The sequence below is a fragment of the Trichomycterus rosablanca genome, chromosome 15 (assembly GCF_030014385.1).
Source record: "Trichomycterus rosablanca isolate fTriRos1 chromosome 15, fTriRos1.hap1, whole genome shotgun sequence".
In the NCBI taxonomy this organism is placed as follows: domain Eukaryota; kingdom Metazoa; phylum Chordata; class Actinopteri; order Siluriformes; family Trichomycteridae; genus Trichomycterus; species Trichomycterus rosablanca.
The window spans coordinates 22,591,826-22,653,893 of record NC_086002.1 but is presented as its reverse complement, the minus strand read 5'-3'; the positions used below and the strand labels follow the sequence as shown (position 1 = coordinate 22,653,893).

The window sequence follows — 62,068 nt, the reverse complement described above, 5'->3', positions numbered from 1 at the left end:
TTAAGGTTAGAACAGGGTTAGGGTTACAGTCAGGGTTAGAACTAGATTTAAGTTTAGAACAAGGTTAGGGTTACAGTCGGTTAGAACTAGATTTAGGGTTAGAACAGGGTTAGGGTTACAGTCAGGGTTAGATCTAGATTTAAGGTTAGAATCAGTGTTAGGGTTACAGTCAGGGTTAGAACTAGATTTAAGGTTAGAACAGGGTTAGGGTTACAGTCAGGGTTAGATCTAGATTTAAGGTTAGAACAGGGTTAGGGTTACAGTCAGGGTTAGATCTAGATTTAAGGTTAGGGTTACAGTCAGGGAAAAATTAGGGTTAGAACTAAGATTACGATTAGCTCTATGGTTAATTAGGGTTGGGGGGGACCCAGGGGGCACAGCGAGATTATCTGCTAGGGCACCAGTGCTGGGATTTTGATCTCTCAAGAGCTTGAATCTATATATATATATATACAGTGTATCACAAAAGTGAGTACACCCCTCACATTTCTGCAGATATTTAAGTATATCTTTTCATGGGACAACACTGACAAAATGACACTTTGACACAATGAAAAGTAGTCTGTGTGCAGCTTATATAACAGTGTAAATTTATTCTTCCCTCAAAATAACTCAATATACAGCCATTAATGTCTAAACCACTGACAACAAAAGTGAGTACACCCCTTAGTGAAAGTTCCTGAAGTGTCAATATTTTGTGTGGCCACCATTATTTCCCAGAACTGCCTTAACTCTCCTGGGCATGGAGTTTACCAGAGCTTCACAGGTTGCCACTGGAATGCTTTTCCACTCCTCCATGACGACATCACGGAGCTGGCGGATATTCGAGACTTTGCGCTCCTCCACCTTCCGTTTGAGGATGCCCCAAATATGTTCTATTGGGTTTAGGTCTGGAGACATGCTTGACCAGTCCATCACCTTTACCCTCAGCCTCTTCAATAAAGCAGTGGTCGTCTTAGAGGTGTGTTTGGGGTCATTATCATGCTGGAACACTGCCCTGCGACCCAGTTTCCGGAGGGAGGGGATCATGCTCTGCTTCAGTATTTCACAGTACATATTGGAGTTCATGTGTCCCTCAATGAAATGTAACTCCCCAACACCTGCTGCACTCATGCAGCCCCAGACCATGGCATTCCCACCACCATGCTTGACTGTAGGCATGACACACTTATCTTTGTACTCCTCACCTGATTGCCGCCACACATGCTTGAGACCATCTGAACCAAACAAATTAATCTTGGTCTCATCAGACCATAGGACATGGTTCCAGTAATCCATGTCCTTTGTTGACATGTCTTCAGTAAACTGTTTGCGGGCTTTCTTGTGTAGAGACTTCAGAAGAGGCTTCCTTCTGGGGTGACAGCCATGCAGACCAATTTGATGTAGTGTGCGGCGTATGGTCTGAGCACTGACAGGCTGACCCCCCACCTTTTCAATCTCTGCAGCAATGCTGACAGCACTCCTGCGCCTATCTTTCAAAGACAGCAGTTGGATGTGACGCTGAGCACGTGCACTCAGCTTCTTTGGACGACCAACGCGAGGTCTGTTCTGAGTGGACCCTGCTCTTTTAAAACGCTGGATGATCTTGGCCACTGTGCTGCAGCTCAGTTTCAGGGTGTTGGCAATCTTCTTGTAGCCTTGGCCATCTTCATGTAGCGCAACAATTCGTCTTTTAAGCTCCTCAGAGAGTTCTTTGCCATGAGGTGCCATGTTGGAACTTTCAGTGACCAGTATGAGAGAGTGTGAGAGCTGTACTACTAAATTGAACACACCTGCTCCCTATGCACACCTGAGACCTAGTAACACTAACAAATCACATGACATTTTGGAGGGAAAATGACAAGCAGTGCTCAATTTGGACATTTAGGGGTGTAGTCTCTTAGGGGTGTACTCACTTTTGTTGCCGGTGGTTTAGACATTAATGGCTGTATATTGAGTTATTTTGAGGGAAGAATAAATTTACACTGTTATATAAGCTGCACACAGACTACTTTTCATTGTGTCAAAGTGTCATTTTGTCAGTGTTGTCCCATGAAAAGATATACTTAAATATCTGCAGAAATGTTAGGGGTGTACTCACTTTTGTGATACACTGTATATATATATATGCGATGATGGCCAAGGTGACCCGTTCAATGGGTAAATTAAAGCTTACATAATTAACATCTTAAGTCATCTGTCAGTTTGCCCTCACAAATAACTTTGAACATGGAGAGAGATCAGCTTTACCCTTAATCATAAAATGAAGTAAAGCCTTCACACTAACAATTTAATTCAGTCTTCATCAAATAGCATTTTATTTTAGGTGCAGCAGATCCTGGGGTAATGGTAGTCATGTTGACGATATCGCTAGCTGCTCCAACTTTCAGAACTGGAAATAAGAAACACCCTGGGCTGACGGGTTGGTGGAAGGCATAGGGTGGGGTGGGATGGAAGAGTCTACGAGAGCAAGCCGGGGTGATTTTCAATCAGACTTTAGTCGCCCCAAAAGGGGTGGTACTGTACGGAACACAACTCGACACTGATTGGACTACGATATTCCGAGGAAAGACAGACAGGTCACAGACAGGTCACAGCTAGTTTAACACTGGTTGAATAGAAAAAATTGGTGGTGCGTCGCCCGATCGCCCTAAGGAAGGAGCCTCCCCTGCTCTGAACCACGTACTGACCAACACCACTTTTGTCTCTGGTCCTGTCCTTCTCAGTCTCTTTAGATTAGAAATTTCTTGTGTATTTGTTGTAGGTCTTTGTATTTATTATACTGTTTTTATTTTATCTGCACTTGTGTATATCATATTGTTTTTCACTTATGTGTTCTGTGTTTTAACAGCATATTGGAAGGGTATATACAGGTCCTTCTCAAAAAATTAGCATATTGTGATAAAGTTCATTATTTTCCATAATGTAATGATAAAAAATAAACTTTCATATATTTTAGATTCATTGCACACCAACTGAAATATTTCAGGTCTTTTATTGTTTTAATACTGATGATTTTGGCATACAGCTCATGAAAACCCAAAATTCCTATCTCAAAAAATTAGCATATCATGAAAAGGTTCTCTAAACGAGCTATTAACCTAATCATCTGAATCAACGAATTAACTCTAAACACCTGCAAAAGATTCCTGAGGCTTTTAAAAACTCCCAGCCTGGTTCATTACTCAAAACTGCAATCATGGGTAAGACTGCTGTCCAGAAGGCCATCATTGACACCCTCAAGCAAGAGGGTAAGACACAGAAAGAAATTTCTGAACGAATAGGCTGTTCCCAGAGTGCTGTATCAAGGCACCTCAGTGGGAAGTCTGTGGGAAGGAAAAAGTGTGGCAGAAAACGCTGCACAACGAGAAGAGGTGACCGGACCCTGAGGAAGATTGTGGAGAAGGGCCGATTCCAGACCTTGGGGGACCTGCGGAAGCAGTGGACTGAGTCTGGAGTAGAAACATCCAGAGCCACCGTGCACAGGCGTGTGCAGGAAATGGGTTTTTGAACCAGAAACAGCGGCAGAAGCGCCTGACCTGGGCTACAGAGAAGCAGCACTGGACTGTTGCTCAGTGGTCCAAAGTACTGTTTTTGGATGAAAGCAAATTTTGCATGTCATTCGGAAATCAAGGTGCCAGAGTCTGGAGGAAGACTGGGGAGAAGGAAATGCCAAAATGCCTGAAGTCCAGTGTCAAGTACCCACAGTCAGTGATGGTCTGGGGTGCCATGTCAGCTGCTGGTGTTGGTCCACTGTGTTTTATCAAGGGCAGTGCCAAAACCACTGGTGAATGGTTTACTGACCATGGTATTACTGTGCTCAATTGGCCTGCCAACTCTCCTGACCTGAACCCCATAGAGAATCTGTGGGATATTGTGAAGAGAAAGTTGAGAGACACAAGACCCAACACTCTGGATGAGCTTAAGGCCGCTATCGAAGCATCCTGGGCCTCCATAACACCTCAGCAGTGCCACAGGCTGATTGCCTCCATGCCACACCGCATTGAAGCAGTCATTTCTGCAAAAGGATTCCCGACCAAGTATTGAGTGCATAACTGAACATAATTATTTGAAGGTTGACTTTTTTTGTATTAAAAACACTTTTCTTTTATTGGTCGGATGAAATATGCTAATTTTTTGAGATTTTGAGGAATTTTGGGTTTTCATGAGCTATATGCCAAAATCATCAGTATTAAAACAATAAAAGACCTGAAATATTTCAGTTGGTGTGCAATGAATCTAAAATATATGAAAGTTTAATTTTTATCATTACATTATGGAAAATAATGAACTTTATCACAATATGCTAATTTTTTGAGAAGGACCTGTACAGTCAAGCTGGAAAGTCTGCACACCCCTTGTACCTTCTCCATGTTTAATTATGTTACAGACTCATTCTGTAATATAATTTTTTCCTCAAACATTAACACACAATCACCAATAAATACAAAGTGAAAACAGGGTTTAGATAATATGTAATTTTATTTTACAGACATAAATCCTTTATTTAGGTGTTACATATCTGTACACACCCTTAGCTTAAAGCTTGGATGATGCACGCTTGGCAGCAATTACAGCTTCAAGGCATCTTGGGAAAGAAGCTACAAGCTTGGTACACTTGATTCTGGACTATTTTGCCCAATCCTCTTGGCATATCCTTGCAAACTCCATCAGGTTGGATGGGGAGCATTTGTACACAGCCATTTTCATCTCCTTCCACAGATGCTCCACTGGATTCAGGTGTGGACTCTCAAGGACATGAACAGACTTTCTCTAAAGCCACTCCTTTGTTCTCTTGGGGTGTGTGCTTCGGGTCATTGTCAAGAGCACAAGCCTAAACTGAACACCAGTGATCTCTAATCCCTCAGATAAAACTGTATCTACAATCATTATTTATCAGTAGCTGATATAACCACATGGGTGAGGGATTATATTGGTAAACCTTTGTAAAGCACTACAATACAGAGTTACATGCACAAATGCAATTTAAAACTTTACTGTGTAAAAGAAGCCTTATGTCAGTGGTGTCCAAACTTTTTTCTAGGAGGGCCAGATTTGATCATGTGAAAGTACCCGGGAGACAACAGTCCCTGATGATATTATTTAAAATAATAAAATATGCATATAAATACGCTGTTATTTAATCATTTCACACAGTGAATAACAACCAAATGTACGCATTCAGGTGAACAAATCAGAACATACAGAAAAAGCTATCTGAATTTCTAACTGAACTTTAAAACTTTCAGAAACTCTGTAAAATAAGACGGGGTACATTTACAAAAATAAAACTTAACGTGGCTTTATGTACTAAAAGGACGACACAGGAACTCTGAGTTTCTCTAAATTATTACTGGGCATAAGTTCTCTCCACCACTCAAATTCTTAGGTCGTTGTTTTAGTACAATACGTCACGTAACATTTTGTTCCCGTTAATCGTTGTTTGTACAAACTGTGTCACTTTTATCACCTCAACGAGTCTCATTCACGGTTTTGTCACTTCTCATGAATGTGTACTTACAGTGCTGCTGCCACCAATTAGTAAAAAGGAGAATTGCATCTTAATTTAATATAATTTTTTTTTTTTCCTATTTGACTGTGTTAGCGGGCCACAACTAATGCAACTTAAGACAGAAGACGCGGGTCATATAAAATCAGACCTCGGGTCATGATTGTCCTGCGGGCCGGACTTTGGACGTGCCTGTCTTTTGTTAGCCATATCCAAAAGTGGTGTCAGGTTCTCTGTGCTCAGCAGTATCTGGGATGGACCATCACACAGTGGAAACGTTTATTGTGGTCAGACAAATCAGTATTTCAGATCTTTTTGGATCTGCAGAACGCTGATTAAAATGCATTAAATGTTGTAATAGTTACACAGTAACATTAACGATTAGTTCTGCCTGTATTACAGAACTGAGTTCTATACGTAAAAAAAAAAATATTAATGTAAATGTTAATGTTGTGGCGACATATACATAAAATAATGTATAATGTCCAAACATGGGGGGGTGGGGGGTTAACGAGGGGTTTACTTTAACGGGGTTTTACTTTTAATGTCACACAAGCTCAGCCGGAAACCGTGTCATTCCAACATCTTCCCTACACACTCGCTCCCTGCGCCCTATAGTACACTTAACATTCTTAAAGGACCAGACAATATATTTGTAATTCACATTAGACAACAGGAGATGCCTTAGAAAACAACTTTTTTTTTTTCTTAGAATAGCTCTTTTTTTTTTTTTTAAGGAAAAATAATTCTTGTGTGAAGCTTCCCCAGCATGAATATTAATAAAAGTGCCTGTAAAAAAATTGGAACATGTAGCTTTGTCTCAGAAGTGTCTTTTTGTTATTACCTTATGGGATAAAAAAATATCGAGATATATATCGTATATCGCCATTCAGAAAAAAATATCGAGATATTATTTTTGATCCATATCGCCCAGCCCTAATATATATATATATATATATATACATATACAGGGGTTGGACAAAATAACTGAAACACCTGTCATTTTAGTGTGGTAGGTTTCATGGCTAAATTGGACCAGTCTGGTGGCCAATCTTCATTAATTGCACATTGCCCCAGTAAGAGCAGAGTGTGAAGGTTCAATTAGCAGGGTAAGAGCACAGATTTGCTCAAAATATTGCAATGCACACAACATTATGGGTGACATACCAGAGTTCAAAAGAGGACAAATTGTTGGTGCACGTCTTGCTGGCGCATCTGTGACCAAGACAGCAAGTCTTTGTGATGTATCAAGAGCCACGGTATCCAGGGTAATGTCAGCATACCACCAAGAAGGACAAACCACATCCAACAGGATTAACTGTGGACGCAAGAGGAAGCTGTCTGAAAGGGATGTTCGGTGCTAACCCGGATTGTATCCAAAAAACATAAAACCACGGCTGCCCAAATCACGGCAGAATTAAATGTGCACCTCAACTCTCCTGTTTCCACCAGAACTGTCCGTCGGGAGCTCCACAGGGTCAATATACACGGCCGGGCTGCTATAGCCAAACCTTTGGTCACTCGTGCCAATGCCAAACGTCGGTTTCAATGGTGCAAGGAGCGCAAATCTTGGGCTGTGGACAATGTGAAACATGTATTGTTCTCTGATGAGTCCACCTTTACTGTTTTCCTCACATCCGGGAGAGTTACGGTGTGGAGAAGCCCCAAAGAAGCGTACCACCCAGACTGTTGCATGCCCAGAGTGAAGCATAGGGATCAGTGATGGTTTGGGCTGCCATATCATGGCATTCCCTTGGCCCAATACTTGTGCTAGATGGGCGCGTCACTGCCAAGGACTACCGAACCATTCTGGAGGACCATGTGCATCCAATGGTGGTGCCGTGTATCAGGATGACAATGCACCAATACACACAGCAAGACTGGTGAAAGATTGGTTTGATGAACATGAAAGTGAAGTTGAACATCTCCCATGGCCTGCACAGTCACCAGATCTAAATATTATTGAGCCACTTTGGGGTGTTTTGGAGAAGCGAGTCAGGAAACGTTTTCCTCCACCAGCATCACGTAGTGACCTGGCCACTATCCTGCAAGAAGAATGGCTTAAAATCCCTCTGACCACTGTGCAGGACTTGTATATGTCATTTCCAACAGGAATTGACGCTGTATTGGCCGCAAAAGGAGGCCCTACACCATACTAATAAATTATTGTGGTCTAAAACCAGGTGTTTCAGTTATTTTGTCCAACCCCTGTATATATACAGTATATATATGTGTGTGTGTGTGTGACTGTGTTTGATATAAACTTGTGAACTGATGAATCTTGTGTAAGCAGTAACTACCGTTTCATGAATGTAACCGAAGTGTAAAACATGACATTAAAATCCTAATAAACAAACAAACATTATACTATTATATGCATAGTATTATTATATTATTAGTGTATTATTATTACATATATATGTGTATGTATATGTATGTAAGTTTACATACCTGAATGTATGTCTACATATCTACATTCTTAATATTTTTTACCATTTATGCCTGTTGTCGATAATTTGCAACATACCTAAATTTATATCTATTTTATGTGCTATGAACAAATTAACATTTTCCACTAATTGCAGCATTATCATTTACAGTATACACATATATAAAATTGATTTGCCTGCTGGATTTGTCCTATTTATTCTTCCATATTTTTTGTCCTGTTACAGCAGCATGACTGAAAGACAGAGAAGACTCAACCCAAAGAAACATGCATGTAGTATTATTTCATTGGGAACTGATCAGCACAACACAATTGAACAAAGATACATAAACGAGTACAAAGGTGAGAATATGGGTGTGCATTTTTGGATGTTGAATTGGGATGTCCAAGTAGTAAATAACAATACAAAACCTTTCATTTTAAATTATATTTGGCCAGTTGATTTCAAAGGGGTTCTTAAAAAGGATTTGGGAATTAAGATAAAGATGGTTAGCTTTTTATGCAAAAGTCAGTTAACTAACAACAGAATAAGGTAAGAGTAGTATTGTCAGAATATCTGCTTGAGAAAATGTCACCTAATTTTTATTTTATTTATTTTTTGCTGACCTCTTTCAGGTCGTGGAGTATTTGCGAAAGTAAATATCGAGAAAGGAAGTTTTATTTTAGAGTACAAAGGACGGCTAATCACAGGAAAAGATGCTGACTCTTTTGGGGAACAAGATAATACATATGTGTACTATTTCAAACACAATGGAAAAATTGTTTGGTGAGCACTTTTTTAATGTAGGTTTATAAAAGTTCTGTTTCTTGCTTTCACAGAAAATGTGAAGGTTAGATCATTTGTAGTTTAAAAGGTGGAAAAAATTATTATTTTTTAAATTACTACTTTTTTTTCAACAGCATTGATGCCACTGATGATGATGGATCTTTTGGACGCTTGGTCAATGACAGTGCTGATCCCAATTCAAAAATGAAAAAAATTGGGCTAAATGATACTCCCCACCTATGTTTGTTTGCAATAAAAGATATAAGGAAAGATGAGGAGATAACCTATGATTATGGAGGAAACAACCTAACCTGGCGCACCCCTCAACTCACGGTGAGAACACTGGTTTCTTTGCGTGGTTTAATTTAGGATTACTTCTAATTGATATTTCTGCAACAGTTGGTGTACTCTATAACAATTGTGTTATGTCCTTTTTCTCACTAGATAAACAATGACCCTGCGTTTGGTTCAAGAAACTTAACAGTTCAAGACCATCTGGAGTCAGACATCCAGGTAAATAAATATTTCACCCATTGCAGTCTATTCATAATTAGATCAGCTCAACATTGTGTGTGGTCCTATTCTGTACTTGACTTGGGCAGTTGTGATGGATATGTATTTGTATACCTGACTAAAGACTGCTTTATAAGAACAGAGTTTGGTTTGTGAGGACTTGGTACAAAAGTCAGCACAGTTTCCCGAAGCACAATAACAGTGATGATTACAGTACTTGTAACACTTTGAGGAGTGATTTAGATGTAATTTCATATTCATATTTATTATGTTTAAATTGTGCTTCGTATGATTTAGGTACAGTCAGTAGCCTAAGTAGTTTGTGTATGAGTAGACATGACAAATGGCTGGTTTGTGAAGACATGATTGGGTTTGTAAGGGCTGAACACGGCTTTGTTTATAGTGTATTTGTAGATAAAGTCAGTGACCATTAACGTTTTGCATGGTGTCATTAAGGATTACTTCCTACTGGATTATAAGAGCAGGGTTTGGTTTATAAAGGGTTAGCACAACACAAGATTTAAGCTTTAAATTTATCTACAGACAGTTGTGTGGTGCAAAATTACACAAGTGGTGCTCCAGCTGTAGACACTATTCATTTGTATTCTTTGTATAATATCACAACAGTGAAAAGCAATGTACCTCTGTAGCTTCAGTTGTGTAGTATGGTGGTACTAAGGTTATGGGTTAATAGGGTTAAAAAAAAAGAGAGAACTAGACATGCACTTTTCAATCTTAATCTTTCTTGGACTTGTGATTCGCCAGGATGCACCTGAATCTAGTGATGACTCTCTTTCTTCTGGAGATGAGTTTGTACCAGACTCTGAGGATGCTACTGATTCTTCTGAGTTGGAGCATGAAAAAAATGCAGTGTCATCAGATGTGGAGCATCAGATGCTTGTTCTTGAGAAGACCACACCAAACTTGCTCGGCATTTTAAAGTACATGAACACGAAGAGGCAGAGGTTGCTAAAGTCCTTTCCCTTCCCAAAGGTTAAAAAAAATGAAAAATAATGCTGGAAAAGCTTAGAAACAAGGGCAATTTTCAACATAATAGTGACATTTTATCGCAGGGATTGGGATCTTTAAAAGTGAAACGGAAGTCCCGAACCAAGCGTGATTCAACTAAATATGAATTCTGCATATATTGTAGTGGCATGTTTGTCAGGAAGGAACTATGGAGGCACGCACGGAGATGTCATCACAGGCCTGACTCAGATGAAGAACCTCATGGTAAGAGGCGAATCCTTGGATTAGGTGCAGCATGCTCTTCATTGGTGCAGAACATATCAGAAGGAGTTTGGAGAATGTTGAGAAACATGAATCAGGATGAGGTGACAGCAAGTGTGAGAAATGACTACTGCATTTTACAGTTGGCCCAGTCCTTGTTTAGCAAACATGGCCATGATACTTCTAAACATGAATATGTCAGACAAAAACTCTGTGAACTAGGAAGACTACTAATTACCCTTCGCAACAAAGCATCAATTCATAACTTGGAAGAAGCAATAAAACCAGCCAATTTTGATAAGGTGATCTTGTGTGTCAAGGAAACAGCAGGATATAATCAGGAGAGGAACACCTATAAGTCACCAAGTCTTGCACTAAAACTTGGGCACTCCTTGCACAAAGTCTGTGTATGTGTAATGAGTGGTGCTTTTTCCAAGATTTCAGAGGTGCACACTCGAACCATGCACCATCGAAGCTGGGCTGGTATAAAGCATGATGTATTTATCTCAAATGTGTATTTAATGTATTTATCTCGAATATGTGATGGACTCAGACTCTAGACAGCTATCATTCATCCTACATTGAGGAATATCAAGCTTTTATGTCTGTTTAGCATCACTGTCCATCCCAGCTCACGCCCTCATTAACAGAATATTCAAGATTAATACACAACACTCTATATCCTTTATACCACACCAGCTGACATGGTGCACGTCAAACTTCTGAAAAATAGAAACCAGGCACTACAACATACACATTTCCTGCAGGCATGCATAACAATGTTAAGAATAAGATCAAAATAAAAACACCAGAACAGGTGTATAAGAACTCTATAACTTGTTTTTTTTTTTTTTTTTTTTTTTGGTTAACTGTAACAAAAACAATCTTGTTAAGAAAATCACATATGTACATTACACCAAAATCAGTCCAGTTGCACACATAGCTGTAAAAGGTGCAGAACATCTGGATAGTTTCTGAAAAAACAGGGACATGGTTACAAACACAAATCATCTGCATACACATTTACGGAACACATGAATAATAATGTTACCAATAACAACAACATAAGAAAAACAACACCAGAACAGGTGTATAACAACTCTATAACAATGTTTTTTTTTTTTTTTTGTAAGCTGCAAGAAATAATTAGAACAGTTATACACTATAATAACATACAGTAACACAGTAAAAGAAGACCATAGTTGTTGTATTAATAACCTCTGTGACTAAAGCTATTTCCCACCCACTGTCAGAAATTAAACTTTTGAATTACTTAAAGACGCAGGAGTTTCTTTTATTTCGGTGAGGCAATTCTTCGTTGCTGTGCCCGTTTAAGATCCTATCAGCAACATGTCCAACATTTTTAAAGTTCTTTCACTGTGGCATCATTTAGAATTTCATTAGGAAGTTTTGAGTTTTCTGTGGTTAAACGTGCAGGAGTTTTTGTTATTTCGGTGAGGCAAGTCTTCGTTGCTGTGGCCGTTTAAGATCCTATCAGCAACATGTCAGGAGTTTCTCTTCTTTCGTTGAGGCAATTCTTTGTTGCTGTGGCCGTTTATGATCCTATCAGCAACATGTCAGGAGTTTCTCTTCTTTCGTTGAGGCAATTCTTCGTTGCTGTTGCCGTTTAAGATCCTATCAGCAACATGTCAGGAGTTTCTCTTAATTCGTTGAGGCAATTCTTCATTGCTGTGGCCGTTCAAGATCCTATCAGCAACATGTCAGGAGTTTCTCTTAATTTGTTGAGGCAATTCTTCGTTGCTGTGGCCGTTTAAGATCCTATCAGCAACATGTCAGGAGTTTCTCTTTTTTTGGTTAGTTTTGTATTAACATTTTGACCTAAGCTATTTCCCACCCTCCCAGAACTTTTCTTCACACTTTTATTTGGGTTGCTGGCGTCGTTTACAGTGTCATTAGGAACAATTTCAGTTGTTAAACTTTAAAGAGTTTTTGTTTTTTCGTTGCTGTGGCCGTTTAAGATCCTATCAGGAACATGTGAAACATTTTTAACAATCTTTCACAATGGCAAATATTGGGCTGTGGTAGCTGTAATATGATTTTAATGATCCTGATGAAAAGCACTTTTCAGGCTGTGAGATGAAGATGAGATCCAGAGTTGTATTTTTTTCTGTGGTAGCTTCTTTTATCATCTGGGTGTATCCTCTTCTTGAAAATAATTCATTGATCGCATTGGTTGAAGTAGAGTCTTCATTGAAATCCCCACAGATGATAACAAGTTCTTCGACTATCATGTCGATGGCATCCAAAAGATTGCTGAGGTTTGATAAAAAGTTTTCCTTGTTGTAGCTTGGTGGTCTATAAATAGCAGCTACTACAGCTTGTACTGGATCACTGACTTTGAGAGCAAGGAACTCCATATCAGTGACTCCCAAAACATATTGTAGAACCTGGGCATTTAGATGGTTCTTTGCATATATTGCAACACCACCACCCTTCTGGTTTGCCAACTGAGGGAAGCTGCTATAAGACACTTGCCTGTTCCTTCTATACATGCTGTATCCTTCCAGTTGAAGCTCCCGTGGAAGAGCTGATCCGAACGTGTGTTTCAGTGAAGCACAAAATATCTCCCAAAGATATTTCATGATGTTTTCTCATGTCATCGAAATGACAGTGTAAACCTTCAACGTTATGATGAATGACAGTTAGGCTTTTATTGACCGTGCTTTTAGTATGCACCAGAAGTGGCATGACAAAGCTAATGTTTGCTTTTGCCATGTTTTCCAGTGACATCAAAACTTCTTCATTATAGAAAATCTTCTTTTCGTTGAAGTCAATGATGTGAAGTCCTTGCAATGAGGTGGTTCTGCTGAGGGCTACATAAGCCATACCAGGTTCAAAAACCCGCCTCAGAGATATCACGGCTGATGATGAGGTCATGCCTTGTACTTTATGCGAAGTGCAGGCATATGCAAGTTTCAAAGGAAACTGGCACCGTATCAGTCCCTTTTTCTTGCATCGCTCTTCCACTCTCTCGATAAAAACAATTTTGTCAGCACCACATCTCCTGACTCCAGCTGTAGGGTTATCCAGCTCTAATCCAACTAACTCCACATACGCATTGCCTTTATAGTCAGTCTTACTGATGATTCGTGAGACTTTTCCAAAAGTCCCATTAACCAAACCATCTGCTGTATCCAAATTCCGTGTTATGACCACACGTGCACCCTCTGACAACAATAACGAATCCGGTAGATCTCCTTTGCGTCCTTGAAATGAAGCTGTTTGCCTTACCATTCTTCCTGTTCTATCGTCCTTTATATGGTTTTCTGCATCAATCCGAATTACAATAGAACTAAAGGCAAACAGGGTGTTATTGTTGTGATTATCCACTTCCTTGTTTGTGGCAAAGATGTGTAACACATCTGAGGGGCAATCATCCTTGCTAAAAAAAGTGCGTGAAGCTAGCAGGGCTCTATCACAATCAAGCAGTGGCTCAGCTTTCTTCTTAATTCTAAGCCTATTAAGCATTTCAGCGAATGCTTTGTCCTCTTTTTGCCTCATTATTTCTGTTAGGCTAATAATCTGAAAGCGATCTTGCCAAATATCCATTGTGTTGTCTTCATAGACACACAATGGCTTAGCCTTTCCCACTGGTGGCAATTGAAAAAAGTCTCCAATGGCAAGCACTGATACTCCTCCAAAGGGTTTCTTGCTACCTTTGACCTGTTGAAGTCTCAGGTCCACATATGCAAAAAGCTCTTTAGAAACCATGGATATTTCATCAATAACCATGATTTGCACATGTGAGAGAATGATCCTCATCTCATCCAAGGAATTTCCAAGTCCTTGGTATGGTGGCTTCAAGTTTTTTGGCAGCTTCAATATTGAATGCAAAGTGTTGCCAGAAATGTTAAACGATGCTGTTCCGGTGAAAGACGTTAAAAGAACAGTTGGCCTTGATATGCCATCCTGCTCATCTATAGTGGGCAATCTTCTCAAAATCTTCGTCACTTCATGGTAGATAGACTTGATGAGATGGGATTTGCCAGTGCCAGCTCCACCAGTAACAAAGTAAAAGAACTGATCAGGCTGTTCACCATTTACAAGGCGTAAGCTCCAGTCCCTTACTTTATAAAACACAGCTGCTTGTGTTTGATTTAGCGATTGATACATCTGTCGAAGGACCTTAGAGCTTACTACTGGGCAGTGCAGCTGTTTTGTCAGCCTTTCTTTTGTACTCTGGCACATCATCTTGCTCATTTTCTTCAGCTGGATCTACTGGTTGACGGTCTGCAATTGCCTCGATTCGGATGAGCTCTGTATTTGGAGCGAAACTGGCCCATGCGTCCTCAATGGGTCCAGTTTTTACAAAATCCTCAATTGCACGGTCAATAGCTTCACTGTCATTTTCATACCTTTTCCGGTTATCCTTCACAATATCAAACACACGTGTCAATATCTCTGAACCAGGGAGCTTGATACAAGCACTAACATAGAAGGACTAGTAAGAATTGAATGGCGCTATCTTAAGTTGACATTCACTCCTGTATGGAAGGTAAATCTTCAGTAGAGTTCCATAAAACTTTTCAGGCTCCTTCTTCTGTGAAAAACGTGCATACCTGATGACTGCAGGTTTGCCTCTTGTCCTCTTCTGAATAAATCCCATTTTGTCTTGAAGCGGGATAACATTTTTACTATTCTTTTCTCTTCCACAGACAACTCTGTATTTTGATGCAAAGTCAGCCATGCACATTATTTCAAATTCAGTAGTCTGAGGCCTGGCTTTATACTTTTCTAGCAAGCCAGTCATCCACACTTGGTCTGAATCTGGGTCTTTCATTTCCAGATTTTTTAATGGCAGACTCATCTTCAGTGCATCATCGTCCGTGGGAATGAAGATTACATTGCGTGAGCAAGACTTGAGTTTTAAACTGCACACACGGGTGACAGCCTCTTGCACACTGACCTCACGGTTTTTGGAGTATGCTTGCATGATCTTTTTCATTTGGTCAAGGTCCGATGAATTGTCACGGCTTGATTCTGTCACAATCCGCTCACTCATCTCATGCTCTGCCTTAGTTATGTATGACAGCATGTACATTATGCAGCTATAGGCATCCAGCACATACTGAATGTCCATATTTGCATTCCATGCTCTCAACAAGTGCGGATTGTAGCCATTGACCCAACAGCCCTTGGGGTCACGTTTCATCATTACAGCAGTTTTATCTGTCATCGTCTCAAGATAACGGAGGAAGTTGTCGTAGGTTAAATTGCACTTCGCAAGGATTTCATCAATACTTCCAAATGAAGCTGCTGGGTCATGCAGCAAGTCCCAAACAGGTTTAAGCTTGGCTCTTGACTGTTGTTTCGGGCTTGGCTCATCATGTTCTGATGGCCTTGGTCTACTAATAAAAGTAGACTTCACTGGTGGCTTGGGAAACCCAAAGCGGCAATGTTTCTTTCCTTTTCTGCATGACTTTGTGTGACTTTTGCTGTGGGACTGAACTTCCTTCACAATGCTGAACAATTCAGGGTCTGGAACTCCACCCTATAAAACCAGTCCACTACTTCACCTATAGGTTGAGCAGGTGATAAAATCAAATCTCTCATTAGGGCCTCCACCCTCTTTTCGAATAATCTTATCACTGTCACGGGGTTGCTTCGCAGGATGTCACATTTAGTGGTCCAGTCCAACTCAGAGAAATTCACAGTTTCTCCCTGTTGCCTCTTGATTGCTCCAATAACTTCTGGCCATCTCATCTCAGCAGCACTGAAAGTGCAAAAAAATGTGGGCAAGCCTAATTGTCTTAAACAGGCAAAGAGGTCCTTCATTGTTTTCTCCCAAAAAGCAGGTGTCCCTCTTAGTGGCTGCATGAATCTTGTGGCCTCCCCGTGTCTAACGAGTTTCTTAACCTCATGCTGGTCTTGCAATAATCTCGTTGTAATTCTTCGTCCATCCTTGGTGAATACTTTGCCTTTGCACAGCTGAATGGACATACTTGACATAGCAAGGTACATCTCAGTCACAAACTGTGCAAAGAATATATAATTAGTGTCCATGGCAAAACGATTGTCAGCACTGAACAGCCTTGCATTAAAATACCTGCTTGGGGAGATCTTTTTGGGTCTGTCTGATTCATCAAGTGTGTTCCTGCCAGTGTTAAACTGCACAGGAAATGCCATGGACTCCAATTTGGGAGTTTTGAAAAAGCTGACTGGTTGATTTCTTCTCTGGGGCAATTGAGTAAATATTGTCTCCAAATGACAATATTTCTTGGCCAACATCGGCTGGCTGCAGACAGGAATCAAAAGCAATGCCGTAGTTTTGAGCAACGCTGACCTCTTGTTCTTCAGGTGGGTTTTCAGAGTCAGAATCACCCTCTGGACAGAAATCTTCATTTCTGTGGTCAACATTGTCTGCATTATGCCCCCCTGGTGCACATTCCAGGTACTCAGCTTCTGCATCCTCTCTTAAACATATGTCTCTGTACTCTGAATGAATTTCCTTTAATTTCAGTAAGGCAGTTCTTACCTTTTTCATGTCCACATTCTGAAACTGAAAATGTCCTTTGTACTGTAAACAACGCTTCAGCTTTACTCTAAGAAATTGTGATTCTGAAGATGGTCTGGGCAAACATGACAGCTATAACATATCCATTCATCTTTTCTTTCAGGCATTTTACACTCACCTTGATCTGCACAGCTGTCTTCACAAAGATGGACATAAGTACCACTTAAACACAGGGACACAAGCTCAGGGTCTTTAGAGTAGTTTGAAAACCTACACAGCCTAACCTGGTTAGCAAATAAACATCTGTGGCAAACAGTACATATATACGTTGGCCCTTGTTGCACATTCAATTTAAATAGTAATTGTGCCTCTTTTATTAGCAGATTTTCCCTACTACACTGTGTTGTAGCTAAGTTTTCACCACTGACCTGTGCTGGAGCATAACAAACAATGGCTCTATATTTGTTTCTAATAGGGTTACTACACCTTATACTGTTTAGTGCTTTAAGATCTATACTTTGTCTCAATTTAAAGCCTTGCGACATATACTGTACTCTGTGAAATCTTCCATCTTGAGCATAATGCCTTTTAAAATATGTCTTCAAATAAGCCTTATGTTTAGCACTAAAAGAAGAATCTAAATTGTATCGTCTCTTTATATACTCTTTTTGCCTCAAACAAAAATAAGGATCATTTTTGTATCTGACTCGGATGTTGCCTTTTTGCTTCAGACGGATTGCAGGGTAATTTCTGTATCGGTCCTTCATGTGGGTTTTTTGTTTTTGCTTGAACGCGGGGTCATCTCAGTATCGGTCCTTAATGTGGGTTTTTTGTTTTTGCTTGAACGCTGGGTCATCTCTGTATCGGTCCTTAATATGGGTTTTTTGTTTTTGCTGGAACGCTGGGTCATCTCTGTATCGGTCCTTAATGTACTGTTTTTGTCTTATTTGAAAAACAAGATCATTAAGATAACGGCTTCTGATGCTGGCCCTCTTTTTAGATGAACATAGTCTATATTGATTCTTACCAGCATCACTTTTTCTTTGTGCATTTCTCAGCTGTTTTATTTTGCTTGTTTCAGTGGATGACTTTTGGTTCCCTTTCGACATCTGTCTCTTTAGCCTCTTTGCAACTTTTTCTCGTCCACGTTTGTTCAGTTTAATTGTGACCTTAGACAGAAAAGAGGCTTGTTGCGAAACCTTACTTTGTTCACTCTCCGATGCACTTACTTCCTGGTCTTCAGATGTTACTGTTTCAAAGCAGACTGGTAACAGATTATATTGTTGATCTGCATCTAGTTCTAATGAACAGTAGAAGAGCTGTATTAGTCGCTGTGCCAGATCAGACACAGTGTGAAAAGTAACCATCACAGCCTTCCCATTTTCCTCACATGTTCCATTGGCATTACGAGAATGTGGATCAAAAAACCCATAACGGCCATGTTGATCTTGGAAAACACTTACGCACAAAGCACTTATAATCAACAATGCTTGTGAATATCTGGTTCCAAGACCTTCAAGTTGGAGTGATAGATTTAAAAAGCCTTCCCAGTCTTGAGGTGCATCTTGCAGTAACATCCCGCTTAAAGGATCAGATTTCTTCACGATGTAGCAGCCTCTGTCAGTTTGAATTGTGTCCGGTAACTCATCAAAATTCAGATGCACAGAAACAAACCTTTTCTCCTTCTCCAGTCTGCTTCGTATCAGACGATACAATCGGTCTCCTTTTGTTAAAACACAATCTAAACTTTTACTGTCCATTTCTTCTGTCTCCTGCAGGTGGGCTAGAAACATTAGTGAATTAGCCACACATTGGCTTCCTCTGCTATACTCTGAAAACCTGCAATCAGATTGGCTGAAAGAGGCGCTCACTGAAATCTCATTTGCTTCCTTATTGCTTCCTCTCTCATAACATGCAACCAGCATGTTAACATTGTCAGAAGCTTCCTTAACCACACACTGGCTTCTTCTGGTGTGCTCCGAGTTCCTGTTATTAGACTTGCTGTTTGAGGCGCTCGCTGAAATAGTTTCTTCAGATTCAAAATTACTGCTCACAGCTCTATCATCATCAACCACATGTTTTTCTGAAGCAAAACGTGATTTCCACTGTTCTTTTTTTACACAGGCTTTTTTGTTTTTACGAGGCATTTTGGTAGGGGTTACGTTCTGAGCGTTGGTACAGAGAACGGCAAAAGGATCAAAGAACCTAAACTGAGTAAACAGATTACCTAGATATTTATAATGCTTACCAATATACTTACTGTGACAAACTATAGTCTGTGAACAGAAAAAAAAGTGCATTAGTGTATTTAAAATATACTATAAATAAAGTTGCATGTATGTGCTTCTTATACACATCTTAAAAATATCGTACATACATCAAATAATTGCAATTAAAATTTTAAATTTCTTTTCAAATATTATCAAAAAGTATATTTTTAATAAATACATTACCATAAAGTACACATGAAGTACAAATTAAATTTGATTTAATTTAATATACTTCTTAACTACATGTTTTTAAGTAGATGTTTGGTATATTTTTGCAAAGTAGGTTAAATAACTGCTGTAGTAATTCAGGTAATTAAGGTACACTTTTAACACGTTATGCAAAGGTTTACTTAAGTGTGTTTTTTTTTCATAAAGTTACTTTCATGATGAAAAAGGTACACTTGAGTATACTCATTTTTAATTTACAACAGTGCACTACAGGGTATTGATAAACTAATGATCATTACACTAAAAGAGTGCTAAAATTGAACTTATTATCCTTTATTTGTACATACATAATACAAAAGCTCAACTTGGTTGTATTAACTAGTTGTATTAAGTGAATTAAACTGTCCTAAATTGACACAATTTTAAGTATACAGTATTTAATTTAACTTTAGTATACTACAGCATATGAATTTACCTCCATGTTTCACACTTAAAGTAAAATTAAAGCACATATAACCAGTATTCCAAGTGAGTACATTTGAGTACAATAAAATATTTTTTTGAATAGACTTTAAATATATTCCTTTCCTGTCTTTCTAGATCTGATTCTTTGTAGTTGTTACCTATATATTTATTAATATATTTATTAATTAGTGCTGTAATAATGTATGTAGTAATATCAACCTTATATAGTTATACTTGTCAATATACTTTTAATAAATACATTAATTTTAATTAAGTTTCATTAACTTGAATGTAGTTCTCATACTTGTTTTCAAATAGATGTTTAGTATTTTTTGCAAAGTATGTTAATCAACTGCTGTAGTAATTCACTTAAGGGACAAATTTGTACAACAATTTACTTAAGTGTGTTTTTTTATAAACTGACGTGTAAAATGTTTTTACAATTTTTGTTATATTGAAATATAAAAATTGTGTACATTTCAATCTTAATTCTAATATGGAAAATATATTAATCATGTTAAAGAACACTTTGTAATACTGTGTTACGTATTTTAACTTTGCATGTAATTAATAGATTTCAGCAAAAGACTACTGTATCTGGCATTTGATGACCTGATGGACCCAAGTTCAACATCGCAAAACGAAAACGAAGCAAGACACGTTGAAGGTAAGCACACTTATTTTATTGCAAATAGTAACAGAAGTAGTATAGATCAATGCCTTCAGAAATGTTACACTCTTCTTTGCTCCATGCGTGTTGCGACATGCACAAATTTAAAGTTCAGCAAGAGTCAAAGTAATTTAACACTTTACCAAGCTGTAAATGTGGTCTGCATTACAGGAGCGAGGAGGGGTAGCAGTTTTTATACTACCATGCAGAAATGGTCAAGAATCCATGCAGTACAGGTGCAGCAGATGGAAATTGGGTTAAAACTCCACTCATCAGAAACTTTCAAGACAACTCAAACCCCTTGCATGGCTGCTACAGGCAACACATATGATGTCTGCATTCACCTAGAAACAAAAATAGCATGATTTACAATACAGAAAAGGTGCACTGTAGAAATTCTACAAGTAGTAGAAGGAAGTGTCCTTATAACTGTGTGCATTAGTGTGTGTGCACTGCTGCAACAAAACACTTCATCTGGAAAATACACTTTGTATTACTTATATTTAACTTTCAACTAAATGTCTTAAGATTCAAATGAGGTTTAAGTTTTTGAGAAATGTAACATCGACAAAAAAGCCTGTGCTTCCCTCCAGCTAAAAGAAAGCAGTGTAAACTCACTTCCACTGCATAAGCTTAATAAAGCACCTGAACTAAGGATGTTGTGTGAGAGCTCTGCTGCAGCTGGGCAACATAATTCTCCATTTGGGTCACGGTCATCAGTTGGGCCCAAATAGTATAGCTAACCTTTTTTTTTTTTTTTTAAACTCTATTAGCTGGCTAACGGAGCTTCTGTCTTCTGTAATATTCAGAAGTGTTTGAGCACTGTAATATACTGCATTTTGAGTTTCCTTTTAATTAACTGTCAGCTGTTTTTACCATTTGTCTCTCCGGAATGCCTGAATCCTAAATTATAGCTGTAGTATCTCATTGTTTGAGCACTGTGATATGCTACAGTAATTTGCACAGAGCTGAAAGACGTTTACACTGCTGATTTCACTTAACCACAAGGGTTTTTGTGAAAGTTTATTACTCAGCATGCCAGTGATGGAACTAACAAAGCAGCCAGAACTCATTCATTTGTAAGTAGTACTGCAATTTTGAGTTATGCAATGAAGTTCAGCTCTGCATTTTTTGCAAATGAGCAGTGAAATTGGGCATTGATAACCAGTAAGAGGAGAGGTTCCTTCTCTGACTGGTGCAGCATGTCCACTAGAACATGCTTTGCTCACCTTACTATCAAACATTTGTTCCAATGAAACAGCAGGGTCTGAGATTGCCAAGCTGTATGGAGTTCTGTTTATATACCATCATCTTAATAAAAGTGAGAAGTCTAATTAAATGATAACCATGGCAACAAAATTTTAATCTTATGATGTGACGGCTTGAGTTTCGCTGAACACTTTTGAAACAGGAAATGCAGCAGGCAACTTTTATTCCAAACCTTTTGTTTAATGTTAACATTCATCTGCCATTTCAGAATGATCTACAGCTGTTAACATCTGCTGAGTGAGAGTGTGTTGGAGGCTCAGGAGGAAGCATTGCAGAGTTACAATTATTGGTTAAACTGTCCAATCGAAATTTAATTCACATTTAGCAAATGCTTTTGTGCTTGTTATTAATTAATCATTTAAGACTGAAAGCAAACCTAAGCTGGTCATTGTATGTGGGCCATAAAATTGAGCTTATATCACAGTTCAAAAACAGAAATCTATTCACCAGTAGAAACTCTAACAGCATTATAGGCAGTCAAGTTAACAACCATACAAATGACCAAGAGTACTTACCAAAGGTGACCAAACAAATGAAATTGAGTCACTAATAAAGAAAGAAGAAAAAAGGGAGTAATTGTAATTATTGTAATCAGTTTGTTCAATTGCAAGTGAAATGGTCATGAAAGGATGCACATGGTCAGCAACAATACTCAAACAGTCTGTGACATTCTATAGACACAAGGCAAGCTGGGTTTATGGATTCAAGCTGTGTCAAATATGTGATCGGCCATTTTCACAACGTAAGGATTGCAGCAGCTCTGCATGAGGACCCATTGTTCAACTGCCAGATGAAGACACAGACCTTGTGCACAGCTACAGAAACCAGTGTTAATTTTGCTGCTGTGCTGATAGAAAATGTGAACAGTTGGAAAGTTTCTACCAACTCAGACAAAAGACAGCTACCTGTAAAACGTGCAAAACTAACATTCTTCCTGGGGGAGGCAAAAGAAAGGTTTTTAAACATCACTAACCTGACACGACACTCAAGAGTACATCACCCAAGGCACGTAAGCTACACAGTGAGCTACACAGTGCAGCTGTGTGCACAAGAATTCACAGGTAGACAAAGTTTCAAAATGTGAACGACTCGGCAGATACCGATTGAGGGCAGGGCTTTTAAAAAAGCAAAGAATGTTTCATCTTGAGACATTATGGATGCAACATTTCCAATCAACCACATTTAAAACGATGTTGAACTCTGAACACTAGTTTAATTTGTGTGCAGAACTGTACTGTGGAGGTATTTTACAAATATTTGCATGAGTCACATATGGCTTACTTAAAAAAAAAAAAAGACAAGGAAAAAAAGGCCAGACTGGCTATATATACAGGAGTTACCTACATGCATCCTGTTTGCCTAGGAGTCATGAACCAACTTCTTTCTCTTCAGAGGAAGTGAGGTCCTTTCACTAGAAGGGTGTCTGTATTTACTGCCAAAGATCTCACAACCAATGTCTGGAAGAGACCAGTCATCTGATTCTCCACAGCCACCCAAGTTCTGCAAACAGGACAAAGAGAAATTGCACATAATTGTTCAGGCATTAGAAAACATTTGATAATTAATAAAGGGAGCTGTTGACGTCACATTAAATGAACGCATGAACATGAAGCTATGAAATGAAGACAAGAAGCTACCCTGTTACTAAGAAAAATGTATATATTTGATGGAAAATGGAAAAAACGCCAAGAACCATCCTAAATTTATGGGTACATTTAATGCCCAATGTTGGCATTCATATTTTGTTCTGAATATTTTCACAAAAAGATTTACAGCTTCAGGAAAAACTATGGGTCTGTCAGAGAGCAATCCAGCTTAAACCCAGTTACTAATATTGGCGTGACACCGACTACAGAAGGACAACCTGCCTTTGATCGAAACATGTTCTTATACTGACGCATCTAATCTCATATGCTCTTAATACTTGCATGCATAAGCACGTGTAGTTTGGTTAACACGATAAGCATGCATATGCCTTAGGCAAGCACACCTAATTTCATCGTTTTAAATCATATTGCCATTTAATTTCAATTAGAAAAACTGATAAGGAATCAGGTACGTTTCTGCTTAGTTTATGTTTAAACCTGCAGCCACACTTGCCATTTATGGATAAGACTGGAGAACCATCTTAAGATATATAAGTGTTGGGTATTATTGATTATACATGTAACTTGTTCTAGTGGATTTTATTACTGCTCTAATCAAAGTTGAATTCTTACATGCAGAAGAAATGTGTCTGTGTTCTGCGAAGACTGAACTCTGATTGACCTGATACTTTGTACACATTCTGCACCTGATATAAGCAGAGAAGAATAGTTTAACCTTTAGAGGTGTCAGAAAAACAGGAAACATGCAGTTGGTTTATTTCTCCACTATGCAAAGTAGTTAGAGAGAAACAGTTGACGGGGAAACCACAAACCATGTATTTTCTGTTGAGTATGTGCAAAAGAGATTTACCAGCTATGGACTACAAGAGAAGGCGGAGTCAAGATTAGTAAAAACAACGAGACACGAGGAAAAGGGGCTTTTTCATGCATCAACTACTGGTGTGTGTACAAAGCTATCTGAGCTCAGAATATACTTTTACCAATCCATGTATTTGATTCTTAATAAATGGTATTCTTGACAAATTTGTATTTGTCCTTTTTCCTGGATAAAAGAACGTGATTTTTCAACATTTTGGTGACCCTCGACGTGATCTGGGAGAAAGAACCAGGAGTTCTGAGACCTTGAATTGGGAGATATTCCACAGTCACAGGCCGGTCAATTAAAAAGGTAAGCAGAAAACCTATTAAAATTGAATTTCTGCATAGGATTATATAGGACATATTAGATGTGTGAATTCTTCTTATTCAGTAAGTGTCTTTAAATTATTGCGTATCATTTCAATGACAATATTGTCCTTTAGAGACATTGGTAAAAGTATCTTTTTATTATTTATCTTTAATGCCAGTGCAGGATTGACTGCTGGCGGGCCTGAGAAAGAAACTCTGCTTGATAATTGTTATTTGCCAAGTCTTGAAGGACATTGGCGGGAATAGTTAAAGACTTTTCTCAATAATCGTTATTAGCCAATTGTTAGAAGACATTGGCGGGGTTAGTTAAAGACTTTCTTCGATAATCCGTTGTTTGTCAAGTGTCAAAGGTCAATGTCGGGGAGTAAATAATCTCCTAGATGTTTGTGAGTTTGTTTTTGTCTGTCTGTTTTACTGATTTAAGGAATTAGAATGTGGATTACTGTAATTACTGTTATTGCATTGATCATTTTTGTAATGGGAATGTGTTGTGAATGTATTTAGAACATATATATATTTTCTGGTATTTCTTTGTATAATGATACAGAAGGATTAATAGGACTGGCCAGAAAATTAGGAATATAAGGGTGGTATAGTATTGTGAACCTAATAGAAGGATCGTCTTGTCCTGACTATTTGTAAGTCAATGACTGTTCGCCGTAGTGGTAGAAATTTGGTCGTTTGAAAAACAAAATAAGGTCTAACAAGGAGGAACTTGGGTTCGTTATGTGGACGGGGTAATATTACATTATCTTTGTAGTCTTTTACGTGAATTTGTTGGCAAAGTAAAATCATGTCTGATTGTAGTGAAAAGGAATTAGACACAGCTGGAAAATTGAAGGCGCATATTTTCAGTAGAATTGAAAGTACCAGTATTGCAAAAGACAGAAAATTTAAAATCAAAAAGGCTGAAAAATTACTCTTGCAGTGGCAGGACAAGGGTTTGTATCCGGCACACTCGAATCCCGCCCCTACTGGGGAACACAGAAAGCGTATACTTTCTGTGGAGACAGGAAATCACGGTTTCAGTATGGCTAAATGGCGTAGAGGAGGAGAACGTAAATTTGGTCCGTTAAAATTTGCTCTGGACAAAGCCAATGATCGTTTGGCAACCGTGATTGATTTACTCCTACACATGAAGGCCGTCACTGTAAAAATAAATAATCCGTCTGAGAAAGACACAGACAATGAATCTCCCAAAGTTAAGACAGAACATATTCATAATCTTGAAAAAACAAAGGAAACTACCTGCCCTGGGGACCACGTTTTTGATCCCTTGATCCCAATAATTCGTAAAATGTATCCAATATTGCCTGAAACAAACAAAACGACTAACTTATAATGAAGTAACTTACTCTTTTGACCATGTATTACCAGGTTTACCCGTTCACATCTTTCATATTCTTAATGAACTTGTACTCAGGGTACAAATCCCAATCTTAACAATACATGATGGTATACTAAATATAATAGGGGGAGAATTACACATGATTATTAAGGTAGATCTTATAAATAATCAATGAACAGTGCTATATGGTAACGAATTGGCAGTGTTTCGTTGTAGTAGTAGGGTAATTTTTGAGGTATTTGTACTTTACTGGAGTACTGAATCGTTCGACGACTTTTGCTAATGCTTTTGCTCCGTTGCTTTTGCTCCGTTGCTTTCGCTGTGAGTATATTCGTTGGTCCTTAATGCGGTGGTATGGAATGTGTGACGGACTGGACGATGGTTTGGTGAATCTGCGCCTGTGGATTGGACAGTGGTTGAGCACATTAATGCGCATGTGTAAATGTTCTTTAAACGCTATCGGAGTTTTCTAAACATGCGTCATTCACCCAAAGACGCACAAATATGGAGATTTCAGAAACTCCAAACGGATCTTATTTAAAATGTAGCGACATTACAATTCTTAATACAAAACATACTTAAGTAAAAGTAAAATTACATCCTGTAAAATCTACTTTAAAATGTACAAGTGCACAAAGAACTACTCTGTTACAATAACGTGAGTAAATATAATTCATTAATTTCTACCTCTGGTCTTAACTTACTTTAATCTAAAACATGGACTGATTATTATTTGTATGTAAACATTTTCATACAAAAATGCTCAACCAGGATAAATTATATAAAAAAAGTGATTAAGCGTTGCTGCAACATTTACTATAGCAGTTGTTGCGTTTGAAAAAAAAAAAAAAAAAAAGAGTCTAGTCTTTCCTATCAAGTACTTCGTCTGCTTCTTTTTAAACTGTGTATGTTCGTTCACTCACAGCTGTTGAACTCATGTTGCCGCTGATATCCAACTTGTTTAAGGTAGCGGAGTGTAATCAGAACCGTAACGCTGGCTTCGTGCCTGTGACGCACGTCATCACGCCTTTACGTATACATATTGATTGAATTTGTTTAAAAATCATATCACCGTTATTGAAACATTTTCTATCATGATATATATATCAATATCGAATTATTGTCCAGCACTAATAGAGACACATCCATTATTAAAAAAAAAAAAAGAAAACTCACCTGCTGACAAATATTCCCTTAGATAACTTCTGTATTAGACCAGCAGAGGAGAGATTCATGGCGTTGAGGAACATGTAACAGGTCTTTACCAATTTGATGCTCTCAACAAGAACTCATCTTATCCAACTTATTATGAATAGATAAGGCCAAAAAGGATATTATTTAAATACAGCTTAGTTTACTCAAAATATTTTGATATAAATTGATGGTTGAACTGATCATCAAAGGTATAAGAGTGGCACACGTTTTGTTAAACTCTCCTGAGTTTTGCTTTAAATTAATTATGGAAACATTATTTTTTGTTATTGAAATATACTACCAAAAAAAAAAAAAAAATAGAAATGGGAAAGTATAGAAAATGCAAATACAATAGATGAAGTGTTTCTTATATTTACATCAACTGACATTCTAAAAACGTTGGAACAGGAACGTTTAGGGCTAGTAATAAGTTTAAAAAACAACTAAATAATGTCATGATTTCAAACAAGTGATGTTAACAGTTGATTATGATCATTAATTAGCACAAATCATGTTCAGATGAAAGGAAGAAAACAGGTTAATTGTTAAGGTGATTTACAGGCTTAAAAGAACAATCTTTAAATTTAAAATGACCACTACCATTTATACTAAAAGCATTTACTTTTACTTCTACTTTTAATACTTAAGTATGTTAAACATCAGATACTTTTAGATTTTTACTCAAGTAATATTCTAAAAGGCGACTTTTATTTCTGTCAAAGTAAATTTCTGGTAAGATACTTGTACTTTTACTGAAGTATGGCCATTCGGTACTTTATACATCACTGCAAATAATGTCAAATTGATGGACTGACACTGTTAGTTATAGAACAGAATGCAATCATAGATCGTCTAAAACATATAGTTAAGACTGAACATGGACGCAAGTAAGTGGACAGCCATTTTAGCTCATTATGTTAAGCGTTATAGGGACACACAGCAACAGAACAAAGAGGAACTAGATCAACTCGCTATGCGACTGTTAAAATTTACAGTAGCAGAAAAAGAAAAGTCAGTCACGTAATACAGAAAAGACAAAAACAGATGGCCATGGTACAATAAACAGTCTTATCTTGATGTTTCTGAAACAGGAGGCATTGTTAATGCCGTCCTATTTCAGAAAGGGGGGAGGGAAGGACACAGGAATGTCTTGACTTATCATAGCTCAAAATTGGATGATATTGAGCGAGAACAAACTCATTGTACATATCATTTACACTCTCCCATACAAGATGGATGTGCTGTACCTGGCCCTTATGTCAATGCGCTCCAAAATGTGTGCCAAAACACGTCACCCAATGAGCTAAAGACTTTAACTTTAAGAGCTTTAACTAATCATACTCAAGTTTTGTCTACACAGGTCCAGTGGAGTGAGCCCCCTCCGGAACCACCAGTAGACGACGGCGAGTGGCTGGAGTTCAAAACTGTCAAGCCTGGCGACTGGGTACGGGTGAAAGTCCACAAGAGAAAGTGGTCTGAGCCCAGGTGGTCGTGTCCGTGGGAAGTCACTGAGGTAACAACCCACACCGTCAAAGTAAAAGGTAAAAAAGTGGCAGTTTGGCACCACCTAACACATTGTGTACCCGCTACAGCACCTTCCCGCTCATTGCAGGAAGTTAGAAAAGATTTGGCAGACAGTGTGACCAAAACTGTAGAATCTGATACATAAAACACATAAGTGCATTTCCACTGTCTATTAGAGGGTAGAAGACTGATACCTGCCCAGTAATATACACTTCAAACCTACCAAAGGCACAACTTCTTTAAAAAAAAAAAAAAAAAAAAATGCCTTTTAACCCTCCGTCTGATGTGACCGTCCAAGCATTTAGGAGACTAGGATGTGCATCCATGAAAATAACATTGTGTGTACTGTCCATAATAATTGCTGTTGTTCTGTCCATTATCTTCCTAGCCACAGCTGAATCCTACAGAAACCAGACTTAGAGCCTCCCGCAGTGTGAACAGTGGTCCCCCAACCATTACATGTACTGAAGGTGAAGTTTGTGTGGCTAGGTTTGATTTATGTAAGATCTCAGACTGTAAAGGTTATGCTCAAAGCAAATTAGCAAAGTCTGAAAAGTATTTGTGTAACACCAACTATGGATGTAGTAAGAATAGTGCCTTCACAATCAAAGGAAAATTTATGAAAATAAGTAGAGCGGCAACCAAATATTGTAGCTGCACAGACTGGCGTTCAGTGTTCGCTAACACTGGTCCTGTTAGATGGCCATATGCAGGTTATGTCGGAACAGAGCACGCTGGTCAAACAGGGAGAATAGATTTTGGGAATAGGCTAACCCTTAGGAAAGCCAATGCCAAACATCCATGTGAGAATGGGAATTGCAACCCAATAACTTTAATATTACTTAACCCAAAATTACTCACAGTAGATACTTGATATTAGGATCCTATCAGTCGGGCTCTGATAACCTGGGGGTGTTTAAGCTGACAGTGATTCCTAAGTTAAAACCTAAGCCAACCATTGTCATCCCAGACAACAGTAGTGTTGTGACTGGACCTCCCACGGAAATGCCTGCACTGATAAAGACCATAAACATAACTGACTTAAAGGACACATTCTCAGTAGAAACAGGTTTTGAGGATGAAAATCAGTGGTTAAATTGGATCATGTACACAGCTCGTGCTGCTGGTAAGACTAATTGTTATGCTTGCTCCTCAGCTAGGCCACACCTGGGTACTGCACTTTTCCCATTAAATCGACATAATGGTCTAGAAGGTGTAAAATGTGTGGTCTCCTTGTTCAGTGGCTCTCCAGGCTATGGGAACTGCACCACTGTGGACTACCTGTTCCCAGAAGTGAAGCAGAGGGTGGTAGCCCCAGCATACATGCCCTACAAAAGGGAACTACACCTGTTTCGCTAGGAACTCGGGGACCGTTGAGGTGGGTCGGCTGAAGTAGTGTGGAGACACTGTGGACGCCTAAAACAACTCAGACGGGTTCAATTCCGGGTTGTTCAGCGATCAGAGCATTTCCGGGGCTGATGTTTTGGAGGATGTGTGAACCTAAGGACTTAAGGTCCAAGCTTGCTAAGAACAGGAAGGGGACCTGTGCCGTGGTGAAGTAGTTGATGTCACTTAATGTGATTCCATTGGGTGGGGAGCCAGTGGGGAAGAACACGAACACACATGGCCATGTTAAGTGAACAGTAGCGGGCCGATCAGGCTCTTTTGATCCAAAAAGTCTTGATTGACTAAAGGGGTACCCAGGGATGGGGGGTCCCTGATGAGTTTAAAGCAAGGGATCAAGTCGCAGCCGGCTTTGAAAGTTTGTTGTTTTGGTGGTCCACTATTAACAAAAATGTGGATTGGATAAATTACATTTACTATAACCAGCAACGTTTTGTCAATTATACAAGGGATGCAGTCAAAGGAATTCATGAACAACTGGATAAAACTAGCTTAATGGCATGGCAAAATAGGATAGCTTTAGATTTCCTATTAGCTGAAAAGGTCGGTGTGTGTAAAATGTTTGGGGAACAGTGTTGCACATTTATTCCTAACAATACAGCCCCTGATGGGACCATAACTAGGGCCCTTGAGGGACTGACCTCCTTAAGTAATGAATTAGCTGAAAATAGTGGTATCGAGAATCCATTTAACACTTGGATGACCAAAATGTTTGGTCAGTACAAAGCCTTATTTTTAAGCATAATGACCTCAATTTGCTGTGCTTTGGCTCTGCTCGTGATGTGCGGTTGCTGCTGCATTCCGTGTATTAGATCTCTCCTTACCAGGCTAATTGAGACTGCTCTCTCCAAGGGGGGAGACCCGAAGTCCCAGTTTTTCCAACAGCATACTCCTTTGTTAGGACCACAAGACATTGAAAATGAAGAAGTTGAATTGGAGGAAGTTTGAAGTGGAGGTTAAAAAAAAAAAAAAAAAAAAATTCTTTTAAAGTGTTTCTTATATTATTGCTTAACCCTGTGTACTATTTTGTTGTTTTTTGTTAATCCCTGTCACTGTGTCCAGAGTGGTGAAAATAGCGAATTGTATTTCAATCGGACAATTCCGGGTTGCGAGGACCTGACTACTCCACAGTTGGCTAATGCCCATCCTTCTCCCGTTCTATTTTATGTTTCATTCTTATGATTATCCTTATATACTACTGTAGCTTAGGTTGTTTTTATTTGGGCTTTTGTTTCATAGTCACTGAGTGCTTTTCAGTCCGGTTTCCGTATAACGGGAAGCTGAACAGCACTAATTATTTTAGCTTAATCTTTTAATTTTCTTATTATATTAGGAAAAATGTATTTCTATGCATTCATCTGATTTGTAATTGTCCTAAAAGGACAATTAAGGGGGGAAATTGTTGGGTATTACTGATTATACATGTAACTTGTTCTAGTGGATTTTATTACTGCTCTATTCAAAGTTAAATTCTTACATGCAGAAGAAATGTGTTTGTGTTCTGCGAAGACTGAACTCTGATTGACCTGATACTTTGTGCACATTCTGCACCTGATATGAGCAGACAAGAATAGTTTAACCTTTAGAGGTGTCAGAAAAACAGGAAACATGCAGTTGGTTTATTTCTCCACTATGCAAAGTAGTTAGAGAGAAACAGTTGACGGGGAAACCACAAACCATGTATTTTCTGTTGAGTATGTGCAAAAGAGATTTACCAGCTATGGACTACAAGAGAAGGCGGAGTCAAGATTAGTAAAAACAATGAGACACGAGGAAAAGGGGCTTTTTCATGCATCAACTACTGGTGTGTGTACAAAGCTATCTGAGCTCAGAATATACTTTTACCAATCCATGTATTTGATTCTTAATAAATGGTATTCTTGACAAATTTGTATTTGTCCTTTTTCCTGGATAAAAGAACACGATTTTTCAACATAAGCATTAAAGAATTCCACTAGCATTCAATGACGGAGAGAACAACTATGTCTTAGAAACGACCAAATAAGTTGAGCTTAAAGTGAAATATTTACAGACATTAGCTATAGGTGGCATGACATGGAGTCCAGTGATTACCAATCCTGGCATTTAAAATCCATATCCCTGTATATTTTGAAGTTCTCACTTTTTATACCGACACTGAACTAACAGATCATCTCATTAGGAGTTATAGCTCAAGCATGAAACACTAACTGTGCACGTGGATGAGTTAGAATCTTCGTGGCGAATTTAAAAGGTTAGCGCGAGCGAACCAGTAATCGGACACTCAACGGTTTTGTAAGCTATAGCCTGAGACGCTGCTCTTCTACCCGTCAAAGCCATCGATTTATTGTAGCATATAGTTGCTTTTTGTATATAGTAATTCCACTGACTTTTCTTCAATACATCTTCCCTGAGTATAAGTTACATTCCTGTTTGCATACAAAGTATTTACCCCCATTTACAAAGTAAGTAGCACTAGCTAGCTAACTTGGCTAGCATTACGACTTTAGCTTGAAGCTAAAAAAAAAAAAACTAGCTATAGTCGGAACTAGTTTTGGTATTTGTTAGTTAGAAGTGTAAATTTTGAATACAATTCTGTTATTAACTTAACACTGCGGCTAAACGACTTTTGCTAGCTAGCACTAGTATCCTCACTAATTGTCCTTCTAGCGAGCTAGCTAACCTCGTCTCATTTTAGCCTTAGCTAACGCTAAGAACCATGCCTTTAGAAAAACACGAAATGTTAGTATTACCTCTCCGCGGACTTTTAAGCAGTGAAAATTTCAACATACTACGTGAAATCCCTCTGTTTCTCATCAGCCGCAGCTAAACCACTCACCTTTAGTTCTTTGGGTTTTTTTTTTTTTTTTGAAGTCACGCCTCTCCACGTAAAGCATGTGATACATGCTTTAGCCAGTTGAATAAATAGTAGGCGGGTTCCCTACATCCGCAAAGGGCCGGTGTGGCTGCAGGTTTTCATAAAGCAGCCTGGGCACATCTGATTCTGCTTGTGTAATCAGTTAGCCTCAGTCTCTAAACAGTTAACCTGATGTGCTCTGGCTTGTCTGGAAAGAAATCCAGCAGTTAACTGGCCAGTTGTGGATAAGTCTGGACAACGCTGAATAAAAATACACAGGTTCTTTCAAACATTAAACTATATATTAAAGAAGCATGGTAAATTTAGTCGTTCAATGGATAGTTAACATTATCTCCCATTTATTATTAAATTCATGTGTAAAAATGATCAAACCTACATTTAAATATATTTACCTTCACTATATTTGAGCAGTCGAAAAAGTGCACAAAATCAGGAACATTTCAGTGTTCAGGAACATGCCACAGGGTCAGTGTTCCCAGATAGTGATTAAGATCAATCCAGGATTACTTTTTTCCTTATGGAAAACTGTAAAGGGTTCTCTGAGTAACGCCACAGAAGATCCACGTTTGTTACCATAAAATACAAAGGAACGTGAGAGTGTGAAGAACCTTTAAATAAAAAAAAACAAAAACACAACCTTTTCCAAATTAAGATTCTTTAAGACTTCTTCACACTCACACATCCCTTCTACAAACATAGTATTTTATGGAACCAAAAATAGTTCTTCTGTGGCATGACTCAGAGAACCCTTTGACAAAACAATGATTTTTTTCAAGGGTTCTTTAGTTAAGGAAGTAGTTCTACTTAGAACTATGACTTCTATATGAAACCATTTCATGCTTAAAAGGTTCTTTGCATAGTGAAATGGTTCTTTAGATTGATGGAGATTGTGTTGTGCATGGTTCTATGGCTTGACATTGTAACACCACAAGCACCCTCTTGGTGCTAAATAGAAACATGTACAACGAATTCTCCATTCTATATAGGTCCTTAATGCTCATGGTAATTCACTTTACTAAAGAACCCTTGAAGAACCATATTTTTTTAAGTGTGTACACTTACCAAAGGAGTATGGATTATTTACCATATTAACCTTTTTTTATACAATTACTCACAGTTGTCTTCTTATACTCAGGTTCACAAGCAAGACAGGTGCGCAAAAGACAAAGGTATGTAATGAACAAGCAATAGATCCTTTAATAACTTTAATAACATACATTGAATGTGACAATGATTCTGTTTTGTATCTTTTGTTTAACTGTACAGAATGACTTGCAGAAAACCATCATATTGGACATTTAGGCGAAAAGCAAAAGCATGGGTTGATCGAGACTTAGAGTCAATTCAGGCGCAAGGGGGGGAGGGGGTGCAGAGCATTGATTCAGAAATGGAAAACAATGCTCTACTTGAAGACGAAGACCACGATGATGATGATTTGGAGTTCATGGATTGCCAATCTGCTGTGTGTAATAATGACCTCAGTTGCATTACTAATGATGTATTTTTTGACTGTGAGGACTTTGATTCTGGATCAGTCAGAACTGGAGTTTGATTCTTTGCGTGATGAACTAGCAAAATGGGCAATTCAACACCACATCACGCACAGTGCAATAAATGCACTGCTAGATGTCCTTGGCAAGTATCACCCAATCTTGCCAAAAGATGCCAGGACACTCTTGAGTACAGCAAGATCAAATGATCTTGCAATTCAGGATAAAGCCGGTGGTCAGTACTATTACTTTGGTGTGCTCCAATCAATTACACACATTCTGCATAAAAACAAGGGTTTAGTGACCAATACAAAACACCTGAAACTTCAAGTCAATATTGATGGGCTACCACTTTTCAAAAGCTCACCAACACAGCTGTTATTAACTTGCCACATCATGAGCCAGTGACAATTGGGCTGTTTTGTGGTGAAAGAAAGCCTAATTCACCAAACGTGTTTCTTGATGACTTGACAGACAGACAATGGTCTGTGACGCCCCAGCCCGTGCTTTTATTAAGTGTATAAAAGGTCACACAGGGTACCATGGGTGTGAGAAATGCACACAGGAAGGCGTTTACATAAACAGAATGACGTATCCTAGAACCGACCTGCCACAACGAACAGATCAAAGTTTCAGGGATAAGACCGATTTGGATCACCACCATGGTATTTCAGCTCTAGAACAGACATCTCTGGGAATGGTATCTGGGTTCCCTCTTCATTACATGCACCTTGTGTGCCTAGGTGTCATGCGGCGACTTCTGTACCTGTGGCTGAAGTTAGGTCCTCTCACTTGTAGGCTGTCCAACTTTCAGGAAAACGCATTAACAGAAAGGCTGCTGGGTATCCAAAGCTATGTACCTATTGAGTTTGCACGTCGACCAAGGACTCTCAGAGAAATCGACAGGTGGAAAGCCACAGAGTTTAGACAATTTTTATTGTACACTGGCCCTGTTCTGCTCAAAGATACATTGAGCACCGCAGTGTACCAAAATTTTCTGCTGCTATTTGTGGGCATTTTCATCCTTAGCATCAATACTCTGATTGAGGACTATCTTGAATATGCCAATAACATCCTAGGTCTTTTTGTTTCTCATTTTGGACAGCTCTATGGCCCTAAATTTGTGTCGTACAATGTTCACAATCTAGCACATCTTGCGCAAGACGTTAAAAATCATGGTGTTCTTGACAGCTTCAGTGCCTTCCAATATGAAAACCACCTGAGTAAAATGAAAAAAAAATGATTAGAAAGCCTAGCAGCCCACTCAGTCAAATTGTAAAAAGACTGTCAGAGGTACCATGGAGAGATAGCCCAGAGAAAAAGACATGTTTATTAAGACAAAGCAACTCTGGTCCTCTTCCTCCACCTTTTTATGGTGCAACCCAATACAAAAAGCTGGTAACACCACAGTTCACTGTCAAGCTTGACCAGGCCAACAGTTATATTTACCTTGAGGGAAACGTTGCAAAGGTTAAAAATATCATCTCTTGCAGGAATGAGGTATTTGTGGCATACAGCAGATTTGAGCAGCATGAATCATTCTTTGATTATCCACTGTCATCATCTACCTTTGGCATATCTTTGGTTCATGGGTTCACAAGAACGATACATTTCTGCAAAGCTGATCAAATAGAGGGGAAGGCCTTCCTAATTCCATATAAACACAAATTTGTGTCAATTCCACTCTTGCATGCAAAAACTCAGTAAATGTGTACTACCATTCATAATGTTTGGAATCACTAGCAAGAATTTTTTTTATATCCAAAACTAACTCATACAATGTGGGTTTAAATATAGCAAACTACATATCAAACTGTCTATTCAATTAACTCAATATATTTTATTTTATTTTTTAAAAGTGATAAATCAAATACTGCAATTCCGTTTACCCTGAAATTTAAGCATCACATTTGATAAGTGGAGAATTGTGTGTGTAATGTAAAACTAGAAGTTTCAGATAATTAGGAAGCTACAAATGTAGCACAATATCCAAAATGTAGATGTATCCAGAGTAATGTGTGTGTGTATAAAAAACTCTGGATACATCTACATTTTGGATATTGTGCTACATTTGTAGCTTCCTAATTATCTGAAACTTCTAGTTTTGCATTACATAATATTACAATGATATATTTTTAACTGTGATCCCAAACGGTGAATGGTAGTATGTGTGAAAAATTTGAATTTATCAATGCATCTATCTATCTACAGCTCACTTTTAAAAATAACAAAAGTATTAGTACCTTTCTGTCAGAAAAAAATTGTCATTTTGGGGGGGTTGGGCAGGGGGCGTGGTGCAGCTCCTGCAATGTACCTCATAGTAGAGTTTGTTGGGGAGGAGCAAACCGGACCAGTGGCAAAATCTTGGTATGAGGATGGCTTCTCCTGGTGGCCTCCCTACAAAGACGAAAACCGACTCTTGAAGTGTCAGGAAATCAGAGGTCCCACAGCCTGATAAAGGGTGGAGCAAGCACAGCGTGCGAATACTTTATGAATCAGGTGATAATAAAAGTTTGGTGACCACACACTATATGGAAAAATATATTATTGTAACCATAATATACCTGATCTAAGCTGCTCTTTTCTTTTTTTGCCCTCCTCACAGAGTCGTTTGACAACATTGTTGCCAACTGGAAAAAGTCATGCTACACATCCGATCTTAACTCAGAAACTGAGTTAAGAAACTCCAGCACAGAAACTCCGGGAAAGAGAGTCAGGAAGTGAGCTGTGCATACTGTGCTATAAATATTGTAAAACAATTCTGCAGTGTGTATGACCTATTGCTAATTTATTACTGTACTCTTGTAGAAAGAAAATATACTCTTCCTCTGAACAAGAAGAAGAAGAAGAACCACAACCTGCCAAATTAAAACTTGCAAATGCACCAAGGCCCCCAGCCCCACCACAAAGACAGAAACATGGTTCAAAAAATAACGGTTAGTGCATTTAATTTTACGGATCCTACCACACAGACTACACACATTTTTGTTGTTGAAGCAAGCACAGTGCATGTCATCTACTAACAATCTCATACCATAGCTACACCTTTAATCACAAAAGAGTTACAAAAATGTCAACGCTCTAAACCTGACTTTTTTGCATTCTTAGCACTAACCAGCACCTTTCAGCCTGGAAGAGCAGAGCAGGAGTGGTGTAACAATCTGTCAGATAGTCAAGGTATAATGTCTGAAACATTTAGAATGGTGGATTTAAAAGGAACACTTCAGCATTTTTAACCTAATGACTGAAGTAATCAACAGCATGCATTTTCCCCTGTTACCTTTGAGCAGTAAAAACTTCTGTTTTAATAAAATATTAGTATCAATCTCATTATGCAAATGGACCATTCAGACGTCATCAATTCAACTTGTTAATCATGTTTCGTTAATGATCAGAAAGCCATTTTTGTTTCCCCACATAAAAGAAATGACTGTTGTCCACTATAGATATTGGCACTTCTGAAAAAAAATTCAATACTTACCCGGTCTTTTCTGCTTTATTCAACACTCGGATCACCACAGCAACACTGTCCTAAATGACGATAAATCAGAAGCAGGGGACAATTGTGTCAGGCCACATTTTATGTTTACTTTTTTCCAACATGTTAACTTCAGCTAAAAATAGTAATTGTGTTCTCTGTAGAGTATCTGTACTTATTTTCACTTACCAAGGGCTCCCAAATGTTAAACACAACAAAGACAACATTCAAGGAATTTTTTATTACATTTAAGAAAAAAGTTGATGTTATCATAATGTCAATGCTAGTTTGCCATAAAAAGATGTGAAATTTGCAATTTGAAAGTGTTTGTGCATTTGGAACAATAGATTACTTTTACGCTAAGGATAAATTGGGATCATAGTTACATACGTCAAATTACAACTGAGACTTCAATTCATCAACATTAAGTACAGGATTCTATGGTAAGCACTTCTGATTTGAAGCTAACATGAGCACACAACAAACTTGTGATTTATTTTTTAAGATTACCCCATTTGTTCCTCTTATCAGTCAGAGAGAATGTTTAATTCTCTAAAGTCTATAGATTTTGTATACTATCTAGGCCCTTAAAGATTTGGAACTCAGTACAGTAAGTGTTTTAAGGGGGCTGCTTAGCTACTGCTTGCTTTGTTTAGTATCCACTTTGGTGGCCTGTTTAAAAATAAAATGCACATGACAATACACATGGTGAAACAATTTTTTTTTAATTCATGAGAAGTCCTGCGGTTAACGAGCAATTATTAACTAAACACAGGACGTAACAGCCATGTGAGTTAGTTATAAAGCAGGCATGGGGTTTTTAAAAGCATCTTAGCATGAATATGATTCTTAAATTAGTGTTTATGAATCCTAACTAGAAGAGCGTAAGTCTTAAGTGTAATGCTCGCTCTACAAGTTAAGATAATCTTAACACTAAGGGTGAACTAACCTTTTGGGAATCTTGGCCCAGGTTAGTTAGTCTTCTTGTGACACTCCATAATTGAGCCATAATTGTCATAACCAAACTAATCTAGTCATGCCCTGTCAATACCAAAACTATAAATAAATAATCTCAGAGTTAGAGGTGGGTGATATGGAAAAAATGTAATATCACAAAGTCTTTTTTTTTTTCTGTAAACAGCACCTACCATGCAACAAGATGCATCAAGGTGGCCCATGTCCAACCAGTGTACATGGGCAGATGCTTCTCATGGGACAGCACAAGGCCAGGGCGTCCTACCTCATGTCAGTGGTGAGTTTACTGAAGAAGCAGAAAAATATTTTTTTTTCCAGTTGGGCATTAATACATAAATAATATAGTTAACAACGACACTTTAGGTCGCTAAAATACTAAGAATATAAGTCAGGCATTTTCTGTAGAGTAAGCATTTTTATTTTAATTTCTCCATTAACAGCACCCACCATACAGCTATGACAGTTAAGTACACTTTTAATCTCAAAAACATCTGAGCACGAATATGATGCTTAAAATAGTGTTAAGATAATCTTAACTGTCAGAGTGTTTAGTGTGATGCTTGCTCTACCAGTTAAGTTTATCATTACACCAAGATTCTTTTAAGAATCTGGGCCCAGGTTAGTTAGTGTTCTTGTGACACACAGGATGAGCCATAATCACCATAACCAAGCTAATTTTCTCATCATGCCCAGTCAAAACATTTTCTGAGTATTTTTTTTAATTCCCTGTAAACAGCATATACCATGCAACAAGAGCCATCAAGGTGGCCCATGTCTGACCAGTGTACAGGACAAGGCCAGGGGGTTCTACCTCATGTCAATGGTGAGTTTACTGAAGAAGGAGAAAAGCAATTTTTCAGTTGGGTATTAGTACGTTAACACTACAGGTAAGAATGATGCCTTAAGTCGCTGAAATGCAAATAATAAAAGTCAGGCATTCTCAAAAGCACATGATGTGCCATAATTGCCATAACCAAGCTAATTTTCTCATCATGCCTTGTCAAAACCAAAACTACAAAGGTGCTTGAAAGTTTGTGAACCCTTTAGAATTTTATATTTCTGCATACATTTGACCTAAAACATCATCAGATTTTCACACAAGTCCTACAAGTAGATAAGGAGAACCATATCAAAGAAATGAGACACAAATATTAGACTTTTTTTTTTATTGAAGAAAATGGTCCAATGTTACAGATCTGTGAGTGGTAAAAGTATGTGAACCTTTGCTTTCAATATCTGGTGTGACCCCTTTGTGCAGCAATAACTACAACTAAACGTTTCCAAAAACTCCTGATTAGTCCTGCACATCGGCTTGGAGGAGTTTTAGCCCATTCCTCCGTACAACTTCACAGCTTCAACTCTTATGTTGGTGGGTTTCCTCCCATGAACCGCTCGCTTCAGGTCCATCCACAACATTATTGCATTAATATCGGGACTTTGACTTGGCCATTCCAAAACATTAACTTTGTTCTTCTTTAACTATTCTTTGGTAAAATGACTCACGTGCTTCTGGTTGTTGTCTTGCTGCGTGACCCACGTTCTCTTGCAGATGCAGCAAAAAAGGCCTAAACCATGATACTACCACCACCGTGTTTCACAGATGGGATAAGGTTTTTATGCTGGAATGCAGTGTTTTCCTTTCTCCAAACATAACGCTTCTCATTTAAACCAAAAAGATATGTTCCATTGTTCCAGTAGCCTTCTGGCTTGTCCATCTGATCTTTAGCAAACTGCAGACGAGCAGCAATGTTCTTTTTGGAGAGCAGCGGCTTTCTCCTTGCAACCCTGCCATGCACACCATTGTTGTTCAGTGTTCTCCTGATGGTGGACTCATGAACATCAACATTAGCCAATGTGAGAAAGACCTGTAGTTGCTTATAAGTTACCTTGGGTTCCTTCGTGACCTCGCCGACTATTACACGCCTTGCTCTTGTCGTGATCACTGTTGGTCGACCACTCCTGGGGAAGGTAATAATGGTCTTGAATTTCCAACATTTGTACACAGCCTGTCTGACTGTGGATTGGTGGAGTCCAAACTCTTTAGAGATGGTTTTGTAACCCTTTCCAGCCTGATGAGAATCAATGACATCTCTCAGAAATCTCCTTTGTTCGTGCCATGATACACTTCCACAAATGTGTGCTGTGAAGATCAGACTTTGATAGATCCCTGTTCTTTAAATAAAACAGGGTGCCCACTCACACCTGATTGTCATCCCATTGATTGAAAACACCTGACTCTAATTTCACCTTCAAATTATCTGCTAATCCTGAAGATTCACTCACAGATATGTTATATTGGATCATTTTCCTCAATAAATAAATGACCAAGTCTAATATTTGTGTCTTATTTGTTTGATTTGAATCTCCCTATCTACTATTAGGACTTGTGTGAAAATCTGATGAAGTTTTAGGTCAAATTTATGCAGAAATATAGACAATTCCAAAGGGTTCGCAAACTTTCAAGCACCACTGTAAAAAAAATTAAAAATAAATAAATAAGAAAAAAAGTCATGTATTTTCTAATTTTGTTTCACTGTAAACAGCACCTACCGTACAACGAGATCAATCAAGGTGGCCCATGTCCAACCAGTGTACATGGGCAGATGCTTCTCAGTGTACAGGACAAGGCCAGGGCGTCCTACCTCATGTCAATGGTGAGTTTAATGAAGAAGGAGAAAAGCAATTTATCAGTTTATTAATACATAAATATTATAGGTAAGAACAACGTCTTAGGTTGCAAAATGCCTCTTCTGTAGAGTGAACTTTTTCATTTTAATTTCTGCTTTAACAGCACCCACCATACAGCAGGGACTGTCAAGGCGGTTCATACCCAATCAGTGCGCACGTAAGTTTGATCAGTTAGAATGAACAGCCCTACAACACATTAATCATGAATAGAAAATGGACTAGATCTTGTAAAATGATTTTTTTTTTTTTAATTTTGCAGCTGTAGACAGAACTGTCCTGGAGGCACTGAGAGAGATGGACCTGAAGATAAATTACCTGACATCTCTTGTAGAATCTCTTGTGGGTGGACGTCGAATTTTGCCCCCACAACAGCAAGACGATGAAGACATGAATGTCATCCCTCTGGATTCAGTAGAAGCCCTAGAACATTTAGAAGAAAGGCTTCTGAGCAATGGACTGAAGCAAAGGATGGTAAAGCTCATTTATAAATTATTTCCCATCAAATAAGACCATGACATGATTCACAAAGTATTCACAAATATTTCCTGTTGTTTTATATTTTTAAGTGTATGATAGTTTTAACTTTAAAAATGTACTACAATTGCAAGAAAAAAAAATACAAATAACATTTGGGTGAGTGACAATGGGAGAATGTAACTTTATATATAAGGATTCATACTTAATAAAAAAAAAACCTTTAAATAAAATGCAAATAAGACATTTAATAGTAACAACAAAACATATGAAGTTTATACATTTCTATTACTGTGCATTATTTCAGATTAACATGCTGTCACTAAGTGGTGGACATACCATGAAAAAGACAATCTGGAGAATTGCCAGCAAGGTGTTCACCCCCAACCTTGCGAAAAACCTTAACTGGTGCGGCAGGGGAGACAAGCGAGGTCTAAAACAAACCGCATGTGGACAAGTTATTATTGGTAAGTCAAGATAAACAATTTACACCTAAAGAAACAATCAGAATGTTTATATAATACACTGTTAAAAAAAATTAAAGGAACACTTAGAAAAAATCATGCAGATTATCTTTCCTGATATGGACTGGGTAATGTGTTAGGAACTAAAGGATGTCACATAGTTTAATGGAAATGATAATTATCATCCTAGAGAGGGTTGAATGCAAAGACACTCCAAACATCAAAGCGAAAAAGTTATGCAGCAGGCTAGTCCATTTAGCCCAAATTTCATTGCAGCAACTCAAAATGGTACTCAGTAGTTTGTATGGCCTCTACGTGCTTGTATGCATGCCTGACAACATCAGGGCATGCTCCTAATGAGACGACGGATGGTGTCCTGGGGATCTCCTCCCAGATCTGGACCAGGGCATCACTGAGCTCCTGGACAGTCTGAAGCACAACCTGGCGGCGTCGGATGGACCAAAACATAATGGGTGGGTGGGGGGGTGGGGGGGTGTTAATGTCATTAACACCAAAGCAGCTGAAACTGATTAACAACCCCCCTGCTACTTAACTGACCAGATCAGCATCCCAGAAGTTGAACTGAGTTGATGCTATATTCTGATTAAAAAATGTTCCTGTAATTTTTGTGAGCAGTGTATTTTGTTAATAGCAACATGATGCTAGCTAGTCTTACTAAACAGTTTCTGTAATGCCCACACAGTGTTTGTTGTGCTTAAAAACAGTTCATGCCTGTCCCTATTGGTACTCTGGTTTCAAAACCAGTATATCACAAAAAAATACTAAAAATCTTATTCGGTACACCACAAAATTTTGCCACACTGCACCTGGTAACTCACACTGATAATTCTACAAACATGTCCAAACTGCACTCACGTATTCATATACCTAAACTGTAATGATAAACACATTGATAAGTCACATTTATTTATTTATTCATTTAGTTTACAAACTGAAACCTACCGGTTAGAAAGCTGATCTCCGCCACGTGTCCTCCTCCTCAGGAGTCTTTTCGCTACAGGTGGTCATGTTGGTCATGTGATTTTCACGTGTTGTCAAAGCACATAGGATACAATTTGTGTAATTTGTACAAAAAAATCGACTTTACTTCAAATGGGGTAAAGCTGTCAGCAAATTTAACCTTCAGTGTCCCATTTAATCTTATAAAAACTCAATAAAAGCTCAAATACAAATAAAGAAGACCCCGACAGCAACGTCATGTTTAAAACCATGCCCTTTTGTCAGATTAGGCTACGTTTTGCTTACATACAGCGCCATTTATCTACTTTAATATAACATAAGTGTAGCGCTTATTTTGTGACTCTTTTAATACTGTTTGTTTCTCACATACAGCTGCCGTGATGAAAAATCCAGTGCTGCCAGCGCCGACTGAAGCAGAAGCGGAGAACTGCTTAAAGAATTACTTGCGGCTGGCACCAGGAAGGAGACTTTAAATTACATTTTATTTAGTAGTTAATTGCTATTTTTGTTTTGTTATTTGTGTTCATTGTAATTATTATTCTAATGTTTATTTATCATATCTAAAAAATTTGATTCATGAATTCATATTTCACTTAATTTTGTGTCAAGGAACAATAATAAATAAGAATGTTACTACCACTGATTATAATGTCTGTTGTTTATAGATATATTATCTGTATTATCTATTATTATTATTATTATTATTATTAGTAGTAGTAGTTGTAGTAGTAGTAGTAGTATTTTTAAAGCAGTACATTAGAGGGGAGAGCACACACACACACACATTCAATTACATTCAGATGCTGTATTTTAGTTATACTGTACACATAAATCTGGAATGCAGCGTCTGAACGTCATTTCAGCATCCAAGCCTGATATTTAGGAGATGTATTACAGATGAATAAGCGATCTATTAGATGGTCTCGGATACCTCTCATAAGCGTCTCTGAGACGCAGGCATGATGATGACGTAGTGAGATTGATCTGGAAAGCAGCAGGTGATCCACCAGCGACGTATCAGAGACGTATTGCAGATGAGCAAACGCTCTATTAAATACGTATTCCAGACGAACTGGGTTACATCCAACAGACGTCTCTGAGATGTACAGTAGATGTGCTATCAGGGATGTTTCTGACCTGAATGAGAGGGGCAGTAAAAAATCTCACACTGTCAGAGACAATGTTTGAAATCCAGGTTAATAAGACCTGCTAGTTAGAGAAGGATCACTTGTTTGATAGTTTAAGTCCAAAAGTGGGTGTGGCCCGTACGGGGATCGAACCCGCGACCTTGGCGTTATTAGCACCACGCTCTAACCAACTGAGCTAACCGGCCAGTACATCTGTTCTCTCTTTAGATCCATGTACATAATTCTACACTGACCCAATTCAACAGCTGAAACAGACTTTCTTAATCCACATCTAAGAGGTTTTGTGGGTTCTTATATGTGTGAACCATCTAAACTACATATTTCTTAAAGTTCTTGACTGAGCTTAATGTCACCAACCAGTGTCACCACCAATATACACTGAGGTGTAAAGCATAATGGAGCGGGTTCAGTAATTGTGTAGGTTAAAAGTGACAGTAAGTCTGTGTCTGTTTCTGTTACTCGTGATGTTCTGACCGATGAGCTGTCTGTTCTGATGGGAGAATATCTTCATTTACAGAAACCAAAACAGCCGGTCTCCGCTGACTTATCAGGTGTCCTTTCCTCTAGTATCTAGTGGATACCGACATACAATGTTACCGTTCATATAAGCATTCATATGATTCCCTCAGCACTACTTACTGTGTGCAGGACCTGAGTCGTATCTGCTCCAGTCACTGGTTGGCGGCTTTAAGCTCAGTCAAGAACATATATATATATATATATATATATATATACAGTGTATCACAAAAGTGAGTACACCCCTCACATTTCTGCAAATATTTCATTATATCTTTTCATGGGACAACACTATAGACATGAAACTTGGATATAACTTAGAGTAGTCAGTGTACAGCTTGTATAGCAGTGTAGATTTACTGTCTTCTGAAAATAACTCAACACACAGCCATTAATGTCTAAATAGCTGGCAACATAAGTGAGTACACCCCACAGTGAACATGTCCAAATTGTGCCCAAATGTGTCGTTGTCCCTCCCTGGTGTCATGTGTCAAGGTCCCAGGTGTAAATGAGGAGCAGGGCTGTTAAATTTGGTGTTTTGGGTACAATTCTCTCATACTGGCCACTGGATATTCAACATGGCACCTCATGGCAAAGAACTCTCTGAGAATGTGAGAAATAGAATTGTTGCTCTCCACAAAGATGGCCTGGGCTATAAGAAGATTGCTAACACCCTGAAACTGAGCTACAGCATGGTGGCCAAGGTCATACAGCGGTTTTCCAGGACAGGTTCCACTCAGAACAGGCTTCGCCAGGGTCGACCAAAGAAGTTGAGTCCACGTGTTCGGCGTCATATCCAGAGGTTGGCTTTAAAAAATAGACACATGAGTGCTGCCAGCATTGCTGCAGAGGTTGAAGACGTGGGAGGTCAGCCTGTCAGTGCTCAGACCATACGCCGCACACTGCATCAACTCGGTCTGCATGGTCGTCATCCCAGAAGGAAGCTGACGCACAAGAAAGCCCGCAAACAGTTTGCTGAAGACAAGCAGTCCAAGAACATGGATTACTGGAATGCCCTGTGGTCTGACGAGACCAAGATAAACTTGTTTGGCTCAGATGGTGTCCAGCATGTGTGGCGGCGCCCTGGTGAGAAGTACCAAGGTGGTAGCATCATGGTCTTGGGCTGCATGAGTGTTGCTGGCACTGGGGAGCTGCAGTTCATTGAGGGAAACATGAATTCCAACATGTACTGTGACATTCTGAAACAGAGCATGATCCCCTCCCTTCGAAAACTGGGCCTCATGGCAGTTTTCCAACAGGATAACGACCCCAAACACAACCTCCAAGATGACAACTGCCTTGCTGAGGAAGCTGAAGGTAAAGGTGATGGACTAAACCCAATTGAGCACCTGTGGCGCATCCTCAAGTGGAAGGTGGAGGAGTTCAAGGTGTCTAACATCCACCAGCTCCGTGATGTCATCATGGAGGAGTGGAAGAGGATTCCAGTAGCAACCTGTGCAGCTCTGGTGAATTCCATGCCCAGGAGGGTTAAGGCAGTGCTGGATAATAATGGTGGTCACACAAAATATTGACACTTTGGGCACAATTTGGACATGTTCACTGTGGGGTGTACTCACTTATGTTGCCAGCCATTTAGACATTAATGGCTGTGTGTTGAGTTATTTTCAGAAGACAGTAAATCTACACTGCTATACAAGTTGTACACTGACTACTCTAAGTTATATCCAAGTTTCATGTCTATAGTGTTGTCCAATGAAAAGATATAATAAAATATTTGCAGAAATGTGAGGGGTGTACTCACTTTTGTGATACACTGTATATATATATATATATATATATATATATATATATATTATATATATATATATATATATATATATATATATATATATATATATATACTTATATATACTATAATATATATATACAGTGTATCACAAAAGTGAGTACACCCCTCACATTTCTGCAGATATTTAAGTATATCTTTTCATGGGACAACACTGACAAAATGACACTTTGACACAATGAAAAGTAGTCTGTGTGCAGCTTATATAACAGTGTAAATTTATTCTTCCCTCAAAATAACTCGATATACAGCCATTAATGTCTAAACCACCGGCAACAAAAGTGAGTACACCCCTAAGAGACTACACCCCTAAATGTCCAAATTGAGCACTGCTTGTCATTTTCCCTCCAAAATGTCATGTGACTCGTTAGTGTTACTAGGTCTCAGGTGTGCATAGGGAGCAGGTGTGTTCAATTTAGTAGTACAGCTCTCACACTCTCTCATACTGGTCACTGAAAGTTCCAACATGGCACCTCATGGCAAAGAACTCTCTGAGGATCTTAAAAGACGAATTGTTGTGCTACATGAAGATGGCCAAGGCTACAAGAAGATTGCCAACACCCTGAAACTGAGCTGCAGCACAGTTGCCAAGATCATCCAGCGTTTTAAAAGAGCAGGGTCCACTCAGAACAGACCTCGCGTTGGTCATCCAAAGAAGCTGAGTGCACGTGCTCAGCGTCACATCCAACTGCTGTCTTTGAAAGATAGGCGCAGGAGTGCTGTCAGCATTGCTGCAGAGATTGAAAAGGTGGGGGGGTCAGCCTGTCAGTGCTCAGACCATACGCCGCACACTACATCAAATTGGTCTGCATGGCTGTCACCCCAGAAGGAAGACTCTTCTGAAGTCTCTACACAAGAAAGCCCGCAAACAGTTTGCTGAAGACATGTCAACAAAGGACATGGATTACTGGAACCATGTCCTATGGTCTGATGAGACCAAGATTAATTTGTTTGGTTCAGATGGTCTCAAGCATGTGTGGTGGCAATCAGGTGAGGAGTACAAAGATAAGTGTGTCATGCCTACAGTCAAGCATGGTGGTGGGAATGCCATGGTCTGGGGCTGCATGAGTGCAGCAGGTGTTGGGGAGTTACATTTCATTGAGGGACACATGAACTCCAATATGTACTGTGAAATACTGAAGCAGAGCATGATCCCCTCCCTCCGGAAACTGGGTCGCAGGGCAGTGTTCCAGCATGATAATGACCCCAAACACACCTCTAAGACGACCACTGCTTTATTGAAGAGGCTGAGGGTAAAGGTGATGGACTGGCCAAGCATGTCTCCAGACCTAAACCCAATAGAACATCTTTGGGGCATCCTCAAGTGGAAGGTGGAGGAGCGCAAAGTCTCGAATATCCGCCAGCTCCGTGATGTCGTCATGGAGGAGTGGAAAAGCATTCCAGTGGCAACCTGTGAAGCTCTGGTAAACTCCATGCCCAGGAGAGTTAAGGCAGCTCTGGGAAATAATGGTGGCCACACAAAATATTGACACTTCAGGAACTTTCACTAAGGGGTGTACTCACTTTTGTTGCCGGTGGTTTAGACATTAATGGCTGTATATTGAGTTATTTTGAGGGAAGAATAAATTTACACTGTTATATAAGCTGCACACAGACTACTTTTCATTGTGTCAAAGTGTCATTTTGTCAGTGTTGTCCCATGAAAAGATATACTTAAATATCTGCAGAAATGTGAGGGGTGTACTCACTTTTGTGATACACTGTATATATATATATATATATACTTATATATACTATAATATATATATATATATATATATATATACTATATATATATATATACTTCATATATAGTTTACATGGTTCACACATATAAGAACCCACAAAACCTTTTAGATGTGTATTAAGAAAGTCTGAACATGACAAGACTGAAATGACTAGACAGTGATGTCTGAAGTAGGACTGAGATCTGCATGAAACTGCTGCATTTCTGGTGCAATAACAACCAAATTCAGTTTAGGAGATGCTCATTTATACAGATCTTCACTGAAAGTGTGCAGAATCTCAAATGTTTTTTGTTCTGCCATGCAGCTGGTTGAATGGAGTTAGTGTAGAATTATGTACAAAGATCTAAAGTGAACAGCTGAACTGGCCGGTTAGCTCAGTTCGTTAGAGCGTGGTGCTAATAACCCCAAGGTCATGGGTTCAATCCCTGTATGGGCCACACACACCTTAATGATTAAAGGCAGTATGGCTGAGCGAGAGTCAGGTGAGCATGTGCCGTGTATCAGGACTTTCTGACCTGAGTAATTTAATCACTGAGAGTAAGAATATCACCCTGTTCTTCTGCCATCTTTTATTCTGGCTTCATTTCACCTGATGAACGTGGCATGACCTTTATAAATGCTTACAATCAATTTTGAAAATGGCAAAAATAAATAAATAAATAAATAAATAAATAAAATGAGAACTGCTGTGTAATTTAGTGAATTATTGCACTCCACATGGCAGAAGACTAAAAGAAATGTAGCCCATGTAGAATAAAAGTATTAGGAAAGTATGAGGTTAAAAGCATCAGCTTTTATTTATTCTTGAATAATAACAGTTGACCAGATAAAACATGAAATAACTTGAGTTCATATCTGCAGTGGAATAAGAATCAGTGTAAACGTAAGAAACTCTGTATCTGTTTTATTGGCATTTTATTGAGCAAAACTCAAGAGAGTTTAACAAGACGTGGTGCTTTTAAAGATGTAAATTTCCCTAAACACCATAAATCTTTCCTTCTGACTTATTATTATTTCATTATTATTTATTTTTAATTAATATTAACATAAAGAGTAAAACCCTAACAAGACCACTATTTATCAATAAACACAATTAATTAGCTGTCCTTTTAAGATTTGTGTTTACATAAACAACACCTGACATTTAATGAACTTAAACAATGTTAAGGTTTTAATTACTTATTTATTTATTTATAAGGCTGAACGTACTTGTACTTGGATGGGAGACCGCCTGGGAATACCAGGTGCTGGAAGCTTTTATCCACACACACCCACCTTCACTCCAAACCTGCTGTTACACACTGACCCAGCGGCTTTTTCTTCATCAAAGCTACACAATGACACAAAGATCAGCTCAAACTTTCATTCTTACTACAGTAAAACACATTCAACTGACTTTTGAAGTGAAATTGAACATTTTGTACAGACATCGTCTCCATCTAGTGGTGCTAGACATAAATTACAGCTTGTTGCTTGGATATAGATTGTATAATGTATAAAAATTATAGTGTTAATGGCTCTTCTGTCCCAAGTGTTTTGTAACGTGTTGTAGACCTGCAATGGCGACTGTTTTTGGTTTACAGGAAAGAAAAGGCCGAATGCAGGTGAAAAAGTGCTATATGGCAACCCAGAACTGTATTAATATTGGACAGAACACATGATGGGTTATTTTACCTTGTTGGGTTGTGTAGTTTAACTATTGTGCTGAGCTGTAAGGTTCTTTTTACCATGGATCAACTATGTAACTTTACTTTATTTAAATGAAAGGTTTACATTGCTGTGTTCAGGATTTCCTCTTTAGTGATATTTAATGTTAATAGCTGTTCTGATCTAAATGCTGCTGCCTTTGACCTTTAAAACTGAGTAATTTGTGAGGTCATTAAAATAAGTGAAATGTTTATTTTGTACTTTGGTTTTATATTATTTGTACAAACATTTGTTTTATGCAACTTTAAACCTGTAATAATAGATGAAAAATTTAAATGTGTCTTTATTTGCTTTAGTTAAGCTAAAGTTTTTAACAGGGACAAAAATGACAGTTTGTGTAGCAGGTCTGGACACGTAAGTAAAATGTTATACTGTTTATTAGCATGAAGTAAACATTAGCAAGTCATGTAACTCGTGTGTACCATCATGTGAAAGAGTTGTGCGTGTTTCTCTGTGGCACAATCGGTTAGCGCGTTCGGCTGTATGTACAAGGATCTAAAGAGAGAATAGATGTACTGGCCGGTTAGCTCAGTTGGTTAGCGCGTGGTGCTAATAACGCCAAGGTCGCGGGTTCGATCCCCGTATGGGCCACACCCACTTTTGGACTTAAACTAACAAACAAGTGATTCTTCTCTAACTAGCAGGTACTATTGACCTGGACTTCAAACATTGTCTCTGACAGTGTAAAGTTTTTTACTGCCCCTCTCATTCAGGTCAGAAACATGAAATTATCTCAATTTACCAAACTTAATGACCCTTCTGTAAATGGTTTAATGTGCACACTGCTGCTACTGGCTTGTTTTTCTTTTCTACAATGTAAGTTCAGACCTTCAGGTTCATGTTATTTGAGATCTCTACATAGATTTCTTCCTCATGTGCAGAAAGACGCAGTTCAGTTTGAGAAGCGCACAGCGGGAGAGCGAGTGAGTCTGCGCGTTCAAATGAATCAAATGAGTCGATTCCCTAATCCGGTTCTTTTAAGTGAAACGACAGGAATAGACTCGAAAGAGTCGATTCACTAATTTGATTGTACTCAGCAATGAGCAGTTGGAACCAAAGGGAGTCGATTCTTTTTGATGAAGTCAACATTTTTTTATGTTATACACAATACTTAAAAGAGTCGGATCACTATCGTTAGCTGTCCTTTAAAATACAAAGACAAACCATCTCATCTAACAAAATAGAATAAAATAATGTATAACAGTTTAATGATGCACCATATATACAGTGAAGCAAAAATAACATTCAAAGCTCAACAACATAAAAAATACATCAAATCACCTAAATATTATCTACGTACATAACACATACAGCAAAAACATGTGAACATGGAAGCATGTGTGTGTGTTGTGTATGTGTGTGTTTGTTGTGTATGTGTGTGTGTGTGTGTGTGTGTGTGCATGCTTATGAATATTAATAGAATAGATACTATAGATACACGAAGTGATATAAACACACATTAACTCCTCGGCAATAGAGAGATACCCAGCTAGCAAGATAGATCTGGGCCGATTCCGGCTCAGGTTCGGCAGTGTCGGCTGTCTGTCGGCTCGGCATCCCACATCTGGCCCGATTATGGCTGCATGTCGGCACTGTCGGCTGACTGAGACTCGGCTACATTGCAGCACCCCGCATCTGGCCCGATTATGGCTGCATGTCGGATGACTGAGACTCAAAGCAACTTTTTAAATCCAATATAATAGTTGTATATGTATGTGTAAAATTATAATTTACAGTCGCTTGATAAACTTGTTTGACTTGAACCAGATGTACGTACGCTAAGCCATGATAACTGTTTATAACAATGAGAACTGGCAAGTGATTTTTAACTATTACGTTAATGTTAATACATGGTGGTGTCAGATAGAATCAGTTCACTACTTCAATACGAAAGGTTCCCTGAGCGCATGCGCGAGGAGCCTCGCGCACTTAGTTCGGTTTAAATAAGAAAACCGTTATTTTTTACACTTATTCACTGAAGATTTTAAGGTAACGTTAACTGCTGCTCTTTAGGACTAAAAACTTACTAAAACATTATATTAAAAATATTGATATACTGTAGTAACAGAACAATATATATAATCAAATAATTTCGTATTTTTGATAATTAATAAATATATTATAGCTATGTTTTAACGTTAGCCAAAAATGCTAGCTTGGCAGGTACGGTAAACTAACTATCTAGCCAGCTATACATAAATATGGCAGCAAAAGGCTATCAAAATTAATTTAAAACATACACCTAAAGGAAACATACACTGATATTATGAATACGATATAAACCATCAAACAATATAGCGAAGTTATATTACAAACATAAGATTTTAAAACGATTACATTAGTTACCTATACCTACAGCTGTATGGAGCTGGTGGTCCATCTTTTTTGAGTAAGTGGTTTGATGTATATAAAAGGTTGGTTACATTAGTTCCCTCTTCCTAGCAGTTGACAATATTATAAAACTTTTAGTCATTGGCTGGCATAAATAACCCAGGAAACATGTTTACAAAGACAAAGCACATTATCATGCCTAAGCACTTATTTACAAGTCTTTATACATTTCCTTGATTAAATGATTTAACTAATTAAGTGTTTATATTTCTGCAGTGACTTTTTGTGCACCCCTGAGTCCAGCTCACTCAGCCACCTTGTGTTATTTGGCCTACACTGATCTTGGTAAGATATTTACAAAAGCTGCTTTTATCAACATACAGTTTGAAAGACATTTTCAGGATCGATTAGGGATAATGTATGCAAGCACTGTACATAACACTGTAAAATATTATAATCAAAAAGCACATTACCATGTCTAAAGTACACTGTAACAAATTTCTGTAGTTTTTACAGTATTACTACTGTAGATTGATAAAATTCTTACTGTAGAACCTGTACACAGCATTTTACTGTAGATCTGCAAAGGATCATGGTCAAGATTCAGTGGTGGGTGAATTCTACAGTAAGCATATTTCTGCTGTGAATCACAATACGGTAAGTTTAAGCAGGATTTTTCTTTTTCTGTCAGTTTAAACAATAATGTGTCTTTGATAATAGTACAGTTTGCATTATATCTAACACAAATACTAGTTTTTTATCACTCAGACAGAAAGACGTCTTTATATAATCAGTAACAGGTACATAAATTAGAATTACTTGATATTACAAGACAGAAAGCGAGCTAGCTCATTAAACATAGAACTAATCGGCCAGTTGATAAACAACTAGCTAATTGTCTAGCCAAAAGTGATACACTAGAGAGCCAGTGTTCATAACATTACCAAAGTAAGCTATTTGTACATGATATTTTGTTATCTGGTGATATTTAGTTGATAACGCCATCAGTTGAATGTATGTAGGAGTAACAACACTGTTTATAATGTTTGTGTGTATATGTGGCTGTACTGTAGCTCCATGTTCTATGTGGTGAAACTCGTCACTCGTTTTTTTTCTAGTTACCGTGAGGCATGTCTAAGTAGCCTACTGAAGTGGACCAAAGCAAAACAGAGCCCCAAAACAGGTAAGAATTTTAAACAGCACATTTTTAATAGTAGAATGTGTTTATTAATGTGATATCTCTAATGGGAGGTTAGGAATAAACAAAACTGTCATAGTCTCCAGTCTTGTATATAAATTTCTACAGCAGTAACAGTAATTCCTTGTTTTATCTTTACAGTGCAGGAAAGAAAACTTTAGTCCAAGATGTGGATTCCAGCAAATGTAAAACAAAGCACTTGCACATTTTTATGTTTTTGTTCAGAACAGCAGTGTTTACAAAAATATGAATTTATTTATTTATTATCTATGTATTTTATGTTTTAAAATGTTGAAATTCAATAAATGATTTTTTTGTTACAAATGCAGTGTCTTAATTTTTACAATGTATAGTTATTTTTCGAATATTATTTTTGTGTTAAATGCTGTAATGCCTTTAAAGTAGTCTGATATTTGCTGTAATTAAAAGGCTGCATTACTGTGATAACAATTACAGTGAAGTGATTACTCCTGTAATAAGTTACAGTAATGTGAAATTACTGTAATAAGAGCTACAGTACTGTGATTATTACTGTAATAAATATTACAGTATTTTATAGTTACTGTAATTAAATTTGCAGTATGTGTACTGTAAAATTTATTACAGCAGCTTACCGGCTAATTGCTGCCAGCAAGTTACTGTATATTTCACAGTCTTTTTTTTACAGTGTACATATTTCCAAGTTTGCGCTTATTTTCTTCAGCCTACTACAGGCACTGTTTATTCTGCTCTAGCACTGTTCTGGAAACTGCTGTTTGTGATGCCACTCCTGCTGCCTGAGTGAATCAATAAACCATTTTTAACCAGGTAAACATATTTAAACTACAGTTACTTTTTTTCTTATTCAACATTTCTTTTTCATCATTAAGTGGAACTGAAAAAATTGAATGAGATAAATAAGATCCACATTGATCTGTGATTTTTATTCCAGAAAGGAGGCAGTGTCAGGAGGCAGGAGATCAGCAATTATGTCAATTATGGCAGGACAAAACATTTTTTTTTGGCAAACTTATAATAAATAAAACTACTTGAAATAAAATATTGAAAAATGTGTTTTGGTGTACATTAGTTTTTTTTCTGTTAATGTTTTAATTGTACTCTATTATTATATATACATATATTATATATATATATATATATATATATATATATATATATATATATATTTTTTTTTTTTTTTTACAGAGTATTTTCATAGAAATAAGCAGCAAGAACAGTTGTAGTAGTCCCAGTGACCATTAAAGGTTACATATGGCTGGGGAAAGCCTTTTAAAAATCTACTGCAGGCCAGAACTGGGCCATTATTGGCCCGATAATGGTTGTTCTGGCTAGCAGTTGGTTAAGTGCTGGTATATTGCTGGCAGTCATGGCTGGGATCCGGGCAGCCGTATACGGGCCACAATCTATCCGTCATTCATTTTGACACCGGGCCAGATCCGGCTGCCGGATGTGGGCCGACACAAAAAGTTCCGGCATGCCGGATATGGCCCAGAACTGGGCCTTACATTTTTTGCTAGCTGGCTCAAGATATAAAGAAATAACGACACCTGCTGGTTACAATTCAGCTTTTTCTGAACTACAAAGAAGTGTTAGAATGTTTTTGCTCTAAAATAAATATATTTAAACTCTATTTTTAAGTGCACTTGAAATACTGATTAAATGAGCTTCAACTTCATTTTGAGTGTATGTGAAACAGAATTAAATACACATGCAGTAGCATACTTAAGTTGAATTAAATATACTTAAAATTGTCTCAATTTAGTACAGTTTAGTACACTTAATACAATTAAAGTTGAGCTTTTGTATTATTTTTGTACAACTAAAGTATATTAAGTACAAAAATAGTTGTTCCATTGTAGCACTCTTTAAGTGTATTGATCATTAGTTTGACAATAATACACTTTAGTGCACTTTAGCATATTGAAGATTAGTATACTTAAGTATACTTTTTTTTCACCAGGGATGTTAGTGAATTAAACCTACATCTCTCTGATGATCTGACCGATGAGCTGTCTGTTCTGACCTGTTACATAAGCCTGGCTAGCTCAGTCGGTAGAGCATGAGACTCTTAATCTCAGGGTCGTGGGTTCGAGCCCCACGTTGGGCGAGTGTCTTCATTTAACATCTACAGAAACCAAAACAGCGGGTCTCCGGTTACTTATCAGTGGATGTTTGTGCTTGTAGGACTGTTGTTTACTGGATGTTTTCAGTTACTTATTTCCACTATTCTGTGGGACTATACATTGTTGTTGGGTCTCATATCCGTTTGATCAACAGGCCAAAAGTGGGTGTGGCCCGTACGGGGATCGAACCCGCGACCTTGGCGTTATTAGCACCACGCTCTAACCAACTGAGCTAACCGGCCAGTACATCTGTTCTCTCTTTAGATCCATGTACATAATTCTACACTGACCCAATTCAACAGCTGAAACAGACTTTCTTAATCCACATCTAAGAGGTTTTGTGGGTTCTTATATGTGTGAACCATCTAAACTACATATTTCTTAAAGTTCTTGACTGAGCTTAATGTCACCAACCAGTGTCACCACCAATATACACTGAGGTGTAAAGCATAATGGAGCGGGTTCAGTAATTGTGTAGTTTAAAAGTGACAGTAAGTCTGTGTCTGTTTCTGTTACTCGTGATGTTCTGACCGATGAGCTGTCTGTTCTGATGGGAGAATATCTTCATTTACAGAAACCAAAACAGCCGGTCTCCGCTGACTTATCAGGTGTCCTTTCCTCTAGTATCTAGTGGATACCGACATACAATGTTACCGTTCATATAAGCATTCATATGATTCCCTCAGCACTACTTACTGTGTGCAGGACCTGAGTCGTATCTGCTCCAGTCACTGGTTGGCGGCTTTAAGCTCAGTCAAGAACATATATATATATATATATATATATATATATATATATATATATATATATATATATATATATATATATATATATATATATATATATATATATATATATATATATATATATATATATATATATATATATATATATATATATATATATATATATATATATATATATATATACATATATATATATATATATATATATATATATATATATATATATATACTTATATATACTATAATATATATATATATATATATATATATATATATACTATATATATATATATATACTTCATATATAGTTTACATGGTTCACACATATAAGAACCCACAAAACCTTTTAGATGTGTATTAAGAAAGTCTGAACATGACAAGACTGAAATGACTAGACAGTGATGTCTGAAGTAGGACTGAGATCTGCATGAAACTGCTGCATTTCTGGTGCAATAACAACCAAATTCAGTTTAGGAGATGCTCATTTATACAGATCTTCACTGAAAGTGTGCAGAATCTCAAATGTTTTTTGTTCTGCCATGCAGCTGGTTGAATGGAGTTAGTGTAGAATTATGTACAAAGATCTAAAGTGAACAGCTGAACTGGCCGGTTAGCTCAGTTCGTTAGAGCGTGGTGCTAATAACCCCAAGGTCATGGGTTCAATCCCTGTATGGGCCACACACACCTTAATGATTAAAGGCAGTATGGCTGAGCGAGAGTCAGGTGAGCATGTGCCGTGTATCAGGACTTTCTGACCTGAGTAATTTAATCACTGAGAGTAAGAATATCACCCTGTTCTTCTGCCATCTTTTATTCTGGCTTCATTTCACCTGATGAACGTGGCATGACCTTTATAAATGCTTACAATCAATTTTGAAAATGGCAAAAATAAATAAATAAATAAATAAAATGAGAACTGCTGTGTAATTTAGTGAATTATTGCACTCCACATGGCAGAAGACTAAAAGAAATGTAGACCATGTAGAATAAAAGTATTAGGAAAGTATGAGGTTAAAAGCATCAGCTTTTATTTATTCTTGAATAATAACAGTTGACCAGATAAAACATGAAATAACTTGAGTTCATATCTGCAGTGGAATAAGAATCAGTGTAAACGTAAGAAACTCTGTATCTGTTTTATTGGCATTTTATTGAGCAAAACTCAAGAGAGTTTAACAAGACGTGGTGCTTTTAAAGATGTAAATTTCCCTAAACACCATAAATCTTTCCTTCTGACTTATTATTATTTCATTATTATTTATTTTTAATTAATATTAACATAAAGAGTAAAACCCTAACAAGACCACTATTTATCAATAAACACAATTAATTAGCTGTCCTTTTAAGATTTGTGTTTACATAAACAACACCTGACATTTAATGAACCTAAACAATGTTAAGGTTTTAATTACTTATTTATTTATTTATAAGGCTGAACGTACTTGTACTTGGATGGGAGACCGCCTGGGAATACCAGGTGCTGGAAGCTTTTATCCACACACACCCACCTTGTTCTTGTGGGAATTCCTTAGATGTTTAGAAGAGCGGACGGTAAATAGAGATGCACACGCCACGTCTAAACATCTGCACAAAACTTTCCACAAGAAAAACAATAGCGGATCAACTGGATAAAATGATTTCCACAAACTAGACAAAACCTTGTTTATCGTCACCATCACAAACTCCGTTCACTTTATCGCTGAGAAACAGTTTGATTGACAGCAGGTAAGCAACACGCACTTCCGGTTTATTGTCCCTGCCTTTTCCGTCAAATATGTGCGGCCGGGAAGTGCAAAACAAATATACATTTTAGAAAACAAAATTACATATGCCGAAAATAAATTTACAAGTGCTGAAACACTTTTACATATGCCAAAACAAATTTACAAACACTGGGTACCCGAGCACTTGTAAATTTGTTTTTGCTTTTGTTGTAAATTTGTTTTTGTTTTTTTGTAATTTTGTTTTCTGAAATGTAAATTTGTTTTGCACTTCTCGGCCACCGTAGTTGAGAGATGTGGATGAGAGAAAAACACAGAAGACTAAAGTGTAAAAAATATCTGTGTTGTTGTTGACACGCCTAAATAACGGTGTTAAATGTGACGCATTTTTCCTTACCGAAAAAATATCAGGTAATAAAATCAATCATAAACATTTCTACATCAAATACAGATTAATAACATTTACATATTACAACTTTATATTTACAAACTCACCGTGATTTTCTAGAAAACTTTATATTTCTCTCCACATAAACCTAAGAGCTCCCCAGCTAGCATGTTGGTACTTTCGGCAGACTGAGGCAATGTTATTGTAAAGTTTAACACCATGCACTGATCAGAGATTTTTTGCAATCCCCTCCTTCAACACTGGAATTAATGTGAAAGAACCTTTCACCCACTGCCTTTTGCTTCTGTTGCAATCCTCATGGCTCTCATAAAGTGTTTCTGGGTTGAGTAACAAACCACATAAGTATGTCTATATGAATAAAAGAATAAATAAATTAAAATAAATAAATGGCTTACGGGAACCTTCTGCATTGGTCTTGCCTATTCGAATTTGAGTCATGAAATGAGGTAAAGGGGCATTGATAGCTTTTGTTTTGATAAACTAACATGAGCATCTACATGCACCTTGAGTTTCAGTTTTTCTAGAATTTCATGAGATTGGAACCCTAAATTAGTATAGGTACAAGGTCATTATGCCTTGAATTAATTTAATTTATTATTTTATTTATATAGTTTGTTTATATGGTTTGTTACTCAACCTAGAAACACTTTATGTCAGTGTGAGCCATGATGATTGCGACAGAAGCAAGAGGTTCTTTCACATTTATTCCAGTGTTGAAGGAGGGGATTGCAAAAAATCTCTGATAAGTGAATGGCATATATGCAATGACATCGCCTCAGTCTGCTGAAAGTACCAACATTCGGGCCAGATGCAGGGTGCCGCAATCTCGCTGAGTCTCAGTCAGCCGACAGTGCCAACGTGCAGCCATATTCGGGCCAATCAAAAAGTGGTATTGAAAAATACCACAAAACATGATATGGATTAAATATTTTATTACAGGACATGCATTTTTTATATATTTTTAGACCAGAAGTTTAATGTGTGCAAAATCAAAATGATCATGTATCATGAATAAATAAACCCAACTCATTTCACAAGAACCTTTCACTACAGGTCTGCAGATGTTAACATCACCGGTGTAAGAGGTTTAGTAAGTCATATATTAATAATAAAATAACGAGTAAAGTGCTTTTTCCCATGCTGATCTTCACTTGTGTTTTTACTGTGTAATGTAATTTGTAGACGGTCCCTTGGTGCTCGCTGTGCTCACGGCAGCTCGTGTAACACAACATGCTCAGTGCTTTACAGAAGACAAACATTTCTGGAGTAAAGTAAGTTCTAGCTGCTTGTCTTGGATGTCAACAACGATAATCTGCTATTATTAATCCTTTTACACGCACCGTTTAAAAGCTATTGAAGACAGAAATGTAAATATGTGAATATGAAACCAGCTTGACCTCACTGTCATTTAAATTTTTACCAATGTCAGCATACACTATAAACCAATGAAAGTGTAAATTTGTCTGATGAATGCTATCTTTAAGTGAATTTGGCCAAGGGTGTGATTTCACTTATGTGAAAACAACAAGTCATTTGACTAGTTTCATGTTTCCCCTTTAATAAACAACAGTAAAGAGACCAGTGGTCACTTTTTTTGACTGTGCCTATCACAAATTGTGAAGGGGAGCGTTCATTCTCCAAACTGGCTCGTATTAAGAATGAACTCAGGATTAGGATGCGCCAAAACCGCCTGAACTCACTGTCACTTCTGGCCATTGAATCAGATTTGGTCAGACAGCTTAATTTTGATGAATTAGTGGATGACTTTGCAAGAAAGAAGAGTAGAAAGAATAGAACTTACATAAAATAGATTCTTGTGTGAGGGTTAGTTATTTGTTAGACAGGTTGTTTAATGTATTAATTTATTTATGTTTTTGGAGGGGGGGGGGCGTGCGGGGTGGGGGTGGTGGAGCCCTGGGCAACTCTTTGCCCAGGGGCCCAGACTATCCTTAATCCGTCCTTGCTTCCAGCATCTGCATGTACAGAGAGACGCACAGCTGGAGGCTCCTGGATGCGGTGTGTGCTGCCATTTCAGCCCGAAGAAGATTTCTTTTGTCATGCCGCCAAGTTTTCCACTGGATGTTCGCCTGATGTCCGAGCTTCTTTCGTCTCGTTTTCAGCCAATAAACATCCAACAACCATTTAAACTGCACGAATTGATTCTGCAAGTAAGCCAGGAACAAACAGCAATCAGACAGATGTAAAAATGATCTCGGTTCGTTGTTAGTTGACGCTGTTGCTTAACTGCGACGTTCATCTGCGGGGACAAACCAACCAAGGGAGCGTCTAAAACGAACAGGAGAGAGAAAAGCTTTACAAGCGCTAGAGGTTGTGATAGTGACACACACACACACACACACACACACACACACACACACACACACAGTAACATGGACGATTCACGACATTCCAGAATATGTCCAATTACTGCTGACGACCCTGTCACTTTGAAATCAAATCTGTTCTTGCTGTGGTAACCACAGCAAGAACTGTGGCTGTTCTTGCTGTGGTAACCCCCCCCCCTAAATTTAAATCAATGAAAATATACAGTCAAAGGACACAATATACAAGTAATACTACAACATAATATACTCACCAAAAATAAATAGAAAATATAGAAAAAACATTTATATCACTCACTGTATGCTATATGTTTTTTTTTCACATTACCAAAAGTCATATATATTTACTTAAGTAATAAAAATAACTACATGACCATATTCACTTAGGCCGAGGCAGTGATCATAGAGGTGCGACTCGGTTCTTTTTAGTTCATTTAGTTCAAGAGTCGTTCAATAGAATCGGTGAATTGAAATTTGGGGGTTTTGTTGAGAAACAATAATATAATGAGAAAACATAATTCCCCCTCTCATTGCACTTGTAAAAGTACAGAAATATATGAAAGAACGTCCATTCTTTTTCAGTAAAAGGTTTTTGTTCATGAACAATAATATAATTAAACTAAATTCCTTTCACTGGACTTCTTATCTGGCTTAAAACAAAGTACAGTACAACATTATAACTGAAGAACAAATGTTTTAAAACTTTAAAAAGTTTTTTTAATTTTACTGATGAAAATCTCCACTTTTTCTCTCTGCCTCTCACTGCTGTATGTACTTTTTCTCTGTCGCTTAGTCACGTGACGGCACAACTATAAAACATAGTGGAGCAGAGACGTC

General features: G+C 37.9%; 1 protein-coding gene, 1 long non-coding RNA gene and 3 other non-coding genes across 5 annotated transcripts; 3 read left to right on the top strand and 2 right to left on the bottom strand.

The window, feature by feature from the left end:
* Positions 1 to 36,946: 36,946 nt before the first annotated feature.
* Positions 36,947 to 44,043, top strand: LOC134328672 (uncharacterized). Its single transcript, XM_063009836.1, has 9 exons — positions 36,947 to 37,095; positions 37,184 to 37,311; positions 38,995 to 39,105; positions 39,565 to 39,651; positions 41,372 to 41,482; positions 41,620 to 41,673; positions 41,776 to 41,987; positions 42,298 to 42,457; positions 43,808 to 44,043. The coding sequence occupies exons 3-9, from the start codon at positions 39,003 to 39,005 to the stop codon at positions 43,906 to 43,908; spliced, it is 828 nt and encodes a 275-aa protein (XP_062865906.1). The 5' UTR covers positions 36,947 to 37,095; positions 37,184 to 37,311; positions 38,995 to 39,002; the 3' UTR covers positions 43,909 to 44,043.
* A 651-nt stretch (positions 44,044 to 44,694) lies between these two features.
* trnai-aau (transfer RNA isoleucine (anticodon AAU)) lies at positions 44,695 to 44,768 on the bottom strand. The gene has a single exon. It is a non-coding gene; the product is annotated as a tRNA-Ile (tRNA).
* Positions 44,769 to 52,306: 7,538 nt separating this feature from the next.
* Positions 52,307 to 54,214, top strand: LOC134329602 (uncharacterized). Its single transcript, XR_010014892.1, has 5 exons — positions 52,307 to 52,350; positions 52,969 to 53,037; positions 53,258 to 53,349; positions 53,811 to 53,875; positions 54,032 to 54,214. It is a non-coding gene; the product is annotated as an uncharacterized LOC134329602 (long non-coding RNA).
* Positions 54,215 to 55,924: 1,710 nt separating this feature from the next.
* On the top strand, positions 55,925 to 55,997 carry trnak-cuu (transfer RNA lysine (anticodon CUU)). Its single transcript has one exon. It is a non-coding gene; the product is annotated as a tRNA-Lys (tRNA).
* A 184-nt stretch (positions 55,998 to 56,181) lies between these two features.
* trnai-aau (transfer RNA isoleucine (anticodon AAU)) lies at positions 56,182 to 56,255 on the bottom strand. The gene has a single exon. It is a non-coding gene; the product is annotated as a tRNA-Ile (tRNA).
* Positions 56,256 to 62,068: the final 5,813 nt, after the last annotated feature.

Excerpts from the sequence above, each read along its gene's own strand:
- LOC134328672 (XM_063009836.1), top strand. The coding sequence starts at position 39,003 with ATGCAACAAGATGCATCAAGGTGGCCCATGTCCAACCAGTGTACATGG. Across the intron at positions 39,106-39,564 it reads CGTCCTACCTCATGTCAGTG|CATATACCATGCAACAAGAG; the intron begins GTGAGTTTACTG and ends CCCTGTAAACAG. Across the intron at positions 39,652-41,371 it reads GGTTCTACCTCATGTCAATG|CACCTACCGTACAACGAGAT; the intron begins GTGAGTTTACTG and ends CACTGTAAACAG.